Here is a 72089-nt window from a genome sequence, read left to right as displayed (position 1 = left end):
ATTGTACAATGTGCATATCAGCTTGTAATCCATGGCAATGTTTTATTGATTGCCTGTTGTCTTTTGTGACAGGTTCATATTTTATCCCAAAATGAGTGCATGGTACCTTTTGGAGTTGGTATGATTTTGGACCCTATGTCGTTGCGTCGAGGGGGAAAGAAACTTCCCATGGAAGATGTTTGCTATTATCAATGGCCTCTTCCCGGAATTGATCAGGTTTTCATGTTTTAGTGCTTTTACCTGATGTTTTTATCCTTGTATCAATGCGATGAATCTTATATTTTTGCTGACATTGCAGTTTGGAGTGTTTGGTATCTGTGATGGGCATGGTGGTGTTGAGGCTGCTAAATCTGCGAGCAAGTTAGTATTCCTATTACATCTTTTAGTGTGCTTCTTTGGCAGGGTTTGTGGTTGACTTGTAGACTTTTCATCTTATGATTAATTATTAGATACACTTTTTGTTTCCCATGCATACGCTAATCGTGCTTTCTAGAGTATATCTTGTCTTCAAAGCTTGTCTCAAAGTATTATGCATCTTTTCAGTTTTCGAATCCATGTTTCTGTTATGTTTGTTTATATTCAGATAGTTGGATTTTCATGAGCTTCTGGTATGATAAATGCTGACTTAGGCTTTGCTTGGTAGGCCAGGATAGAAAGAAGGATGGAAAAATCATTAAACAATTAGCTTAACCATTGGATTAACAAATTTTTCCTTTTTACCCCTTCCTATCCTTCCTAACAAGCAAAACCTAATTATTGTCTTGATTGACAGTCAAGTTTTTTATGGTCTTGGCTGGTCAACATTGCATGTGGTGCTAGAGTATTTACTGAATAGTGGAAACTTGGAATATAGTGAAAAACGAAGTGGAATACATATTAGAAAGGCAAGGAAGATTTATTAAATACCATATTGGGATAAGGTCATTGCCATTGTCTGTCTACTAATCTAGTTGCTTTCCCCTTGGTCATGGATTCAAACCCTGGAAGCAGTCTCTCTGTATAAATGGGGGAAAGGTTGTGTATGTCAAGACCTTCCTTAAACCCTGCTTATAGCGGGGAAGCTTTCTGCATTTGGTATGACCTTTTTATAGTTCTGAAGGGGATTGTTGGAGGCTTATAAATTTAATGGAAATGAGAGAAGTTTCGTGTTGCTTTACTTATCTCCTTTTTTTCTCTGGCTTTCTCTCCACTTTTGTGTATGAATTCATGTGGCAAACAGATGGAGGATTATCGTGGCATAAAATGGATTTGGTCATCATATTAGTAGATTCTGTTTTCTGTTGTTCTCTTTGGCTATATTTACATATACACACATTAAAAGAGGAAACATTGTTCTTAGTTCCTTTTTCTTCAATCTAGCAATTATCACATTGAAGGCCTGATTTGCATTATTCTTGTACCATGAAGCCTTCAGTTAAAGATTTAAGGCTTCTGATTTGACAAACAAACTTAGCAATTCTGCTCATTTTAGCTGATATGCTTGATTTTGACTTAACTATTTACTGAAGTTTTAAGAATCTGATCTCCAGGATTCTGCCTGAGATGCTTGCTACCATTTTATCGGATTCTGTTATAAGAGAGAGGGTTTTGTCACAGCATGATGCCTCAGATGTTCTTAAAGACGCATTCCTTCGAGCAGAAGCGAGCATGAATAACTATTATGAGGTTTTTACCTCACCTGCTTTTTCTTCTTTTTCTTGTACTCCTATAGACATTTTCATTGTTTAGTTTGTAAATCTTTCATAGAGCTCTGGAATGCATTTGCCCCTTTAGCATCCATTGTGTACTGTATTTCTGCTGTTCCTTTTATAATTTGTAGATGTGCTATTACTACCATTCTTGTTGAGTCATATTCTTATTAAGACTATTGCACTTTTTTCCGTCGACTTTCATGTCCTTTTGGCATTCATGATAATATAATGGCTTGTTCTGAAGGACTGAATCTCTTTCATCCACCTTCATTGAATATGATAGTTTGCATATCATAATATTAATTCCTTGCAGGGCTGTACTGCAACGGTTCTTCTTGTTTGGGCTGATGCTGACGAAAATTTCTATGCACAATGTGCAAATGTTGGGGATTCAGCATGTCTTATGAAGTAAGTGTTTCAATTCTTATTGTTGCAAGTTGTAGGATTTCTAGGGTTATAATGGTATTTTATGATCAAAGTCCATCACTTGGAGTCTTGAATATGTCCTATTCATAATCATTTAAGAAGATTTCTGTTAATCTTAGGTAATGTTGTAATTTGCAAGTTAAAATATGAGCTAAATTGCTGTAAGCAATCCATAAAGAAATCTATTGGCATCTGTCAGAAGCTACTTATGCTAATTGGTGTATCTTAAGTCTTTAATTCATCGAAACATTACTTGATATTTGAAGTACTTGTTATAATCATCTATGTTACTTGTATTCGGGTGTCAATCCCAGATACCAGTATGTATCTGCATTTGTTCAATTTTTTGAAGTTCTTTCATGTATTTAGAGGGTTCTTGGGAGATCATATCTTCGTACTAGTACCAAATATACATTGAACACGGTCACTGGACATGAGTACTTGAAGAAAAATAAAGTGCCCAAGCAATATGGATAATGACACTGTAGTGTGAATGCAATGCTTGCCTGTTGTAGTGCCATCCTGCATATTGCTGTCGTTGTCCTACCTCCTGCAGAATTTTCTCCCCATTTTCTGTTCTTTCATATAATATATATTTTTAAAAATTCTGTTCTCTATTATTTAAAATGAAATTTATGGGCATATTGGTGATTTTGCTGTACTTACTACCAAATTCAATTTTAATGGTACAGTGTTGGAGGTAAGCAGATTAAGATGACAGAAGACCATAAAATAAGTAGTTATTCTGAAAGACTCCGAATGGAAGGAATGGGGGAGCCATTAAGAGATGGGGAGACACGTCTATGTGGTATGTTCAAATTTCTGTATCTGGTCATGACATTAGGAAGCAAGACTTGGTGACATAGCCAAAAGAAGGTACATATCGAGTAATTGACCACTTTTTTCAGGTTTGAACCTCGCAAGGATGCTTGGAGACAAGTTTGTGAAGCAGCAAGATTCACGCTTTAGCTCCGAGCCTTTTATAAGTGAACCTGTGCATATCAATCAAACAAGTGGGGCATTTGCACTGCTGGCTAGGTGATTCTATCAAAACTTGTTTATAGTTTTGCATGCTAGAACATATTGCGACTTGTTTCCGGTCAATTTTGATCAAAACAGATTATTTTATCTACTTTTCTCTTCTTAGCTCGTATGATATTGATCCATCATCACTGAAACTACAATAATGACATGCTTGCTTGCTTGTATAATTTTTTATTCGCAAAATTTACTCGTGATTTTGTTGAAATATGGATCCCACTTGTGTGCACCGATTGCAGCGATGGGTTCTGGGATGTTGTTACTGCTAAGAAGGCAATCCAGTTAGTTGCTCAGGTATTGTCTATTAACACAATAACAGGTTCTTGCTAGTTTTTACTCGGTTTTTTTTATGGGATAAATGTCGAATCTCACTAACAATTGGGGTGTGGTGGTCAGGAGAGGGAGAAAGAGTTGATGGCAGAGTCGGAGAAGGAGAATTTGGCAGAGAAGATTGCGAATGTTTTGTTGAATGAGGCTAGAACACAGCGAACGAAAGATAACACCTCAATTATTTTCTTAGATTTTGACAGTACATCTAGAAGAATATCTTGTAAAGTTGATGATCCCTAGTTCTTTTTTCTTTTTCTTTTAAAGGATTTTATAATTTAGTGTGAAAAACTATATATTAATTATTTCAAATGTAATGCTCATTTCTAGCTTGAACTTACTCTGCTTTTCCCAACTTTTCAAATTTCTATCCTCCTCATGATTGTTGCACAGACTCGAGTTTTCTAGCTCATATTGCTCCCGACGAGTTGGTGCAAGATTTGAAATTTTAGAATTTTTTCAAAAGTAATGTTTACTTATTTTATTTTTGAAAATATATATATATTCAGATTATAGTTAATAAATATGAAATATTGATCTTAGTCTTGCACCAAATCTTCAAGTTATGAATTACAATTTTAAATTTCAAAACGTTATTATTGTTTCGACTTTCAATCAAGATTGTTTTTGTTATAACACTTGTCTGTATTTTATACCTGTTTTTTCTTTCTTTTTCTTTTTGACATCATTACTCCTCTATTCTCTCTCTTCTTCTTTTTTATAAATAAATTCAAGAAAAAATAAATAATAACAAATGTTATAGTTAAAACAATTTTTAGATTTATAAATAATTATAATGTTTTTTAGTTGTATTATTTTTATAAAAATATTTATAATTTCTTTTTCTAGAAAATATATTTATATTAAATTTAAATTAATATTTTTAAAAGATCATTTATAAAAATATTGAACTTAATATATTTTAAAATTTAATAATTTTTCTTTGTATTCCTTTATTTCTCCTTTAAACTACAAACAAAAACAAATAAATTATATTGGCTCATAAAAATACTCAATATATTTTGTATTATTCCTTCCTATATTTCTTACCTTGTTTTTCTTTTATTGTATGTAAACAAATACGAACAAAAAAGGTCCTATTTTATATAAGTTAGTATAAATTTTATTTCCACTAATTTAATTATAACAAGTAAAAATAAATAAAATAAAAATATTTAGTAATAGTCAGGTCTCTAATCCGTCTTAATAACAAGCACATCTTCATCAATCAGTTGCAAATGGTAAGAATAAACTTTAATCCTTTTTTAATTTACTTATTTCATAGTTATAATTGAACTTAATTTTTTTTATAATTTTTTTGTAAATAGCCGAAAAATCGAATTTTGCAATGCCATGTTCGAAATCTACTCGGTCCTCTATCACCGTTGATCGAAACATACTTGAGGGAAGCCCCTTTTTTGCACGTGGCCCTTGTAGGCCAGGGGTGTAAATTAGACCTAGAACTCATAAGCTCGTTGGTAGATAGGTGGAGACCCGAGACACATACATTCCATATTCCATGCGGTGAGTGTACTATCACTCTAGAGGATGTGCATCTACAATTGGGTTACCCGTGGACAGGTCAATAGTCACTAGGTCTGTTTAGTCTGTGATTAGGGAACCATATGTTACGATCTTTTGGGTGTGGTTCCAAAGAAAATTTACGGAGCTCGGATCAAAATAGCCTGGTTACGAAATAATCTCGTGGAGTTGGCGGAGGATTTGACTGAAGAGGAAAGAGAATGATATGCTCGGGCATACATCTTTCAGATTATCGGGGGTATGCTGATGCCGAATAAGTCACAAAACCTCGTACATTTAAGGTGGCTGCTGAAACTCGTAGATTTTAAAGGAGCTAGTGAACTCAATTTGGGGCCCACCGTGTTGGCGACATTGTACCGGGAGATGTGTCGGGCGTCGTAACCAGAAAAATCAAAACTATTAGTTGCCTTTTACTACTACAATCATGGACTCGGTATCGCTTTCCAACTTTACGTCCTCGAGTGAACTACTCGTATACACTCTCACTCGTAACAAGGTAAAAGTCAGTAGATATTACCATTATTGAATTGATTAAAAATAAAATTGTTATGCTAATAAGTTACTTAAATAGGTGGAACTATGCTTTGAGTCACGTGGGACTACCTACCAAGCTTGAAGATATAGACTTCTATTAGATCAACGATCAGAAGTGGATGTATGTATTTATTTAATTTTAAACTATATACAAATAACGTAGTCGATTTTGTATTTAGTATTTAGTAGAATATATAACTAATGTTTTTTTATTACATTTATATAGTTTGAATGGACACCATATGAGGACCCAGTAATTCGGGCAGTAATTCTTGAGGAATTCTTTATGAATCCCAACGCTTGTCACGTTAAGGTCCCATTGGTAATGTACACTACCGTAGAGATGCACGAGGCGGATAGAATGTTGCTGCAGATCATATTCCAACAATTGATTCCCGTGGCACCTCAGAAGCTTGATGATCTGCATCATATCGACTTATGGAGACCAAATACGAATTGGCCTATATTCCAGTCACAATATATCAACATGTGAAATAATCGGTATGATTTTTTACCTATTCATGCAAAAATTATCATTTCGGAGTTAGCATGCGATCCAGAGTGCATGCCATGGTTTAAGATACATGACAAGCCATATTTGTACGGGGAAGAGGTTAGGCGTCGGCATCCCCACACGAGTAGCTTACGATGGTGCCGGTTAAATCCAAGGGGTGGCGAGGTGGGCTATCATCAGTGCCCACGTAAGAACGGTCGACCTTTTGGTTTGCGACATAATTTTCTATCGAGTACAACTTAAACAGAGCAATCGATATAGACGACTACTTACGTTCATCTGGGACTGGTAGGAATATGTATCTCCACACGTTGTAAATGTTTTCTAATTTGTACACTTCGTCGACAAAGCTCATAGGATCCAAATAGGGATTCATACAACCTGCAATTGCATGAGTGCATGGAAAATGAAGTGTGTCAAATATCCCACAGTTGCAAGTCCTATTTCTCAAGTGTACCCGATACACTCCCTTGGCAATACCTTGGTATGACCTGTCGAACTCCATCACTCGAAACTATATGTCGTCACGTGAGTGACAAACTACCATCATGCAGTTGGCTCATGTCTTACCATTATTAATTTGTTTTAGTATCGCCAGGCACCATACATGGCCTCCTTGCAATTTCCTGACATAACTCGTTACTCACTTTGGGAACAGTTCTGCCAAATGAAAGTATGTCTCTTTCACAATTGAGGTTATTGACAAATGATGCATTCCTTTTAAAATAGAATTGATGCATTCCGTTAGGTTTGAGATCATGTAGCCATATTGTAGCTCACCGTTGTATGATTGTGTCCACTGATTGAAGGGTATGTTAGTGAGGTATGTTGTCCCTGCTGACCTAGTTGACCGTAATATCTCTAACATCTCATAAAGACAGTCCTTCATGATCTCGTACCCTGTCAATATAAATGGATAACGACAATTACATACCTAAAAATATAAATAAAAAAACAAAATATTACAAACCAAATAATATTAGTAGCAATTAAATACTCACGTTGGTCGCTTGTCGTCGCTCAGCGATAGATCGATATTACTGGTAGTAGTTGGACGCAATATGCCTTAGACAATATTGATGGTGTGCAAGGTCTCAGAGGCTTTCTTGTCATTCAATTGCAGATAGTATTTTAGTTCTTCGATCCAAAATTACGCATATATCAGGTTGGGGGCAGACATGCCTCATCAACCTAGACAAAAAGAAATATAGTTGTATATTTTCTCCCCCAGTGTTATTGCAATCGCAATTGGAAGGATCCTCTGATTACCATCTTGTACCATAGCCAAAAACAGCCGATAGGTATGTCTACCATATATAAAGGTATCGTCTATTTGTACCAATGGCTTGCAGTACTGAAATGCATCCTGACATTGCTTGAAGGTCCAAAATAGACGTTTGAACATTTGAAACCTACGAAGCAAGCAATCATTGTAGTACATGGGACCCATTTCAATATTTGTTACGTAACCTAGTACGTACCTCTCCAACACCTGACACCACTATCATACCTTGTTATATGACACGTACCACCCACTGCGTATCTTCTCTAAGGCCTTCTGCTTAGTTATCCATGCCTTGCGGTACGAAAACGTGTAATTGAATTAGCTACAAATATTGGCAATTAAAACTGATACAGTAGTCATTGGATCTACTTTTACCATTGATAATATTGGGCATACGATCAAATCTAAATCCAACTTTGGATAATCCTGTAAAACACTTGCAACCCCGCGAGTACGTTAAATTAATTGGAACTAACATTAAATTTAAATAAAACCCTAAGAATCTAATTATACTGTACCAGAGGTAACACATGTATGCAGATCAGTGAACTTTTTTATTGTCCATAACTCCGTCTTCTTCTTAACAAAAGCCATGATTTTACATGCACAGCTACCGTCTCACATTGCACATTGGCCTTAAACTTATCAAATTTGAATTTGACCACGTGGAAGTTAACTCCATTCTTAATGTTGTATCACTTCAATGTAGCGAGAAAACCATCTTTACTGGAAAACTCCTAGCCCACTTCCGAATCACCCAAATCCAACGATGCACTTCTGTGGCCAGGCCTTCTGTGTGGTAGTTCTACAAAACCAATGCATTCTCTGCCAAAAGATCAACATTATGCATGTGGGCTGGAGGCGAGTATGCTTTCAATCGTGGATCTTCTTCTTTTTCATTTCCACCCCCTTCACCGCCTTCAATTCAGTTGGAACAGGTTCCGATTCAGAAAATAATACAACTTCTAAGCCATTGACACTGGACTCCCGGGGTGGATCTACATCAGATTCATTATCATCTTCGTTCTCCAACCCACCAACATATGACATGTTAGAGGTCGCCTCACCGGTGGATATTGTAGGGAGTAAATCATCCCTTTCCTTGTATGTTTCAGAACATCCAAAATCACATATCGGTTGCCAACAAGTGGAAGTTGATGCCATTCCCCAGTAAGAATTCCCAGCATTGAACATCGACCCATCGAGGTGCATGTCCTATCCACTAACTGAGTGTCGTACAGGGGTCATGTATTCTGTTCTACCACCAAACCTCGATAGTTTGATGTTTTGCCTCTCACGATTGAAATCTAAGGCTGAGACAGATGAGTGTTTTCCTATTGATGATTTTGGGTTATCATAATGGGAACTTTCTAACAAAGTGATTGGACTATTGCCATTTTCAACCGTTCCCACCTCTCGAACAGGAAGAGATGTTGAAGTCGCAAGTCTTTCATCTAGCCTTAAAAATTCCATATATAACTTAAAAAATGGTGATCCATTATTAAGGTACGTCTGCACCATCGCCTCCATGCCCCGAGCACCTTTGATATCAAATGAGTCATATCTCATAAGATCGACCAAAGTACATAATCGATACTTAATAGACAAAACTTTCATTGCCATAGATCTGAAGATTTTTCGCCTAATTCTTTTACAAAGTTCTTTCAACTCTATGTTTTGGTTAAAGCCAGTCGCACTGTGTTCTTCGATAAAAAATCACACCGTTCTCGGTGTCACAGACCTCACTATCATAATAAATAATAGCACTAATCTGTCCACTCATTTTTAACCAAATTATCTGTTGAGAGAAATTCGAAACAAAAACATTATGCAAAAAATATAATGCTTCGTATAAATATTAACACGAAAAATCAGCTTATACATTCCCTACGAACTTCTATTCTTCTAAACTTCTTCAATTTCTATTGCTTCAACTTATACCACCAGAGACTTAAATATGGGTCATTTGTAACCTAAAAGATAACATCCCACTCCTTTCTGTAAAATGTTCTGGATAGTGGGGGTTGAAATTTGTAGAGCAAAAACACTCCAAGCAAGACGCACTATCAGTAGCAGTACTGAAAAGGACGTCTACCTGAAAGCGTTTTCAGTACTTTTGCTGACAGTGCATCCTGCTTGGAGTGTTTTTTCTCTATAAACCTCAATCCCCACTATTCGGGGCATTTTTCACAAACCTTTCAAAAATCCTGGGAATCTCAGAATATTTTTTTCAAAACCATCTCCACAAATTTATTTTTTCAAAAGTAGTAGTACTAAAAAAGGCGTCCAGCTGGAAGCGCTTTTTGTACTTTTGTTGATTTTGCATCCTACTTGAAGTGCTTATTTCTTCAGAATCCATCTCCTCAAAATTATTTTTTTTTCAGAACCCCTAAACCCTAGAAATTAAATAAAACCCTACAACCTATAATTAATAAACACCTAAAAATAAATAAAACCCTAAACCTAAACACTGACAAATAAAAAAAAACCTAAACTTTAATTCAAAATTCCACAACCCCAATTTCATAAACCCTAAGCCCTATTTAGCAATTAAACCACTAAGAAAACACAGGCAAAAGCGCACTGATGTGGACGCTATTTATAGGTCAGAGGGGAAAAAGTACTGAGCTGGACGAGCTTTTTTGGTTTTCCCCTGAAAACGACTCCAACTCAGCGCATTTTACAGAAAGCAGGCCATTCCAGTACATATCAAGTAAAATGACCTATTCTCGTAAGTTTTTTTGAAAATGGGCCTTTTTTGGTAAATTAGTCTTTGTTTTCTATATTTATTCATATTAAATAAATATATTTATTAAAATTTGATATAAATAAATATTTTTAATTATTATAAATTTTAAAATTACTTTAATTACTATTTATTTATAAAAGAGTGATTAATATAAAAATATAGTATATAAGAGAAAACAAAACAAAAAATACTAACATGTGACACAATTAGTATTTAGTTGGTCATGTGTCATTGGAAAAAGTAATGAAATGGCAGTGTGGAAACCTTTTTGGAACTCGACTTTTATTTTACAACGAAGACAAAGTCGCCGCCAATCCTTTTTATTAGGTGTGGTTGGACCACCTCGAAGTTTAATCATTTTAACGTAGGTTAAAAATACTAAAACGATAATTTTCGGCCTACAAAATCTAAGAAGTGGGTTCGGGAGTTGGTTACATATGAGGAAGGATTAGCACCCTCATAACGCCCAGAATTGGTACCTAGTTGATTACTTGATGTCTTAATGTCGAAAATTGTGAATTTGATAAAGATTAAAAAATATGACCCTTTTATGCATGTAAATGATACTATCTGATAATAATACTAAAAATATTACTATCTAAATTAAATCTTTTGAAGAAGGTTCTTTTATTTCGAGTTAATTGAGAAGAAAAGGTCGTGTCCCGTAAGTTAGGGCACGACGTCTCGGATCCCCGAAAACAAGAATGCTCGTTGTTTAATTATTACTTAAATCTTACGCATTTTTTATTTTGAAGGATGTTTAGTTATCTTGGTTCTAGGAGGAAACCATACTCCGTAAGTTAAGAGCACGACTCCTCAAATTCCCAAGATAACGAACATCGTCTCGGTTCTAATTACTTATTTACATGTTGTATAAAAACGGATACAACATTTAATTTGATATACAATTAATTTATTCGAGTATGGTACGAAATTCGACAAGATTATTTAAACGTGATATGATATGGTGATGGCATAAATAAAACAGAACAGTTATATAGGGAAAAAACGAAATGATGATATGGTGAAACAATAATAAAAAGATAAAAATATTAGTAATTGTGTTGGTAGATAACAATATAATAATAATGGTAGGATGATAATGATAATAATAATGATAATTAAAATTGTGACATCATCAATACTGTGTTTAACGATAAAAATGAACACAAAATAATCTTTCAAGGGTGAGAATGAAAAATGCATAATTTAAAGGGGGCAAAATGTAAATAGTGTAAATTATAAGTGCTAAAAATTAAGAAAATAAAAAGTAAAAGGGGCTAACTTAAAAAAATAAAGGATTAAATTGAAATTTAAACAAAATTTAAAGTATGAATTGCAAAAAATGAAAAAAGAAAATAAAAGATTAAATTAAAACAAAATAGAAAATACATGGACCTAGGGTGTTATTTTCCCAACCTCAGTACATGTGTCATTCCCTTAATGGGTCAACAATGGGTCAAGGGACTAATTTGTAAGAAAATAAAATTAAAGGGGTAAAAAAATTAATAAAAGATACAGGACGAAATTGAAAAATAGCAAAAAAATGGAAGGACCAAAACAACAAATAGACCCTCCCCTTGAAAACACACGGATCCTGGATGGATCCAGATCGGGTCATCGAGTCGGCCTCAAAACGACGCTGTTTTGGGCGTCTGAAAGTCAAACCCAAAACAACACCGTTTCAGAGGGTTATATAAACTAAAAAACTAAAAAAAAATCATTTTGTGTCCAGTTAAAAAAAATTCTTTTTATTATTTTTTTCTTTGAAGTCCCCTCCTTGTCCGACCACAAGGACGGCAGAGCTCCACTGTGGCCATTAGTCAACGGTGATGGAGACCACTACCTCCGGTGGCTGAAGTTCCCTAAAAGCTTTCCCTTTAAGCCCTTTTTCACGCAGATCGTGGGTCTAGGGTTAGATCCTCTAAAAATCTAGTCAAAATTCGACTGGGAGTCAAGAAATCCTTCGGTTTCTCTTCTCCGACGAAGCCATCGACGAAACCTAATGGGTTCGGAGCCCGCAATGGAAGATGAACAGGTAAAATCTTTTAAACTTTTGATTTTTATTTCTTTATATTTCTCGAAAAATAAAATAAAAGAACAAAAAATAGACTACCTTTTTTACTTTGTTGTTGTTTTTTCTTTTTTATAAAACTAACCTCTAAAAAATTAATTAATTACGTAAATGATCTATTTTTTGATAAAATATGTAAATAACCTAAAATCTATGGTAAAGTTGGTGGAGCCAAAGTGTTTGGCGCCACCATCATGCCACGTTAGCAATTGAGATAAAAAAATCAATTTTTTGGTGGAGCCATGTTGAATAACGCCACTTATATAAATACTAGGAAAATATTGCGATGTTTGAAAAAATGGGGAGCTTTAAACAAAATTTCCTTTTTTTGGTAGAGTCAAATATTTTGGCGCCACTAGATTCCAACGCCTCTACTACTTTCTGTCTTTTTTCTGTTTTTTTATTTGTTTATTATTTGTTTTTCTATTTATTTATTATTTGTTTTATAATATTTTATGTATGTATTTTTTGGTAGAGCCATTCTAAATGGCGCCACCAGTATGTTTTTTTTTTAATTTATTTTTTTATATTTAAAATTTTTTAAAAATAATATTTTATTTAGTGGAGCCATTTTATTTAGCTTGACCAAATTTGTATATATAAGTCTCTCAATGACACTTGAATCTGAGTTGAAAGAAAAAAAAAATACTTATACTTTGTTAAAGGATGGATGGGAGAGATATGAGAAGCCTTCTTTTATGTATTTGTGTTTTTTTTTTAATTTGAAGGTATGTTTTGTTTAACGATAATCCAGTGGAGCTTTGACATGGTAAATTTAATGGTTATTTCCGAATGCCAATTATTTATTTGGTAATGGGTTCAAATTGGTTATGTAAGTGTTTTCGTTGGTTGTGGTAAGATGATAACAGGTTCAAATTGGTTATGCAACCAACGAGTGGATTATTTGGGATTCCCTAGGTAAATGAGATGTTTAAAGGTTAAAAGGAATCCCAAATCGAACCGCACAGGTGAGATCATCAATATCGGCAGCATTCGAGCTACAATTTAATAACACCTGGAAAGTTGCTTTTGTTACAGTTAAACAATTTATTTTTCAATTTGTAAGATAGAATGGTGTCAGTTTTGAATAAAATCATTTGATTATGTTTTGTTTGTAAGACACAATATTGTCGGTCTTGAAAAAATCATTTATTTATTTTTAATATTGAGAAAGTTGTTCGTGTTGTAAAATGATATATTGTAAGTTAAGTGAAACTATTTAGAATGTTTGAAATATAAAATTATATTTTATAAAATATATTTTTTGAATAATTTAAATTGATAGTTATTTTATGAAATATATTTTTCATGTAAATAATTTATGCAATGTCAAATCAAGAAAATTAAAGGAACATTTTTAATAGAAATAAAAAAAACGGAGGACCAAAAAATAAAAATTTGAAAAAAAAAAGTGAAAATTGAATTGATTAGAAAAAATTAAAAAAAGGATTTATTTGTTAAAAAACCATGAATTTTTTTAAAAAATATAATAAAAATTTAAAAATACATATCATAACTAGTCATTTCGTGTCAGTGGCATCAGCGATGTGACTGATCAATAGGTTTATAATATTAATAATTGTTAATTAAAAAAAAGAAATAGAAAGGGAGAAGAAGAATCAACATCTCTATTTAAGAAGGTCGGGTTTTAGTCACCCTTCAAATATTTTGTATTTTGTAGAAGAAGAGAAGGAATAAAAGAGAAAAAAAAACTCATAAGGTTTTTATAATTTGTATTTTGTATTTTATAGTTATTGTAACATAATAATTAATTATATTTAATTTATGTAATTTTTTTAAAATTATGCAAATTCAAAATGTCTTCTCGAGTAAATACAAATCACACTTTATTGAGGATCAATGAAATAGTAAAATTAATTATAAATGAAATAAAAATTTTGTTTTAATTTCTCATTTTTTCTTGCTCAGCGCTACTTTACTTAACGTGTTTTGATTGCATAAAACTGATTTTTATTTGGTTTGTTGTTTACCTTTTTTAACTCCTTTTTTTATGAAACTGATCTCTATATGTTAATAATATTTTTTTTTTAAATTTATGACACATTCATAAATTTATATATTAATTTTTTTAATATGATGATCTTTCTGCTTAATTTTAATTGTTATTGTGCTTGGTTTCATTTGTTGGGAACAAAAAAGTTACATTTATCTTCCACTAATTTGACACCACCTAAATAAAAACTAAAAATCGCATTCACATGAGGAAACTAGGAATATTTATTAATTTGGCTTCAATTAATTTATATATCTTATAAGTGTTCAAATCAAATTGAATCAAGCTCGAAATTATTAGAGTTACAATTAAATTTATCTTTAAAGAAAGAATATATATATTTTTTATAAAAGTTCTCATATGTAAGATAAGTTTTCGAGTTTGAATATGTATGGTTTATATTATATGTAAAATTCTACGTATTATTATAGATATCGATTCAATAAAGTAAATCTTTTTTATTTTAATATTTACCCATCCCACTTATGGTTTTTTAGGACATTATTGTTTTTTTTTTGATGTACTTTTTGTAGTTATATGGTTGCCTTATGTTTTAATGTTTAACTATGATTAGGACATAATAATAAAAAAGAATTAATGGTACTTAAGCTTCAAACAAATTTGGAAATTACATTTGATCTCTACGTGTTATTATTAATATTTATGACAGATCTTCGTTCTATTATTAATATTTTATTACTCAGTTAATTTAACTTAAATAATAAAAAACTTAGAATGGCTATGTTGGTATAATATAAATGTGATGTTTTTGTTTTCTCAAGCTTTCAATTTTACTCTTCAATATATAATTTTATGTTTAAATTATTTAGATAAATGATTTACCATATTTTTATAAAAAATTTACCATACAGGATGGATATCGGGTTTTGAGGTCACAGTTTTATTTTTCCAAATACGATTCGAACGAGCGGATCATGTCATACTTACAGCTAGTGAGATTTGGGGATGTCATATTGATTCGAAGGTTTGACCTAAGGGCGAACTTAGTATCTGTCTTGGTTGAGCAGTGGTGTACGAAGACCCACACTTTCATTATACCATGCGGGGAGTGCACTATCACATTGGAAGACGTCACTATGCAACTTGGGTTACGAGTTGATAGTGCTGTGGTCATGGACTGAAACAAAGTGTTGGAACCTTCAGTACTATGCCACAGATTGCTTGGACGGTCCCCTAGTGATGGGGAACAGAATTTTCACATGCTTGACATTGGCATGGTTAAGAGCAAATTTTAAGGAGTTATCAAGCATCGCCACTAAGCATAAGGTGATGTGTGTTACTCGAGTCTATATTATATAGGTGATCAGAAGGCACTTATACCGGAGAACACGTCTAATAAGGTCCACTTAAAGTACTTGCCTCCGTTGGAGGATTTCTCTTATGCCAATACTTACAACTAGGGATCAACATGTTGGCCAATTTGTACCGTGAGCTTTGCCGAACAACAAAACATGGGGTTAGTAACATGGCTGGTTGTTTTGGTCTGCTGCAATCCTAGGCTCTATACAAGATATCGTTTCTAGTGACTGTTAGACACCAACCATATTCGTGGTCACTTGTAAATAAGTAAAAACAAAATTATACTTAACATTTAACGACTCATAAATGTAGATAATATTTTCCCAAGTTTAAGTGTTAACGTGTTTGTTCCCATTTCAGATAGGCTACGTCTCCAGGAATTGGTGCGAGCCAGACATTAATTATTTACCGCCAAATGATAGAGGCATCCATTGGAGAGAAAGTAATGTATATTAATATGGTTTGAGTAACGCTGATTTAACTTATCCACTTGCAGTATATGATGTGACTTGACTCATTATGTTATATTGTGCAGTTCTTGTAGATGTTGTATCCTGCACCGAACATTACAACCCTTATTCTTCAATGGGTTCACGTCAAAACCCATGTTTGGTGCATTAACACGCCGGTGCTCAACTTCTCAGCCGTTGAGTGGTACAATTCCAATCGAGTTATGTGACAATTTGGGTGTAGAAAATTTGTGTCGATCTATCCACAATAATTTGCTGATGTCCACGGTAAGACCATGAGGGGGAAAGATGCAACAGATTGGAGCGTGGTACATGACTCATGTATATAGCACTATGGAATTCCCGGTACGACAAGCGGCCTGATATGCACTCCTGCAAGTTTGACTTCAGTCCCTCAACTGAATACATGCAATGGTACATGACTCAATGGCTCATTTATTTATATGGTGGGCAACTTATGATAGTATTGGATCATGGCTACAAACATGGAAGTTAACCTATGGATGAGCTCAACCCAGAGGTTTAACATATGGCAGAGCCCGACTCGGAGGACCAACCTTTAAACACATCGAACCAATGGGTTGACACTTTTTGTGATGGTTTGAGTTAATATCACCTAGAGAAACCACCGATATTATTTGATATATTTGGTAATAACATGCACTCTACCTCGCCTCAGGCTATGTTTGATCCAACTGCCAATCCTCCTGATGTGTACGGTACACCCCAACGTCCACCCTGTCAATAAAGGCTAGTAAACCGCTATACCTCGAACAACAATACCACTCCCATTTTATTCCAATTTTGATATATATAAATTTCAAGTGTTATGTAATATTTTTTGTATTGGTTTATAATTCCGCAACTTATTTTTTGTATAACTTGTAATAGCTTTTAAAGTATTAAAAGTTGCAACAGTTAATTTTAAATAAAATCTTAACACTAAACAATATAAACTTCATTTCCATAAGACCATAAAATGCAAACATTGGGTACAACATTTAATTTCCTTCAGATTATGAAGATTGACCAGTATAAACATTTTTATGAGGACATTTGCTTCAATTGTGGCCAACAATGCTATATATGGTGCAATGCTTTGGATCGACCTATTCTCTGATATCCATGTCGTTCTAAATCCTTGTTGTTGCAGTTAACATTTGACTTTCCTACGTAGTGACCGATATGGCAACATCTCGAACACAGGCGGTTGCACTTCCCATGTTGATACATCCCTTAATACGAGGAACTTGTTGCCCCAAATACGCAACATACATCCAAAGGTGTACATATCATCAATATATTGTTCGACAATTTAAATTGTAGGTAGTACACGCTACAACCACATACGCACATGGGTACCGTAGTGTTTGGAACATCCCGCACTTATATTGCCTATTTCGGAGATTAACTCCGTAGGATCGTAGCGAAATCTCCGATCGATGATCAATGTACTCTATCACTCAAAAAGTTTCCAAGTTTCGAGATATAGTTTTGCATTCATCGACCTAGCCCTTTGAGCGTTCTCTTTTATGGCATCCCTAATATCTTCGACGTGCACGTGTCCTGCCTCCAACTGTTTTACTTATTTCAACCCTATTTTTGGCATTAAGGTTGCTACCCTGTAAAATATGGCTAGAAAAACTGCTGAAATTGGCAAGTGACGTGTTCGCCTCAAGACAGAGTTAACGGCTTCAACGAGGTTAGTCGTCATATAATCGTATCGGTACCCTTCATCAAAATATTGATCTAATTTTCATGGCTCCATCCTACCCAACCACTGTCTGAGAAAAGGTTTGGACCCCGTCATATCAGTTTCTAACCTCGCCAACTTATGTCTGAATCGATGTGCTTCCAGCTCGTATCCTACGTATGTATTCTGATAAAACATGTTATCATCCCAATTAGGAAATTGACTCAAAATATTTACAAATATGAATTTAAATATGATATTTTTACCCATGTTCACAATTCATTTGCACCAGTCTTTGCTCTTATACTCATTATGGAAGTTGACAACGCTGTGACGAATATAGTAAATGAACCTCTACAGAACCTCAGATTGTCAAATCGCAGCAACAAGGCCCTTCGATCTATCGGAGATAATACAAATGTTGTCTTTCCTGACAACATGCCTCTACAAGTTCTAAATGAAATATGCCTACGATTTGGAGTTTTGCAACTCTACGATGGCAAAAGCAATCGGTAGTACACTTTCGTTACTGTCTTGCGTAACTGTAATTAGAAGTATCTGTGTATATTTTCCATAAAACCACGTTCCATCGACCTGCACTAGCGGTTTACAGTGAAAGAAGGCCCTAACACATGGATTAAAAGTCTAGAAAAATTGACGAAAAACTTCTCCTTAGTTCCAATTGTCCATTCGAGCCTCTATAAGGCAATGTTTGCAAGTCCACGATAGTTCATGGGACGTACTCCACCATCGTTGAAATCCAACCTTGAAGTTTATTGTATGACTCATCCCATTCACCGTACAATTGTTGCATGGCCATTTGTTTCACCCACCACGCTTTCTTGTACGACACTCTATACTGGAATTGGGCTTGCATGTCTGCAATCAATGTCAACACAAGAACAATTGGGCTATCTTTCACTAGTGGCATGATTCAGTTGCAGATACTTTTGGCATCAAATTTTCGATGGTCTTGAGACATACGTGCGACAGTACATGTATGACACCCTTCTAGTTTTCGTAGTTGCCACTGTTGAGTCTTTCGTATAAATACAGCCCGAACCCGCTAGCGACACTTATTGTCGGCTCTCCAACATTCCCCAACATATAATGTCAATATAGACTTGGCAACCTTGTAATGAATTGACAACTTCATGTTGTACCTTTTGATGGAAAACACACAGTCCGCCTTGTTCTCAAACCGTTACCCAACGAACAACTCTTCCAATTGCGGATTTGACGCCAATCTATGAACATGTACTATATTGGCGTACTGAGAGAACTCGGATGCATGCGTTGCATCAGGATTTATGTTCAACATGTCACCCCCAGGTTCATTTCATAAAACAATGCCACGACTCGGGTTACTGAATGAAGGGCCGTGAATAACTTCAACCTCTTCCGGGCCTTCATCATCATTATTGTCCGGAACCTCATCAACATCGAGGTCACGAAAATCTTCAACGTCTTGGTCAGAATCTTCACCATTATTGGTCCTTTCTCCGACATTTGTCTCTTGCTTATTATCACCTCTAGATGTATTTGTAAACGGGGACCGAAGGTATGGTTGTTATCCGAACTCCTACCATAATTTAGATTTTCGGGTATCTATGATGTCCCTCTGCATTCTTACTGGTTTGACCATTCAACATTAAGATCAAAGTCAAATCCACGATGTTGACTTATTGGACTAACATTCTCAACAGGCTCTAAGTCCGCTAACTCAGCAAATAGCTCAACCGATTGAGGGTTTTCACTCCCAGTTGACCACCATATTTCCATCATAGTGCCCAAGTCATCATCATCTAACAGTTGCATCTCACAAAATTTCAACGGATTTGTAGAGATTGGAAACTTGTAAAATAATCTAGACGTCGCCCTTCTACAATAGATTGCTATTTTCACACTGATCTTCCTTTTCATTTCTGTCAGCTTCACTTTTTTTTAATCACAATCCTACTCTTTGCTGACCTTGAAATACACAATCAACATCACCTTCTACAATTTCACCATAAAAAAGAACGTACACCAAAAACAAATGTACACCAAAGACATCTTGTTATTCATCTTCAACAGATTTTTTGGACTCTCCTACTAAACACAACAATTTCACCATTCTATATATGTTGGTGGACCCATAAAGAATTGCTCTACCAAAATAAAATATCAAATTTTAATTTTTTATATTAAAAAACACATTTTAAAAAAATTACACTTGTAATAAAGTGTTGGAGCCATTATTATTTTTTAAAAAATTTTAAATATAATTAAAAAACGTTTGAATAAACAAATATTATAAAATATTTAAAATATTATAAAACAAATAATAAAAAATTAAAAAACAAATTTTCAAAAAAAATATTGAATAAACAAATATTATAAAACATTTAAAATATTATAAAACAAATAATAATAAATTAAAAAAACGAATAATACACAAATAAAGAAAAACAAATAAAAAAACAGAAAAAGGCAAAAGGTAGTAGAGGCGTTGGAATCTTGTGGCACCAAATTATTTGGTTCATCCAAAAAAAAAGAAAATTTGTTTAAAGCATCCAATTTTTTCAAAAATCGTAACATTTTCTTAGAATTTATATAGGTGGCATCATTCTACATGGCTCCACCAAAAAATTGATCTTTTTATCCCGATTGCTAATATGGCATGTTAGTGGTGCCAAACACTTTGGTTCCACCAATTTTTACTGTAGATTTTAGGTTATTTATGTATTTTATAAAAAAAATAAGTCATTTACGTAATTAATTAATTTTTTTGGATTAGTTTTATAGAAAAGTCCATAAATTTGGCTTTTATAGCTGAATACATTACAATATTGTTTTCTTTTTGTTTGTTTTTTCTTTCTTTCTCTCTGTTTCTTTATTGTTCTGCTTATGTTTCTCCATTTTTGCAAGTTCTTTATGGTGATGGCAAGGGGGTCGAGTCAACAGCGGTGGGAGCCGTGCCCTTTGCCATTTCGGTGAAATGGTGGCAGAGGAGGCAAACCTCGGGACGTGGGTGACTTCGAGAGGTGTGCCTACTAATGTGGCAAAGGCGACAATTAGAGACTTAAGGGAATTAGGGTTTTCTGTTTTAAATTTAGGATATTAGGCTATTGTGCTTTGGATTTTTTGGGATTTAGGGTTTTAGGTTAGCAAATTGGGTTTTGGGTTTGTATATTTGGATTTTTTTGTAACTAGACTGTTATGTAATGGAATTTTTATTTGTTTTTTATTTTATTTATTTTGTTTTTTTAGTTTTATTTTATTTGGGCCGGACAAATTTGGCCTGTTATAGGCTTTGAAGATTCAATCAGAATGTTTCAAAGAATCAATTTAAAATTTGATTCATACTTATTTAAGCGATAATTAAAAATTTTGTATATTAAATGTATAATTGTAGAAATTATATTTTTATAGAAATATAAGTGTATATGTAAATAATGTAGTAATGTTTGCATATGATATATATTTTATTAATAGGGAATACCTTTTATTGTTCATTATATTACTAAGTTGACATTAAAAGAATAAATTTTTATTTTTTAAATAAAAGAGTTTTTATTCATTTGAACTATATAGTTGAGTTGGATTTGAATTCAATATATTAAGAATAAGTAATATTAATTATTAATAATAGATACTATCATATCAATAATATTAAGAATAAGTAATATTAATAGTTGAGTTGGAAATGGGAGATTCGTATCCAACATATCCTAAGAAATTTCAATGGTGTTGCTGATCATATGACTAAATGTGGTGATACAAGTAGCTCTTTGATACGTTTATTTAGATCTCCACAGACTTCAATCATGAACTTATTGGGAAGAGATCGCAACATGTTTATTTATTATTGATTATAGTTTTATCTAATGTAATTGCTTGATGCTATCATTTTCTAAATAAAAAAATTAACATTTTTTTTTATTTTTGCATAGAATTTTATTAGTTTGAACTACACAATTAAATATATTAATTATCATTTAATTAATGTTACAGTTAAACACTAATTAAAATTAAGATTTACAATTATAAATATCATTCGAACTTAAGTATTTTCAAACAAATAGAATCTAAACAATATCAATAAAAAAATGGATATTATTAATATTGGTAAGTTTGAAGCGTCTCAAAAATAATAGAGTATTAAAATAATAGTTTTCAAAAAAGAAATTTCAAGTCATATTCAAAAGAGTATGACAATGGCACCTAAGAAAGATAAAAAATTATTTTAATCGATTATCACACTTATTTAGTCAATTCTACATATTATACTACGTTTATTTTAAACTTACCCTTATTCATTTTCCCCTATCATTCTATTGTTTAGTGTGAAAGTATACATTCTTATTAATTTTAGTTTTACTTTATGCCATTTTTCTAATTACTATTACTATTATACTTATAATTTATAAAAATATCAAATTTACAGTGATAATAAATTTATATTTACTTATTATAAATTTATAATTGTTTAAGTAATTTCTAACTATAAAGTAATTTTTTATATTAGAAGTCTAATGTTGATTGAAGATGATGACAAGAATTATAAAATTAAGAAGATGATCAAGATAGAAGATGTTGACGAGAATAATAGATTGACGCAAAATATTAAAATAGAAAATTTAAATAGATTTTTAATATCATTAGTGTTTATAAATTTTATTTTATTTTAAATTTTTAGGAAGTTAGAATTTTTTAAATTGTCTATATATACTTCTATTTTAAATATTTTTAGAAACTTGAAGTTTTTAAATTTGTTTTTAATTAATTTCATACTTTTTATAATACAACTAAATGATTTAATAGTTGTTTCAATTATAAAAACAAACTATTATAACATTTTAAAAATTATATTGTAATAATCTCATCTCAATTAAATAAGTTGATTTTGAATAGAATTCATACAATTTAATTTGATTATATTTGATGCAAATTGAAGTTATTTTTTTATTTAATAGCATTGATATTTGGTTCTAAATTAGAAAAAAGAATTTAATATAAAATGTTGAAAGTAATTTTTAATATTAAAACTAAAAAATGAATTTAATGTTTTAACATTGAATTTAAAAATTAATAATCAATTTGATAATATTAATACATTAAAATTGTAATTAATTTCATCTATTATTAATGCACACATCTAAACTGAATCAAACTCTAATTTCAATTCTCAAAATATTTTCTTTTAGAATTTAATCTTTAAGATATTTACATAAAATTTTAATTCAAACTTATATAATTTATCCTCAAGTACAATACTTTCATTATAATTTAAACTATTCAATTTAATTAAAAAATAATATCTTATTATTTTAAATTATTTTTTTATTTAAACCAATATTAATTTTATTATTAGACAACAAAACACATAAAAAAAGATATACACAAATAATACAATATACAAAGAGGCATTATTATAAGCATGGACATATATAACATTTATTTTATAATTGAAAATAATACATTATTATAATAATTACGGAATAAAAATATATTATTAAATAATAAAAATATAAACATGTAATATCGAAAACTTAGTGATAGTGAAAATGTAAAATACTTGTTTATGTAAATGCATCATCTGTTAAGTTGAGTTTTATTTGATAAATATTTTGATATAATAAATATATGTTTTTGAATAAAATTTGATAAATTTCAAGTGACAATTTGTTTCAAAATATTTCTAAGAGAGAAACTTTTAAATTTATCTTTCAAACACTTTGATAAATAATTTTTTTGAGATATTTTTATCAAGTGTAAAACTGCTCTTAAGGATCAATGTATTGATGCCTTTTATATGGTATCGATACCCTGACCCAAATATTGATATCCTTGCCTGGTATTGATACCAATTTGAGCTTTGAAGTTCAAAAAAATTGAGCAAAAATTAAAAGTAACAATACCCTTAACAAAGTGTAACGCCCCAAATTTCTTATTTCTGCTTTTTTGAAAATGTGACAAGTGTGTATTTGTTTTAGTGGTTAAGTGTTCTAGATGTGTGTGTGAGGTCTTGGGTTCAAGGCTTACCCTAGGCAAATTTTGTTATTTTTGGAATAAAGCCCTATCTCTGTTTAGTGGGCTTATGTTTAATTATCTGTGATCTAATATTAGAATAAGTCTGATGGTTTAAGTGGTAAGGGAGTTGGGGGTGCTAGGGGTCTTGTGTTCGAATCCTTGCACAGGTGTTTCAGTGTAGTTGGAATTCTGAGTAAGTAGTTGCATAGTGGGATAGTGGAGAGAAATCTAAGGGATTTAAGATTATCCATCAATCGTATTTTTTTTTGATATTTTTTTCTCTTTCCTTCAGGAAATTTTCTTTGCGTTCCTTCCTATCGTTCTTCTTCCCCATCTCTGTGATCTGTCGTTTTGCTTTCCTTTCGTTTGGTTCCTAGCTCTGTAGTTTAGTCGTACTATTCGATTTATTGATTCTTCTCCTTGGTGTGGTAAGTAGATTCCTACCGTTAGTTTTTATTTGGGATTTTCTTAATTGATGAGAGCAATCGATGGAGATTTAAGTGTGTTGTTTCATGTTTAGGAACAGATTGTGGAGCAGAGGATCACATTTTATTGGTTTAGAATGCGTTGGTAGTGTTCGGCGTTGGTGGTAAGTTAGTTTCGTACCAATTTCCTATTATCAAATTAGATAGTCAACTCACTAAATCATTGTTGGGTACTCTGTTTTAGGCTCTGGAGGCTCGAGAGTGCTTTCACGTTGAATCAATACCAGGTGTGTACCTGAAACGCAGAAAAATGAGGTTCGGTGAAAGCCAAAAAATCCCACTGTCAACTCTACACTGCCGTGTGGTAGACTGTGTTTGATGACACGGCCGTGTGATCAACAAAAACTAGGTCGTGCACAAGATAAGACCGTGTGATGGCTAGAGCGTGGCCATGTGGGCCACATGGGTTAGACCAAATTGGGCGTATGGGCCACATGAGCATGTGGGCCTACATAGGCACGCCACATGGGCGTGTGATATCTGGGCCAGGCCGTGTGATCCATACGGGTAAGGCCAATCTGGGCGTGTGGGCTCACACGGGTATGTAGGCCACACGAGCATGTATGCCTACACGGGCATGTGGGCCCATTATGTTGAAATTTTTCGTAACATCGTACGGGTCGTCCTTACCGATTGTGGACCTGCCGTAGGGTCGGTAAAGGCTTACTAAACCCTAAACCTATGTATTCTGTTAGACTGGTGTACTGTTATGAGCATGCCTATATTTGTTTATCTGTTATCTGTTTGTAAAAGCATGATTAAGCATGATTTATTAGTTAATTCTGTATGCATGTTTGTTACTGTGATTGGGGTGGGATGATATATATATGTTGGAAGAAGTGTTCTGAAAGGCAGATTATGCCTAATATTTGGCAGCACAGTTGCATTATATCTGATATGTGCCGCATCGGCACAACGTGGTGTATAGGGCTAGATGGGTGTTTTAAACCCCACATGATGTGTAGGGATGGTCGGAAATGGTGTGTAGAGGATGGGGGTAGGATTCTATTATCTGATTGCCTGTCTATAACTACATCTGTATCTGAAATAGGCTCTGGCCCGAATCTGTATCTGTATCTGACATGGGCTCAGGCTCGATTGTGAATCTGTGTGATTTGTGATATTATGTATGTATACATGCTTAACTCTGCTGGGTTACACACTGAGTTTATGTAAACTCACCCCTTTTCTATTTGACTGTACAAGTAACCCACAGTCTTAGGCGGTTTAGTGCTGCGGAGTCCCTCGGCGACCACTTGTTCGAGCTGGTTATAGTGTTAACTAATTTTATATGTTCTGGTTTATTCTGGATTATTTTATGTAATTTGGACTTTATTACTGTTTTACTCTAAGTTGGGTTGGACTGTGATTTTATGATTTTATAACTACAAAACGTGACATAACTCGGATTTTACCAAAAGCAAGAGTTTTCTAAAAATGTGAACTATTTTTCGTAAACACGACGATTTTCCTAAGCTTTTGCTAAATTGATATGTTTTAGGGTAAGTCGACTAATAAAATGTATGTTTGAAAGTTAACAAAAGAAATAAAAGGTTTATATGTTTAAGGTTTTTATCAAGTTAGCTCCGTTTTCGAAATCCCTTTTATGTGACATCGCCAGATTCAACCATAATGTCTAGGCCGGGTTTGAGGTGTTACATTTAGTGGTATCAGAGTCAGGTTGCAGAACTCGACTGTGAATTTTAGGTTCCAAAATTTGGTTTTAAAAAAAATTGGTTTTCAAATGATTTTAAACCTTTCGATTAAGTATATGGTGCACCAAGTTTCTGGCGCTGATCCAGTAAGTATTTCTGATTTCTGATAGAAAATTTTAAAAATATTATTGACAGTCTACTTGAAAACACTATAGCTAGTATACTCTGAAACTATAGTGAAACTGATTGAGACTAAAACTTTCGAAAACAACACTAAATTTTTGATACCTTATTCATAAAATATTTGTTAATAAATATCAAAACTGATGCATAAAATTTCTAATGTAGATAAAACTTCTAAGTCACAATGAGTGCACGAGATATTCGTGGTCGGGGTATTCAAGGCTTAGGTAGAGGTCGTAGGGGGCTCGAGCTGAGTTCGCATCTCTGGGCAGCATGCCAAATCTAGACACTAGTGAGACAATAGTGTCACTTGCTACTGAAACAGGGTCTCAAAGTCGTTCGGCTGGGGACGACGCACTGTTCCAAGCGATGTTGAGGATATTGGAGTGGGTCACTGAACCCAATTCTAGATCTGGGGGCCGAGGGTTGGTAACTGAGTGACTTCGGTCTAATAGAGCTGAGTTATTTAGGGGTGTAACAGGAGTCACTCCTAATGTGGTTGAGTACTAGTTGGAGGCCACTGAGATGATTATAGATGATTTGGATTGTACCCCTGAGTAAAAATTGAAGGGTGTAGTCTCCTTACTTGGCAATGAGGCTTACTAGTGGTGGTTGACAGTGAAGGAAAGCACTCAGCCTGATCGACTGACCTGAGACTTCTTTAAGATTACCTTCTAGAGCAAGTATGTGGGAGCAAGCTATGTGGATGCTCGCAGGTGTGAGTTTCTAAATCTCACGCAATGTGATTGATCTGTGGCCGAATATGAGGCCAAATTTCTGAGGTTGAACAACTACGCTCAAGGCATGGTGGCGTCCAAGTATAAGAGATGTGTTAGGTTCGAGGACGGCTTAAGGGATAATCTAAGGGTACTGATAGCTCTACAGAGAGAGTGTGAGTTCGCGGTTCTAGTAGAGAAGGGAAAGATTGCTAAGGATGTTAAGCGCCCAGAGCGTTAAAATAGAGACCGTGGGAGAGGTAAGAACAAGAGGGATTCGAAGCCCTTGAGTTATGTGTAGAGGCCTAAGAAAAAGGCCAGATCTAATGGGCCAGTTAGAGTGGGGGCCCCTATTTCTTCTGTTGTTTCGACTGGGTTACAATCGTGTAGTGATTGTGGTAGAGCCATCCGGGTGAGTGTTGGAGGAGGATTGAGGCTTGTCTGAGATATGGATATTTAAAGCACCGTATTCGAGAGCGTCCATTGAGGGCTGATCAGGTGCAAGCTCTGACATCAGGTCCCGCACAACAATAGAGAGTAATTCAACAGCCACCTAGGAGACGTGGAACGGCTAGGGTAGTAATGGTTTGGACCGAGGGTAGAGAGTACCGGGCCTATGTACTGGTCAGACAGAGGCGAGGCAACCTGCTTTGGTTTATGCTGTACGTCACCGAAATGACAGAGATGCTTTTGACGTCATCATCAGTACGTTTCTTATTTTTGATGTACCTTACTTTGTTTTGATAGACATAGGTCTACTCACTCATACATAGCTAATAATGTATCTGAGACTTTGGGGATTTCTGTGGAGAGCACTACGAGTGAGGTCACTGTACTGAGTCCCTTGGGACAATCTATTCAGCTTAGTAAACTCTATAAGGATGTACCTTTCGTGGTGCAAGGAACTATATTTCTGGCGGATTTGATGAAGCTTCCTTTGAGGAGTTCGATATAATTCTGGAAATGGACTGGTTGGTCAAGCACCGGGTTAGTCTGGATTGTACCATTAAGAGGGTCATTTTGAGAACTGAGGTAGATGATGAGGTGGTTGTGATCAAAGAGTGTCGAGATTATTTGTCTAATGTGATTTCTGCGCTTGTGGCTGAGAAATTGTTTCGGAAAGGGTGTGAGGCATACTTGGCCTATGTCAGTGTCTTTACTTTTGGAGACTCTTTGATTGGGGATATCAAAATTGTGAGGGATTTTTCGAATGTTTTTCCTGAGGAGTTACCAGGATTGCTTCCGAACTAAGAGGTTGAATTTGGGATCGAGCTTCTTCTGGGTACAATTACGGTGTCTATCACTCCTATCAAATGGCACTGAAAAAGCTTACAGAGCTTAAGGCTCAATTGCAAGAGTTATTGGACCGTGGTTTCATTTGTCCTAGTGTGTCTCTGTGTGAAGCACAAATTCTATTTGTTAAGAAGAAGGATGTGACCATGAGGATGTGTATTGATTACTGATAGCTGAATAAGCTAATCATGAAGAACAAGTATCCACTTTCGAGGATTAACGACTTGTTTGATTAGTTCAGAAGGGCATCCATGTTTTCGAAGATCGATCTGTATTCTGGGTATCATCAGTTGAGGGTTAAGGAGGCTGATGTACATAAGATTGCATTTAGGACTCATTATGGACATTACGAGTTCCTAGTTATGCTTTTTGGGTTGACGTATGCACCGGTTGCATTTATGGATCTGATAAACCGAGTATTTTAGTTCTACCGGGATCAATTCATCGTGGTCTTCATTGATGACATTCTAGTATACTCTAAAATTGAGGATGAGCATGATGAGCATCTTAGAGTAGTGCTTCAGATTCTGCATGAGAAACAGCTTTACGCTAAACTCAACAAGTATGAGTTCTGGCTACGTAAAGTAACTTTTTTGGGGTATGTGGTTTCTGCTGAGGGGATTCGAGTTGATCCTCGAAAGATTGAGGCTGTGCTGGATTAGAAACAGCCTAAAAATGTATTTGAAATTCATAACTTTCTGGGTTTGGTGGGATTCTATCGGTGTTTTGTTGAGGGGAACTTTTCGACGCATGATCTTGAGTTGGCTGTAGTTGTCTTTGCATTGAAAATCCAGAGGCATTATCTATATAGTGAGAGGTACCTCATCTACATTGATCACTAAAGCCTCAAGTATCTCATTACTTAGAAGGAGTTGAATCTTAGACAGTGTCGATAGATTGAGCTGCTTAAGGACTATGATTGCACGATAGAGTATCATCCGGGTAAAGCCAATGTGTTGGCCAATGTTCTAAGTCATAGGGCAATGTCTAATTTGAGGGTGATGTTTGCACGCCTTAGTTTGTTTGATGTTGAGAGTCTATTAGCTGAGTTACAAGTTAAGCCGACTTGGATTGAATAGATTCAGGATAAGCAGTTATGGGTTGAGTCTCTGAGATTGAGGTTTCGACAGATTGAGAGTGGTACTACTACTGATTTTGGGTTAAACAATGATGGTGTGTTGTGTTTCTAAGGACAGATTTGTATGTCGAATGATTCTGATCTGAGGCAGTCTATTCTGAGGGAGGCACACAATAGTCCTTATGTTATGCATCCAGGTGGTAATAAGATGTATAGCGACCTTCATGAGTTATACTGTGGCCAGGATTGAAGTGTGATGTTACTAATTTCATTGCTCGCTGTTTGACTTGACAGCAGGTTAAGGCTGAGCATTAGTTGCCTTTGGGTTTGTTATAGCCAGTTAAGATTTCTTTGTGGAAATGGGAGCGAGTAACAATGGATTTCGTTAGTGGGTTGCCCTTGACACCCACTAAAAAGAATTCTGTTTGTGTCATTGTGTATCGATTGACCAAGTCTGCTCACTTCATTTCGATTCGAACTGATTATTCTCTTCAGAAGTTGGTGAAGTTGTATATCTCCAAAATAGTTAGGCTGCATGGGGTTCCAATACCGATTATTTCTGATAAGGATCCTCGCTTCACGTCTCAGTTCTGGAAAAAATTACACGAGACTTTGGGTTCAAGGTTGGACTTCAGTATTGCGTTTCATCCTCAGACCGATGGTTAATCCGAGAGGGTGATTCAATTACTAGAGGATATGCTTCAGAGTTGCGTCATTGATTTTAAAGATAGTTGGAAGGACTATCTACCGTTAGCTAAGTTCGCCTACAACAACGATTTCAAGCTAGTATTCAGATGGCACCTTACGAGGCTCTGTATGGTCGTAAGTGCCGTACACCATTATATTGGACTGATTTGGGCGAACGTCAAGTTTTGGGTTCTGATTGGTTTTTGAGACTGAGGATAAGGTTCAACTAATTCGGGATTGTTTGAAAGCAGCTTCTGATAGAAAAAAGTCTTATGCGGATCTGAAGAGACGTGAGATTGAGTACAATATGGGGGACTTTGTGTTTCTGAAGGTCTCTCCGTAGAAGAAGGCTCTGAGGTTCAGTCGTAAGGGCAAGTTGAGCTCTAGATTTATTGAGCCGTACCGAATTTTGAAACGTGTGGGACCAGTTGCCTATCAGTTGGAGTTACCCCCTTAGTTGGATCGTATTCATTATGTGATTCACATCTTGATGTTGAGATGGTACCGATCTGATCCATCTCATATAGTCGCCGTTGAAGATATCGAGGTTAGGCCGGATTTGACCTTGGAGGAAGAGCCGGTTCAGATTCTGGAGCGAGACGTTAAGGTTCTGAGGAGGAAGTCCATTTCTTTAGTAAAAGTTATGTGGTGGAATCATAACAATGAGGAGGCCACCTCGAAACCTGAGGATTCGATGCGTTAGTAATATCCTCATCTGTTCTGATCAGGTAAATTTCGAAGTCGAAATTTCTTTTAGGGGGTAGAGTTGTAACACCCTAAATTTCTTATTTATGCTTTTGTGAAATGTGACAAGTGTGTATTTGTTTCAGTGGTTAAGTGTTATGGGTGTGTAGGTGAGGTCTTGGGTTCAAGGCTCACCCTAGGCAAATTTTGTTATTTTTAGAATAAAGCCCTATCTCTGTTCAGTGGGCTTACGTTTAATTATCTGTAATCCCATATCAGAACGAGCCTGCTGGTACAAGTGGTAAGGGAGTTGGGGGTGTTAGGGTTCTTGTGTTCGAATCCCTGTGTAGGCATAAGAATTTATTTTTACTCAGTTCTGTACAAGTGTTTCAGTGTAGATGGAAATCTGAGTAAGTAGTTGCATAGTGAGATAGTGGAAAGAAATTTAAGGGACTTCAAATATCTATCAATCGTATTTTATTTTATTTTGTTTTGAAATTTTGTTTTCTTTTCTTCAAGAAATCTAACATTAATTTTCTTTGTGTTCCTTCTTGTCGCTCATCTTCCCCATCTCTGCGATCTATCGTTTTGCTTTCCATTCGTTTGGTTCCTAACTCTGTAGTTCGATCGTACTATTCAAATTGTGGATTCGTCTCTTTGGTGTGGTAAGTAAATTCCTGTCATCAATTTTGATTTGGGATTTTCTTAATTGGTGAGAGTAATCAGTGGAGATTTAAGGGTGTTGTTTCGTGTTTAGGAGCAGATTGTGGAGCAGAGGATCACATTTTATCGGTTTAGAACGCGTTGGCAATGTTTGCCATTGGTGGTAAGTTAGTTTCGTACCAATTTCTTGTTACCGAATTCGATAATCAACTCGCTAAATAATTGTTGGGTACTCTATTTTAGGCTGTGAGAGGCTCTGGAGTGCTTTCGCGTCGAATCAATACATGTGTGTGCCCGAAATGTAAAAAAATGAGGTTCATTAAAAGTAAAAAAATCCCACTGTCGACGCCACACGACCGTGTGGTAGGCCGTGTGTAACACCTTAAATCCAGCCTAGATGTTATGGTCGAATCTGACGATGTCAGATGGAATGGAATTTGAAATCGAATTCATCAAGTTAAAACTGTTTCTGTTTGTTAGCTTTTATTTATCTTTAGTCAATTTCAAAATTATTTTCTTGTTAATTTAATTCGTTTAAAAACATATTCTGTAGCAGAAGCTTTTAAAACATTAATATTTTAAGAAAATCGTTCGCGTTTTAGGTAAAACATTGTATTTAATAAAACTGAGTTTTCGTTTCAGTCCTAAAGTTCATGAAAACAGTTAAAATCCAAAACAAAAGTAAACAGTCCTAAAGTCCCAAATTACATTAAAATACTCCAGAAAACAAATAGGAAATAAATACCATAACTGAAATTAAAATAGTTCAATAATCAAGTGGTCATCGTTGAGCCCTCCACCGCACTGATCCGTCTAAGTCTGGGGATTATCTGTACAGATAAACAGGAAGGGTGAGTTTATATAAACTCAATGTGTAATCCCCACAGAAGAAATACATACAGCCAAACAACAGATATCAGTTAAATGCAGTCTGGGCCTAAGCATATTACAGATTCAGATGCAGTTTAGGCCTTAGCCCATTCAGATACAGTTTCAGATATAAATTAAGGCCTTAGCCCATCCCAACAGTAATAGAAATCAGTATCCTACCCACCAGCCTCTACATTCCATCTCCGACCATCTCTACACACCATTTGAAGTTTAAAACACCCACCAAGCCCTACATTCCAAGTCGTACCGAATGCAGCACTTATCAGTAATATTGTAGCTGAGCTGCCAGATAATAGGCATAAAAGCCTTTTAGTACACTTCCTCCAATAATCAATCATCCCACCCCAATGCAGATGCAGCTAAACATACTCAATGTAGATATACAGAAATACATGCTTACATGCTATTATTCAGTTATCAGTCATACATACAGATCAGTAAATATGCATAAATTTAACATGCTCAATACATATATTGTTTATTCAGAATATACAATTTAGGGTCTAAATATCGTTTACCGACCCTACAGTAGGTTCACAGTCAACTTGGGTGACTCGTGCAATCTTAGGAAACATTTTAGCTAAATGGGCCTACACCCCTATGTGGTTGCCCATGTGGGCCCACACAAGGCTCGTGTGGATCACATGACCTGGCCCAAATTTTCACACGCCCGTGTGGACTACCCCTGTGGGCTCACACGCCTATTTTGGTTCAGTCGTGTGGCCCACACGGATACACTTCAGCCACCACACGGCTGTGTGCTGCGCACAATCATGTCTTTGTCGACCACACAGCTGTGTTGTCACACACGGCCTACCAGACGCCCTATGGCGTCGACAGTGGGGTTTTTTTTACTTTCGTTGAATCTCGCTTTTCTGCGTTTCGGGTACACACCTGGCTCGTTTTCACCGATATTACAATCTCAAGATCTCTAGAACTATAATCGACATTATTAAAGTCCAAATTTAGTAACACAAATGAAAACTAACCTGGGAATATTTCATAACGAAACATTAAAACATCAAATAGTGAACTTGGTCATTTACCGACAACGAACCAAAATCCCAAACGTTCAAATCTCTACAGAAGCACTAATTACTGCTTGATCTTCACCTAATCAAAAGAACAAAAAACAATCAGCCCTCTTTCAGAAAACCAACTATGGAACGATAAGATAGAGACAAAATGGCACTTACTGAACAAACGAATTCAATCGTTGAACAAAAAGGAGGCAACATGGAAATTGAAATAGTAGAGGAAGGAAGCAGTAGAGAAGAAAATGGAATTTTGAATAACGTCAGAATTTTGGGAAAGGGAAGCCGAAATTTCAAAAAAAAAGAATAAAACAAAAACAAAAATAAAAACTGATAACTTCCCAAACCAGTTAATTTTAGAATTTTTGTTTGACCGAAACTCTCTCAGTCAAACGAACAAAAATAATCTCCCACGCTCATGCAGGGATTTGAACACATGGCTTTCAGCAAACTAACACTTAACTTAACCATCAAACCAGCAGGTCCATTCTAATATGATTTTACAAATAATTTAATATAAGCCCGTTGAAAAAGTATAAGGCTTAAGTTAGAAAAATATCAAAATTTTCCAAATGCAAGGCTTGAACTTGAGAGCTCACACACACACCCAGAACACTTAACCATTGAAGTAGATACAGATTTGTGTCTAATATTCACAAAAATAGAAATATCAAATTTGGGGCGTTACAACTCTACCCCCTAAAAGAAATTTCAACCTCGAAATTTACCTGATTAGAACAAATGAGGATACTGCTGATGCATCGAGTCTTTAGGTTCTCATGTGGCCTCCTCAGTGCTATGGTTCTGCCACAGTACCTTTACTAATGGGATAGAATTCTTTCGAAGAACCTTTACATCACGATCCAAAATCTGAACTGGCTCATTCTCGAAGGTCAAATCTGGCCTAACCTCAATCTTTTTAATAGGGAAACGCTTCAACATCGAGACGTGGAATATGTCATGAATACGGTCTAGCTCTGAAGGTAACTCTAACTGATAAGCGACCGGTCCCACTCACTTCAGAATTTAGTAATGCCCAATAAACCTAGGGCTCAACTTGCCCCTGCGACCGAACCTCAGAACCTTCTTTCATGGCGAGTCCTTAAGAAACACAAAGTCCCTCATAAGATACTCAATTTCACGTTTCTTTAGATCAACATAAGACTTCTGTCTATCAGAAGCAACCTTTAAACGATCTCGAATCAGTCGAACCTTATCTTCAGTCTCCAAAACCAACTCAGGACCCAAAACTCGACGTTCACCCAACTCAGACCAACACAAAGGAGCACGACACTTACGAGCATACAGAACCTTGTAAGGTGTCATCTGAATACTCGACTGGAAACTGTTGTTGTAGGCGAACTCGGCTAACGATAGATAATCCTCCAAACTGCCTCAAAAATCGATAACACAACTCCTCAACATATCCTCCAATATCTGAATCACCCTCTCGGATTGACCATCAGTCTGAGGATGAAACATAGTACTGAAGTCCAATCTCGAACCCAAAGCCTCATACAACTTTTTCCAGAACCAAGACGTGAAGCGAGGATCCTTATTAGAAATGATTGAGACCGGTACTCCATGCAGTCTCACTATCTCAAAAATGTAGAGCTTCGCCAACTTCTGCAATGAATAGTCAGTCCTAACCGGAATGAAGTGCGCAGACTTAGTCCATCGATCCATGATAACCCAAACAGAATCCTTCTTTGTGGGTGTTAAAGGCAACCCACTAACGAAGCCCATCGTTACTCGCTCCTACTTTCATAGTGGAATCTTAACCGGCTGTAGCAATCCCGAAGGTAACTAATGCTCAGCCTTAACCTGCTGGCAAGTCAGACATCGTGCGACAAAATCAGTAACCCCCCGTTTCAACCCCGGCCACTAGTACAATTCTCGAAGATCTCGGTACATGTTATTCCCACTAGGATGCATAGCACAAGGGCTACTATGCGCCTCTCTCAGAATAGACTGCCTCAGATCAGTATCATTCGATATAAAAATCTGACCACGAAAATAAAGTACCCCATCATTATTCAGCCCAAAGTCTGTAGTGCTGCCACTCTCAATGTAACGGAACCGAAGATACAACGATTCATCCTCTAACTATCTATCCCGAATCTGTCCTATCCAAGTCGGTTTAACCTACAGCTCAACCAACAAACTTTTGTCGTCGAACAAACTAAGTCGAGTGAACATTACTCTCAGATCAGTTATCACCCTACGACTCAACGCATCGACCACCATATTGGCCTTGCTAGGATAGTACTTAATAGTACAGTCATAGTCCTTAAGCAGCTCAATCCATCTACGCTGCCTAAGATTCAACTCCTTCTGCGTCAGGATGTACTTGAGGCTTTTGTGATCAGTGTAGATAATACACCTTTCACCGTACAGATAGTGCCTCTAGATTTTCAAAGCAAAGATTACGACGGCCAATTCTGAATCACGAGTCAGATAGTTTGCCTCATGCGTCTTGAGCTGACGAGACGTATATGCCACAAGCTTACCATCCTGCATCAAAACACAACCCAAACTCACATGCGACACGTTACTGTAAACCACAAATTCCTTTCCAGGTTCAAGCTGTATCAAAACAGGAGCCTCAGTTAGAACAGTCTTGAGCTTCTCGAAGCTTTCTGCTACACATCAGTCCAGACAAATGGATCACCCTTACGTAGTAGCTTAGTTAAGGGCGCTACAATCAATGAGAACCCTTCCACAAACCGCCGATAATAACTCGTCAAACCCAGAAAACTGCAGATTTTCGACACATTCTTAGGTTGTTTCCAATCCAATACAACCTCGATCTTTCGAGGATAAACTCGAATCCCCCCAGCAGAAACTACGTACCCTAGGAAAGTGACTTCACGAAGCTAGAACTCACACTTACTGAATTTAGCGTAGAGCTGCTTCTCACGCAAAATCTGAAGTACAACTCTAATATGCTCATCATGCTTATCTTCAGTCTTAGAGTATACCAAGATGTCGTTGATGAAAACTACGACAAATTGATCCAGATAGGGCTGAAACACTTGGTTCATCAGATCCATAAATACGACCAGTGTATTTGCCAATCCAAAAGGCAAAACTAGGAATTCGTAATGCCCATACCGAGTTCTAAATGCAGTCTTATGCACATCCATTTCCTTAACCCTCAACTGGTGATACCCTGAATGGAGATCGATCTTAGAAAATACTGAAGCCCCTCGAAACTGATCAAATAAGTCGTCGATCCTCGAAAGTGGATACTTGTTCTTAATGGTCAGCTTGTTCAACTGCCACCAATCTATACATATCCTCATGGTCTCATCCTTCTTCTTAACAAACAGAACCTGTGCTCCCCATAGAGACACACTGGGACGAATGAAACCACGGTCCAAAAGTTCCTGCAGTTGAACCTTAAGCTCTATAAGCTCTTTCGGTGCCATATGGTAGGGGGCGATAGACACCGGAGCTATACCAGGAAGAAGCTCAATCCCAAATTCCACTTACCGATTCAGAGGTAAACCCAGCAGCTCCTCAGGAAAGACGTCCGAAAAATCCCTTACAGTTCTGATATCTTTTATAGTAGAGTCCTCAAAAACAAAAAACGCTAATATAGGCCAAGAACTCTTCACATCTTTTACAAACCAACTTCTCAGCAACTAGTGCAGAGATCACATTAGCCAAATAATTTCGACGTTCTCCAATCATATCTACCTCATTATCCCCCTTAGTTTTCAAGACGATCCTCTTAGTTGCACAGTCCAGACTGACACGGTGCTTGACCAACCAGTCCATACCTAGAACCAGGTCGAACTCCCCAAACGGAAGCTCTATCAAGTTAGCTAGAAATTAAGGGTTTATATGTCTAAGGTTTTTATCGAGTTAGCTCCATTTTCGAATTCCCTTTCATGTGACATCGCTAGATTCGGCCATAACATTTAGGCCGGGTTTGAGGTGTTACACAAAGTATTGATACCATTTTACGATTTGATATTTTAAAACTTAAAGAAAAATTGCCCGAGTATTGATACTCTCCCTAAGGTACCGATATCTCATAGCAAGTATTGATACATTTCTTGTTGTATCGATACTTTAGGCTTAACAGTCACTGAATTTAGGCATTAAATGCCTAAAGTATCGATACCTCTTCAAATGTATCGATACCTTTTGTTGCAGGAGTCATTAATGCTCTGAGTTTTACACCTCTAACAGCTAAATTCATTTTCCCAACAACCCCAACTGTTGGAAATCAATAAGAGGCTATAAATACCAAATTCCAAAGCTTCTACAACAACAAGAGAGATTACAAGAGATTAAAAAGCTATCAAGAAACATTAAGAAATCTATTACCAACTTTTTGTGGTTAAAATTTTCATCTCTTGTAAACACTTATGAACATTCATTATATTTTCATCTCTCTTTTTGTGTGCTTCGTTTGCAAACATTCTAATCTTATGAGGATTATTTCTTTATTTGCTTATTTATTTGCTGTTTGGGAGGGTTTATGTCTTAAGATTTGTGTAGAAATCTTAAGGGAGTTGTATGGTTAAACTTTGTCATCAAAGGTTCATCAAATTAGTGAATTTGAGAAAATCCTTGGTGGTATAAAGCTAAGGTAATTGAGTAGGCAATTGGAACTGAACGAGTTTAAAATCATTGTGTTCATTGTCTCATTTTCTTATCCTTCCTTCCACAAAATTTTTAAAAGCCCAATTCATCCCTTTTGGCTATTTCGGTTGATCAATTAAGCTAACATCATCGATTACACAAGTTATTTTGATAGATAGCAATTTTTTTTTCTTAAATTATTGAGATTTTTTTAGTACATGAGATTTATATATGTAATTGTAATTAGATTTTATCATATTCATTATGTGGGTGAATGGAAATGTTTTACATTAAAAATATTTCAACAAATGATTATTGATGAGGTGGGTAAATAATTTTTATATCTTGTTGGTGTTGTGTTCGATTTTCAAATAATATTTTTCAGTTATTTTTTTTGAGAGCTATATAAAATTATGAAAAGATAAAAATAAACTTGTAATAATATTAATTACCTTTTAAAGTAAGAATATTTTAATAATTTCACAATTTAGTTGGCATCAATTTGACTTGTGATATCAATTTAGTCAATTGTTTTATATATAGTATAATATAAATGAAGTAAAAATATTTTAGTAGTTTTATAATTGTCAGTGTTGAGTTAATTCGTGACACTAATTTAATCAACCATTTTATATATAGAATAAATAATAAATTTTTAATCAAAGTAATTGTAATAATATTGCTATAATAATATCTAAAAATATTATGAACTTGTACATTTTCAATAGTCCGGAAACTTTTTCCACTCCCTGTAAAACATATATCCTTCAGAATCCAGTCGGGGGCGTTTTGTTAATTCACAAATCCAGTAAAATCAAGGCACTCTCAGTAAATATCCTCCAATTTCAAGGGTAAATAAGGAATTTTGTATTGTTAATTTTGAGTTCACGCTTTTACGTCGTTCTGGAAAACTAAAAAACGGAGGGAGAAGAACGAAGAAAAGTTACAGAGACGAGGGAGTGTTTGTCTATATTTTTGATGTTTGCACTCTCATGAATTGACATATAGGTGTTTAAAGGTCTGCAATTGTTTTATTATACAAATATATTACCTAATAAAAGACAATATATCATATTATTCGATAATCAATGTGACCTCTTCTTCACCCCTTTCACTTTCCTATGAAAACGAAATGGAAAGGAACGGCATTGCCGATAATGATTGTCTACAATTGTAGAGAGGCAAGGAAGAGATGCATTTGGTCCAATTAGGGAAAAGATAGAGGGAGGAAGCGAGGAGTGTGGAAGTTGTGTTTCTTGGTTGAACATAGAGGCAGGGATTTGGAGGGAATTTTTTTGTTTTTTTATGACGATTCGTTTCGCATTTTTGCGTTGAAGGATATCAAGGGTTTATTGGCTCTGCCTTGGATCTGAATCTAATCAAAAAAATGGTTTGCATTTTGTTTCCTCTATGATTTTATTTATTTTCACTCTTTTCCTCTTTTTGCCTATGTACCGTTAATTGTTTCTGTTGATTTTGGATTCTATTTCGTGAATGAAGAGGTAGCTCATTTAACTCCAATGAAGTAATCAAATTGAAAACTGTTTCTACTTTTTTTCCTGGATGCTGTTTGTTTCTTCTATTTCGTTGTTGGGTTGATTCAGAAATGTGTACTGTTTAAATGTGAATTATTGGGTTTTGAGCTCTCTTTTTTTTTAAAGTTCATTATGATTATACCCTTTTTTTTATGAGAGAAAATTAGTTTTCTTTAACTAATTTCAGTTTCTAGAGCCTCATTTCTCTTTTTCTTGGTAGTCAGGATTCTTGATAGATAGTAATCTGGAAATTCTTATTTGAAATCAATTGAAAAATAGCACTATTGGAATTTTCTTAACGCAATTCAGTCAATAATTTTCCCACAGCAGTGTGAGCATAAAATACTAGCCTCGTGTGAAGCAGCTAGCTTAGTAGAACTTACGGCAGCTTAGGGTGTTGACAGCCTTAGCCCTGTCTTTTAAGAGTTCGTTTTATTGACTTGAATATGTGATTTCGAAGTAAAAAATTAATAATGTTTTACTTGTTAATTGAAGGATGTTACAAAATTATTTTAGATAATTATAGGGTGAGAGAGATGCAGAAAAACCAAAGAACAGAGGCATTGGATGGTGGTCAGAAGATGCACTGTATAACCCTTTTGCTAGCCCTATATATCTAATTGCACAATGCAACTTAATTTTATGTTAATGAGTCTCTATTCCTTCACCTAGATATGCTGATGATTCGCCATGGTGTCACAGGTTGCTCCATCCAATATTATTGCTGGATCTATTGTTTGGGTGGAGGACCCTGAGGTAGCTTGGATAGATGGTGAAGTTAAAGAAATTAAAGGGGAAAAGATTACAGTAAAATGTACATCAGGGAAACTGGTGAGTGTTTGTTATACTCTTTTTATTTTTTATGTTATGGAAGGACCAAAATATAATATTTTGATTACCTTTTATTGCTAAATATGTTAAACTTCCTTCCAACAATAGTCTAGATACAAACCAATGATTTGCTTATTTCATGAAGGATTTTTTGCTTTGTTTCTTGCGGTTATGAAACTTGTTTATGTTTATTAAATGGGAATCGAAGACTTGGCATACAGAAAATCACTATCATCCTAGTTTAATGAACTTGGACGTTCTAAATTATATTACTGAATTTCCTTCACGAGATGATATGATTTTCATTATGTTTTGTGAATATCTAGAGATTAGGCTAAACAATATATCATTCCATAAAAAAATACAAATGTGGCAAACGTGGAAGACTATAGAAGATGTTATTGGTCTTCTAGTACTTGGTTACCAATGGTTTACCATATGTTACAAGATAAGTTGGTGGAATTTAGTTTAAGCTGGGATTTCTTTTGACCTTGTTGATAGGATACTTTTAGGTAAAATAAGATATAAGCACATGTAGAGACCTAGAAATGAAACCTTCTAACTTTTGAGTTTCGTCTAGTTTGCTGCTCAAAATTACTTTGAGACCATTATGCTAGTGTTGACATATAAGTTAAACCCCCCTAATGTTTTACTCATGATTTTTTTTTTTGTATATATATATAGTGCCATCGTATCTAATGTGATGGACTGTGGCAATAGACGGGCTCCTTTGTTAAGTCATATATAGTGTAGGGTGTTAATTTTTTGTAGTTGGAAGTGCAAGGAGGTGTTAGCATTTTGAATCAAATGTGGGTAGTCTTGCTAACCCTTCAAATTAGGGGATATTGCTTATGCTTGGTTTTTGGGTTAGAAAGCAAAATGTAATTTTTATTTTAAAATATGAGCTAATGCTGAGAAATTGGAACTATTTAAATGTGTAAGGCTACATGAGATAATAATTTTTTTGAACAGAAAAAAGGGTGGTAGAACGGATAAATGCATGTTGATCATGTATCATTTGTGCTAAATATGCACTAGGAAGTTCATTTTACAGCTCTTGTTGCATAACTATTCATGTTGGCTGTCCAGATATTCAACTGTTCATTTCCTGCAAAAGAATAAATAAATAAATAAATGAATAAATAAAAGAGGCTTTCCATTCATTCAAAATACTGCAATAAGCAAACTAATCCTAGATATGTTTTATGCTTTAGAGAAGGATCTATTATAGTGATTATTAAGGAATTAAGAATAGGATCTTCACTGGAGCAGTAACTTCAAGAAATATTAGGGCTCATAATATTCAGCTAGCGTATAATATGGTAAAGACAACAAAAGGCTTGAATTGTGGATTTTTCCTCATATTTACTTTTATTCTTACTTTCTTCTAGGAGGTCATGCTTCATTGTTGCTGCTGGTTTAAAACTTCTTGTTAAACTTTTCTTGTGTAAAATCTTTCAATGGTAAAACATATGCCTTCAGATTATGGACATGGTTCACTTTCAGCAATAGGCATCTTTCTTCAAGCTCTAATTTTCCTTCACTATATAGCATGAAATCAGAGTCTGAAAGGCTTTTGGCTTTTTCATTCCCTTTTACCTTGTGTAGGTTGTGAGGAAGACATCTAATGTGTATCCAAAGGACCCTGAATTTCCTCCCTCTGGTGTTGATGATATGACAAAGCTAGCATATTTGCATGAACCTGGAGTTCTGCAGAATTTAAGATGTCGATTTGATATTAATGAAATATATGTAAGTATATAAGACGATTTGCATCCTGTTATCCATTTCATTTTATTGTTAAAATGTTTAGAGGTGGCATGGGTTTCTCAATGTTGAGAGAGAATCTTTTAGAGAAAAAAGAGAGTTTTTATTCTGTCATTTTTGTTAGTTACAATAGGCTCTATATGTACATGGTAAAAATCCTAAAACAAGAAACAACCACAAAGCATGATATCAAGCCCTTATAATGGGCACAAAATACAACAAATACTCCTAAAATATCTCTACCAAGCACCAGTTCACATCCTTGATTTTCACACCCCCTCAAGTTGGGCTATGAATGTTTATCATGTGCTACGTGGATTTCAAGTTCTTGAAAATATTTTGAGGTAATGCCATTTTAACAATGTTTGTAATCTGGTGACATGTAGCTAGGTAGACTAGTAATACAATTGGTGGCCCTAGCATTTTTAATTGTCCTCCACAAGTCCAATATCTGAAATGCACACATAATTGGGAGGAATCAAGCAACACAATTGGTGGCTCTTGTAAACTTGTATGTAGCAATTTACAATCAAGATTGAGCACAAACAGTAATGCACCACAAATTATATCCTTAGTAGTAATAACTGAAGTTGTACCAGCCACCTTAGGGAGAATGATGAGCAATAAGTACCAATGCATTATCACAACATGGACTATATTTATGAAAAATAGTGAAATCTCTTGCCTTATGATTGAAAGTCCTTGAATCCAAAAAACCACAAGCTAGTTTTCCCATGTCTAATACTTATAGTAATTGGATAATTACCATTTTGTGCTATTGAGATTCTCAGGTTGAAATTATCTCTAAGACTGAGTTTCTTCTGTTGTTCACCATGGCTGATTTTAGGATTTTTGTTGGTTTTATCTTTTTAGGAATGATTCCGAACCTGCTCTAATAACAATTTGAGAGTGGATTTTTTAGAGAGAAAAAAGTTTTATTCTCTATCATACGGTTTCGTTAGTTACAATAGCCTCTCTCTATATACTTGCTAAAAATCCAAAAACAGGAAACAATCACAAAGCATGTATTAAGTCCCTAATAAAGGGCGCAAAATGCAGCAATTTCTCTTAAAATATCTTTACCAATCATTAGTAAACAAAACTTACTCCTAAAATATCTCTGCCAAGTATCAGTTAACATCCTTGATTTATAGACTTGATTATTTGCTCCATAGCATGTTTGTCAGATTGCATTCCTTTTCTATCTTGTTCAATTTAGTATGAATTTATGGAACTATTTACTCAGATTAGTTATTTCACATCTTGTTTCACACATTGCAGACCTTTTGAGCATGGTTTATGATGTCCAAGTGTCAACATGTGGCTTTAATTTGTTGCACGGTTGTTCCATTTTTATTCTGGAGATAATGCATTGTTTTCTGAAGCTAAATGTGTTGATGTGTTATTCCAGACCTACACAGGAGGTATATTGATTGCTATAAATCCTTTTCAAAGATTGCCACATTTATATGAAAATCGCGTGATGGAAAAATACAAAGGGGCAAATGTGGGTGAACTTAGCCCACATCCATTTGCTATTGCAGATTCTGCCTATAGGTAACCTGTTTTTGTGTTCTCTTTTCTTTTGCATTGTTTATGTGCATTATTAGTGTAATAAATGTCGCAAACAGACAGATGATTAAGGAGCAAATAAGCCAAGCAATTTTGGTAAGTGGGGAAAGTGGAGCTGGTAAAACAGAGAGTACAAAGATGCTTATGCAGTATCTAGCTTTTATGGGAGGGAGAAATAACAACACAGGGGAACGATCTGTGGAGCAAAAGGTCTTGGAGGTATCTCAAACTCCATAACTTATTCAGTTTTGCAATATGTGAAATTGATCAATTTGATGTTGCATTCTTGGATGTGAGGTTCCCCCTTCCCCTTCTTGGAAACTAAGATTTCTTGAATAAAAGTATTCTTTTTCATATCTTTTTTGTTCTTACCTTTGTAGTCGAATCCTGTTCTAGAAGCATTCGGGAATGCAAAGACTGTCAGAAACAATAATTCAAGGTTGGAAATCTTTTCTCATTATTCATTCCTCGTGTTTGTGGAAGTCTCTTGATTTATTTGATGAAAGACTACCACTGATTGAATATAATGTAATTTTAGTCGCTTTGGCAAGTTTGTGGAAATTCAGTTCGATGGAAGGGGGAGAATTTCTGGAGCTGCAATAAGGACTTATTTGCTTGAACGATCTCGTGTTTGCCAAGTGTCTGATCCAGAGAGAAACTATCATTGCTTTTACATGCTTTGTGCTGCACCGCCAGAGGTAAAAGTTTCTCTAAGTTTTAATAATTCGCAACTAGTTTAAGATGTTTGTTTTAGAAAGACATTAAGAAAGTGAAACATGTCTAGAACCTAGGATCAAATAGGGAAGGTTCATGGGGGATACACCAGCATTTTTCATGAATAGACTAACCAAAGATGTTAATGGGGAAAAGGATGTCAATGCTAGTGTGATGCGGAATAGGATGGATGATTTATTAACAAGTGTTAAGAAAGAACTTGGTGAATCAAAGGGCATGGCTCAGCCATATACGAATGCATCATGGTGGAATGAGGAAGCAAACAAAACTATTAAGAACAAATGAATCTATTGAAGAATCTTATATATGGATGCAATGAGTTTTGAGAATAAAAATGTAGCAAAGGAGACCAAGAGAGTTGTAAGGGAAACTAGAGTGAGAGTCTATAAAGGCATTTCTGACAAATTGAACTTAAAAGATGGAGAGGTATATTTATAGTCTTGATTAGAGGAAGGAGAAAAAGACTAGATTTAGGAACTAGTAGGTGTTCAAGGATAACAATCTTGTGGTCCTCATTGAAGGTTGAAGAGATTACAAGGAGATGAGGAAATATTTTGATAAGCTCCTCTTATAGTCTTGAATATATTTTTAAAGGACATAAATTGCAATTTTATGTGGATAAGGCCTTTTGAGGTCAAAGGCCTTGTTGTCAAATGAAGATTGGAAAAATAGTGGGTTCGGATGCAATTCCCATCTATGTTTGGAAATTCACCGGTGATGTTAGGGTTGAGTGGTTGACAAACTTATTTAATAGGATATTGAGAAGTGATTAGATACTTGATAATTGGAGGCAAACTACCTTGGTGCCTTTATATAAAAACAAGGGCAATGTTAGTTTGTTTTCATGCCATGAGATCCACCATTGAAGTGATTCATCTTTTGAAACAAATCATTGAGCGGTTTAGAGTGTCATGGTGAGATTTGGACATGATTTTTGTTTATTTAGAGAAATCTTATGACAGAGTACCTAAAGGCATTCTTTGGTGTGCTTTGAACATGAAGACAGTTTCTTTCAAATATGTTAGGATAATATATGTAAGAGGATGTAGTAATTAACATAAGAACTAGTGGTGGATTTACAGATCAGTTTCTGATTAAAGTAGGGGTGCATCAAGGATTGATTTTGAGTCTTTTTCTCTTCGGAATATTAATGGATGAAATAATGAAAGTCATTCCAAATTAAACAACTTGATAAACAATAAAAGCTTGAAGACTTAGATTGAGCAGATTGAAGATTGATTACGTGAAGTTTATGTTTAGTAGAAAGGGAATAGTGATAAAATGTGATTACACTTGATGTTCAAGTGATATTAATATATATATATTTGGACAAAGAAATCAATAGTTGAGTGCTTTAAGTACCTAGGTCAATAATTCCTAATGATGGGCTGATTGATGGAGAAGTTAATCATATGATCAAGGCTTGGTGGCTTTAGTGGAGAATCACAATAGGAATTCTATTAATTGTAATATACTTTTGTGTTGAAGGGGAATTTCTAGACGGCTACCAGATTGGCTTTGCTTTATGGTGCAAAATATTGGGCTAAAAGAATCAACATACGCGAAAGATAAGTTTGGCTGACATGCAAATATTAAGATGGATGCGTGATAAGACTCGGAAGGATAGGGTTAGAAATGAGGATAGTTGTCTCCAAATTGGAATAGCTCTTATATAGGACAAGGTGAGAGAAAATTGTTTATAGTGGTTTCGCCAGATAGGGCCTGTATCGGGGAATTCAATTTGTTAGAAGGATGGAGCAAATGGACATTGCAAATGGTAAAAGGTTGAAAGGGAAACCAAGAAATAAAAAGGTTGGATGTGATGCATAATGATGTGAAACTATTAGAATTTGAAGAGAGGATGGTGGTGGATAGGAATGATTGGAAGGGGAGAATTTGTGTATCCGAAGTAAATGTTTGTATGTTTTGGTTCCAGTAGCTGACCCCATATATATTAGAACTAATGCTTTTTGGTTTAGATTTGGTCTTCACAGTTTAATTCAGGTTTTATTTTGTAAGGAATTCTAAAAAAATCAAAGTAGAAGTCTTATTTGCATTAGAATTGCTCTTTTGTTTAGATATAGGTTTTTTTAAAACAAATGATTATTCTTTTAGACTGAAATGTAGGGTATAAGAAAAGTGGTGATCTTTAAGTTGCTTCAAAAGATCTCTAATAATATATCCTGCAGCACTTTCAAGTTGTATGGGTTAGCGGTGACAAATTCTGGTCGTTATTTTTGAATTTTTTTCCAAGCTAAAATGTGTTATAATAGCCATGTTTAGAGCTCCATAATCTAGGTTTGCAAAGGACACAGTTAATGCTACATGAGACTAAAACTTTTTTTTAACCTTGCTGATACCTTTAGTGGTAAAAAAGTCAACTCCATTATTCTAACATCAAGTGTTATTTTTGCCTCCATTGAATTTTTTTTTGTTACTAAAGAGGCATCTAAAACTTTTATGGTTTTATTTCCTAATACATTTTATTAGGATGTTGAGAAGTTCAAAGTTGGAAATCCACAAACTTTTCATTATTTGAATCAGTCAAATTGTTTTGAGCTGGATGTACTAGATGATTCTAAAGAGTATCTTGAGACTAAGAGAGCTATGGATATTGTTGGGATCAACCAGGCAGAGCAGGTAATGCATCTTGATTGTTATTTTAGCTCGGATATTTGACTATGATTTTTTTTTTCTTTTAAACCTCTTCTTGTTACTATCTCAGGAGGCAATATTTCGAGTTGTGGCTGCTATTCTACATTTAGGAAATGTTGAGTTTGTAAAGGGAAAGAAAACAGATGGTGCTGAACCTAAAGATGATAAATCTCGGTTGCATCTAAAAACTGCTGCAGACTTATTCATGTAATTCATCATTGCTAGTTTTATACTTAGATATCCATGTTATTGTCTTCAAGGGTATATTTGAATGGAAAAACACTAATATGCCTCTCTTGTTTAGGTGTGATGAAAAGTCTCTTGAAGACTCCTTATGTAAACGTGTTATTGTGACTCGTGGTGATCGCATTACAAAATCTCTTGATCCAGCTACTGCAGCTATCAGCAGGGATGCTTTGGCCAAAATTGTTTATTCAAAATTATTTGACTGGTAACTTTCTATGTACCAGTAGATTCATTCTGGAGAGAAACATGTAAAGGCACATATTAAATACATCTCATTTATGATTTTTCTTGACATTCTGCACTTTGGTTTCCCAGGCTCGTTCAGAAGATAAATATTTCTATTGGTCAGGATCTGGAATCAAAATTCTTGATTGGTGTCCTGGATATTTATGGATTTGAGAGTTTCAAGACAAACAGGTGCTTAACTGGTATGCTTTGTTTTCATCATTTACAAACATCAATTTCTTTCATGGCATCCCCGTGCTTTTTTCATGATTGGGATGTCTAGATAGGGCAATTTAGTATTTTAAGTCCACGAGATTTTAAAAATTTCCTTAACGATTATGCAGGGTCTATATTGTTGATTAAATTTGTGGGTATTACTATTGCTCTTTCTTTGCTAGTTTGGATTCATCCTTCCTGCACATTGTGTCTGTTATTCAAGTTTTACAGTGTGCAGATCTATAGACAATGTTTCTTTGTTTGGTTCTGTAAATACCTACATGATTCATTTCCATTGTACGCAGTTTTGAGCAATTTTGCATCAATTTGACGAATGAAAAGCTGCAACAGCATTTTAATCAGGTTTATACATTACATTGATGCTGTTGTCTTTAGGTAATATTCAGCTTTTAAAGCAATGCTTAAAATGACCAAATACCGTCATTTTTCCAGCATGTTTTTAAGATGGAGCAGGAGGAATATAAAAAGGAACAAATTGACTGGAGTTATATAGAGTTTGTTGATAATCAAGATATTCTTGATCTTGTTGAAAAGGTACAGCATCAGTCCTATTCCATTTTGTCATTTTTATGCCAGTGTCTTATTTGCAATATGCAATTTATGCGAAAAACTCTGCATATATATATAATACACATATAAGCCTTGAATATGTGTGTGTTGGGGTGGTGGGTGGGGGTAGTTTTTCTAAAATTCATATGGATATGTAAACCTTTTAAAGGAGTATGAGGAACTCTAAATGATGCTTTCTGATGACTAAGATTATAACTTGGGTGATGGTGGTTTTATACATTGGATGCTAAAATCATGAAAGATTATTGTCTGCTTATGTTAATGAGAATCTTTTAGAAAATTTATGTTACAATTATAAATGCAAGTGACAGTGTTAAAGAAAGATGATTGTTGAATGCAGCAAGATATTTATAGGTGAAAAAAAGCCTACTCCTATTCTGTAGGAGACTTATTTCTACAAAACACAAACAAACAACAAAATTTAAAAAAAACGACAACAACAGCAAATTCAAAATAAATGATAACACCAGCAAAATTTAAAATAAAGGATACACTTGAAAATTTAAACACATGCTTAACAACAAGCTAATGTCATGAAAATTTCAAGGGAAACTCCCTTTTGGTTTCAATTCTTCCCATAACACTGTGATTTAAACACATGCTTAATAACTACTAATGAATAAGTACTGTTCTCATAGAGTTTAAGCTGTTAGTTTTACATGAGAAAGTTATGAAAATACCCTTAACTGTAAACAAATAAGATTGACTTTTCTTTTGGTAAGATTAACAGTCTAACATCTTTTCAAAATATATCTTAATCACATGGTGCTAATTGGAAAAAAAGTGTTATGTGGGAGAAGTTGAAACTGTAGGGGGTTGGTGGAATTAATCCATATTTTAGTACTCTATTGGATAGTTTTATCTTATAATGTTTACTTTTCTGCTTACAGAAACCTGGTGGCATCATTGCTCTTCTTGACGAGGCTTGGTAGGTATCTGATACATAACAATGTTAAACCACCATTTCCCTTTTAAGAAATTTGGTTTATCTAATTTTAATTTTCTTTTGATTTTATAACCTTTGAAATTGTGACAATAACTCTTGTTATTTTTCAAGCATGTTTCCTCGATCAACACATGAGACATTTGCGGAAAAACTCTATCAGACTTTTAAGGACCATAAACGCTTCGTTAAGCCTAAGTTGTCACGCACTGACTTCACCATTTGCCATTATGCTGGTGATGTAAGTATCTTTATGCTGTGGCATCCTTATGAATCACATCAAAGAGGCACTTAATGTTAAGCTAAAACATAAGGCTGTTGGGAATATCTATTTTGCTCTACTAAATTTATATTATCTAGTGATTTTTTCTGCTTATGACACCTTATACCCGTTGACATGATGATCTCCAGCTTGGAAAAGACAAGTTAAACTTGACTAACAAGCACTGCCTAAACTGGTAAAGATTAAAGGACAAATCCAATTAGCTAATTCTACTCAAACTTCAATTAACAATCCATTTTAGCAAATGCTGAATCCCCTAAAAAGCCTCGATTTTGAAAAATTAAATAACATAAACCGGTAGCATTGTTTTGTACTGCAAGTAATTCAACCGACAATATTCGATATTATATAAATGTAAAGTGGTCTCAATATTAGCTAGAAATGTTATAGTATCAGATATCATTCTGTAATCTGCTTATGAAACAGACAATTCTTGAGCATTTACTATGAAGTGATTTTTGCTACAGGTGACTTACCAAACTGAGCTATTCCTGGAGAAGAACAAAGATTTAGTTGTTCCAGAGCATCAGGCTCTCTTGAATGCTTCCAAATGCTCTTTTGTTTCAAGCTTGTTTCCTCCTTTACCTGAGGAAACTTCCAAATCATCAAAATTTTCCTCAATAGCTACTGGCTTCAAGGTCTGTCACAGCTCCTTTGTCTAAATCAAAGGCAAATTATATACGTCATTTGTTTTATTGGATTTTCACTTATACTATCTATTTTACACAGCAACAACTCCAATCTTTACTTGAGACTTTGAATGCCACTGAACCACACTATGTACGTTGTATAAAGCCAAATAATGCTCTTAAGCCAGGAATATTTGAAAATAATAATATACTACAACAACTTCGTTGTGGGGTGAGTTTTCATGTTTTGGTCAATCCTTGCTTTGAGCAGCCTGTTTGTATGATGGTTTGGCACATATTTTATTCCAGGGAGTGATGGAAGCAATTAGAATTAGCACTGCTGGATTTCCCTCTCGAAAGATGTTTCGTGAATTTATAAATCGGTTTTCCATATTGGCTCCAGAGGTTCTCAATGGGAGGTAGCTTTTCCAAGATTTTCTTTTGTAGTTCAAAATTATTACTTCTGTGTTGGTGTATCTTTTATTATTTAGAATTATGTTACCAGAATCCTAAGTTACCTATGAGGTGCATTACTCTCTTTATTTGTTGCTTATTTTGTGGTAGCTATAATGATGTTGCTGCTAGCAAGAGGATTCTGGAAAAGAGTAACCTCAGTGGTTATCAGGTACTTCTTGCATTTATATATTTTCATAAAATAGCTTTGGAAAAGTTATTGTCATTCCATTTGTTTCTTAAATCGTTCTTGAATATCATGCATGTCACGTCTCTTGTTGGCTGGTTAATCAAATCAGTTTTTGCATATATTGCATTTTGCTATTATTGCTTCCGCTATGCTCTTCCACTGCTTAATACTATGGCTTATAGGTTTGCTGCCGTTGTAGGTTGGTAAAACAAAAGTTTTTCTGAGGGCGGGTCAGATGGCTGAACTAGATGCACGTCGAGGTGCGGTTTTAGGAGTATCAGCAATTGTTATACAGAGAAAAGTCCGTGCATATTTGAGTCGCAGACACTTTATCTTGTTGCGGTTATCTTCCATAAAACTTCAAGCCTTCTGTAGAGGTAATAAGCATTTCATATTGTGCATTTGTGATAGTATCATTAGTTATAATTGCTGCCCTGTATCCAGTGACTTATTTATTTTCCCTATTATTTTCTATAACCTGGTTGCAGGACAAGCAGTACGCCATCAGTATGCTAGGATGAGAAGAGCAGCTGCTTGTTTGAATATTCAAAAACATTCACGCAAGTTTCTTGCTAGGAAAGCATACAAGAATTTGTACTTCTCATCTGTTACCATCCAAGCGGGTATTCGTGGGATGATTGCTCGTGATAAACTTCTATTGAGGAAGCAGATGAGAGCTGTAACAGTAATTCAGGTAAAGATAAAATTTCTTTCAATTAATGAAATACTAATAGCTCAGATTTTACTCATTCTTTCTAAGAAATCTCATTTCTCTTCACTGAAGTGTTATCTTAGTTGTGTTGCGATAAATATTGATGCTGGTTAGTTCAACAAAAGAAATACTACTAATGCTGTTTTTTGTTTCTGCAATGTCTGGTTTCTTCTTTTGTTATAGTTGTATATCATTATCAACATACTGATATCATTCGATTTCATGTCTGTAACAGAGTCAATGTCGCCGATTCTTAGCCAGCCGTCATTACTTGAGGTTAAAGAAAGCAGCAATCACCACACAATGTGCTTGGAGAGGAAAACTTGCACGTAGAGAATTACGGAATATAAGAATGGTGATTTTTCATTTCTCTATTCTTGAATTAGTTTAACCTCATGATGTCTTGCATGGGCATTTTCTCAATTTTTGCTTCAACAAGTTCTTAATAAATGATATTTTTGAGTAATGTACTCCACTGCCATGTTAATACTAATGTTATTTTATGCTCTCTAACTTCAATGAGGAAAAATTATACATATTTATAGTATACATCTTAGGCTAAGTTAGTGAAGCAAATTACCCCATCTTCTTTGTTTTCTTTGATAAAATGGTGATCTATCTCGACATGCTTTGTTCGGTCACGATGAATTGGATTATATGCAATACTTACAGCTGCCTTTCCTTCCATTAACCTCTTTAACCAAATCAGCTCACAAGTCCCTGTGCAAAGGCTCTAAATTCAGCCTCTACGCTACTGCGAGTTGCAATCAGTTGTTTCTTGCTTCTCCAAGTAACCAAATTCCACCAAAGCATTGTGAAATAATCTGATGTGGACCTCATACTTTCAATTGAACCTGCCCAATTTGCATCAGTGAGTGCCTCCACACTTGACTCCTCATTTTTCTTAAAGAACAAGCCTTTACCTGGAGTAAATTTTAGATACCGTATGATTTGATTGACTACTTCAAGATGCTCTTCGCGTGGAGAATGCATGTATTGGCTGACTACACTTGCAGCAAATGTGATATCTGGCCTGGTGTGAGATAAATAAATCATTATTCCCACTAGACGTTGATATCTCCCCTATCTACTGAAATTCCATTGCTTGCTTCTCCAAGCTTCATATTCACAACTATGGGTGTCTTAGCTGGCTTGCAACCAAACATTCCAGTTTCCTTAAAAGATCCAAAGTATAATTTCTTTGAGAGATAAAAATATCACTATTGCTTCTTGCCACTTCCATTCCTAAAAAGTATCTTAATACCCAAGGTCTTTGATTTCAATTTCACTTCTAAGAGGCTTTCTTAGCCTCTATGTTTCCGTTTTCGTTCCTAACATCACACCTTTCTAGCTTTCTAACTTCTACATATCATTGGACATGTCCTATATCTCCTTTGCTGTCTTGTGGAATACATAAGTGTGGCCAATCTTGGGTTCCATGGAATTAATTAACCATGATGTGACCATTGACTTCTTTGATTCCCAAGTTGAGTAACCTACTTCTTCATTTGGTTTTACCTTTTCATCTTGCAAGTAATCAATTTTTCCTTTGCCTCGAATTATGAACTTAACCAATTGAGACCATTCAAGAAAATTGGTTTATTATATTTGTGTTGGGTTTTTTGAAGAGAATGAGTTTCCCACCTATAGGAATTGCAGATGAAGACATACTTTGCATCAAATGAACTTGTTTACGGTACTAACAACTAAATCTAGACATGCATGTGACAAGTAATTAACTTCTGAAAAAGTCTTTGAGCTTGATCTTTATTCAGTACATCCTCATTCTTGACCTGTTCTTGTTGCAGATTAGGTTTAATAGGCATCTCAGCAGCTTTACACCCTAAAAAACCTGTTTCACCAAGGACATACTTTCCCTTAGAAACAAAAATACAGAAAATACTTCAAAGCACCTAGGTCTTTGATTTCAAAGGCATTAGCTGATACCTTATTTAACCCTTCAACACCATAATCACCTATCACAATTATGTCGTCCGCATAGATTATTAGATTAGCAACTTTACCTTCATTTGAGTGCTTATAAAACATGGTGTGATCGGTTTTGACTCTTAGAACACCCATGAATCTTCACGGTTCTCCCAAAACATTTAAATCTAGTTCTAAGAGATTGTCTCAAGCCATAAAAAGATTTTTTTAATCTACACACATTTTAACTATAAAAGTTACCTTCAAAACCAGGTGGTCTATCCATAAACACTTCTTCTAGATCACCATTTAATAATGCATTCTTTACATCTAATTGGTGTAATGGCCAGCTTGAAATCACAACTTGTGAGGGTAATACACGGATGTAGTTCACCTTAGCCACTGCAGGCAATGTTTATTGGTAATCAGTTCCATGGTTTTTTGTGAACCCTTTTGTAACAAGTCTTGCCTTGTACCTCACGACTGACTACACTCTCACTGTCCTTGCATTTAATAGTAAATACCCAATTACATCCCCCGGTCTTGTTGTCTCTTGGTAAGTCAACTATCTCCAAAGTGCAGCTCATTTTCAGTGCATTCATCTCCTCTAAAACTGCTTCCATTCTGGATGATCAAGAGCTTCCTTTATAGGTTTTGATTGCTTTCACCTATTTGATGTGATGTTCTCGTAGGTTCACTCATGAGGTGATAGTCTGTGCATGATTGTTGCAGTTGATTCTCCTTGCTTGTCTGCAGGCTGCCAAGGAAACTGGTGCCCTCCTAGAAGCCAACACTAAGCTGGAAAAGCAAGTTGAAGAACTTACATGGGAGTTGAAGAAGATGCAACGTGAAAAAGAGTTACTAATGAAGGAAAGCGGAGGCACAAAGAACATTGCTGGAAAAGTTCCTATAATTAAGGAGGTCCCAGTAATTGATAATGAATTTATGGTTAAGCTTACTGCTGAAAATGAACAGCTTAAGGTATTGTTAGATGGTTATTACTTCTGAATAGGACCTTACTTGGACAGAAGGCTTGCTTAATGTCATTTTAAATTTAGTGATATTTTATTTATGTTTCTTGAATTTTTTTTTTGCGAAAATGCCATTTCAGGCTCTGGTAACTTCATTAGAAAAGCAAATTGAAGAAACAAGCAAGCTTAGTGAAGAGCGGCTAAAGCAGGCTTCGGAGGCTGAGATGAAGATAATTGAGCTGAAAACTGCAATGCAAAGGTTTTATCCCTATTTTATATTGTGGTAATAGATGTTTGATGTTTATGATAGTATGACTATTTAGTCAATTGAATTGTTCCTTTTCTTCCATTCAAATAATTATCTATATTTACCAGATTAGAAGAAAAGATCTCAGACATGGAAACTGAGGACAAGATTTTGAGACAGAAAGCATTGCAGAGTGCACCTAGTAGGAAAATGTCACCACAATCGTCATTTGCGTCATCTACAGTAAGCTATGTTTAAACATGTTCTTATCTTTCTCCAGTTGGTTTGTTAGTTGTGGTTACTTTCATTTTCCTTATTTTTCATTGTTGGTCTTTTTTTTCACATTGCAGCCTTTGCAAAATGGTAATCATGTAAGTGAAGAATGAAGAGATTCTATGATTAGCTTTTAACTTAAGTGTATCAGTTATATCAGCATCCTTGGTTTGAACCTGAGATAGAAAGAGCTTTTTGACAGGCTCAATTGAATTCTGGTCCATCAAAAAGGTTTGGTAGAGAAGATAGCAGAATGAGGAGATCTAAGATTGAATTGCCACAAGTATTAACTCAAATGATATGGATTTCTACTTTTGTGTTTTTTTCAACTTGTATTGGATCGAAGTTTTTTGGGATTAATTTTTGTCGTATGCCTAGGCACAAGAGGGTGTTGATTCTCTAATAAAATGTACCACACAGAATCTTGGATTCAGCCAAGAAAAGCCTGTTGCAGCATTTACAATATACAAATGCCTTGTTCACTGGAGAACATTAGAAGCTGAAAGGACAAGTGTATTTGATAATCTTATTCAGATGATTGGCTCTTCACTAGAGGTAACTTATTTATCACACAAAGCCCATCTTTTTCATCAATATTAACTACCATTTTCTTGCTGGTACCTATGATATCACTGTACTATTGTCGTATTCAGAGACTGGGAATGAATGTTGAATTACTCTCTTTGCTAGGGACTTAGATAAATAAATCAAATATGACATTCTTGATCTGGTTTGATGTTCTGCAGAAACAAGATGACAATGATCACATGGCTTATTGGCTGTCGAACACATCTGCTTTGTTGTTTTTGCTTCAAAGTAGTTTGAAATCCTCTGCTGCAGCACAGAAGCCTCCTGCTCCAACTTCATTTTTTTCCAGGATGACCCAAGTACATAATTCACTTACAATGTCTGTAAATTGTTTGCATGATATTTCGGAACACTTGTTGAAAAGATCCCAAAAGAGGAAAGAAAGAAAGAATCTACTTCATATTTCAAAATCCTTTGGATATTTTATTTTGTGGATGTAGTGTTGAATGATTCTAGGAAAATTATCCGATAAGGTGTTGTTCCTTTTCAGAGTTTTCGTTCATCTTCTGCGAATCTAGCAGTTGGTGTAGTACGCCAGGTTGAGGCCAAGTATCCAGCTCTACTTTTCAAGCAGCAGCTCACAGCATATGCAGAAAAAATCTATGGAATCATTAGAGACAACTTGAAAAAGGACTTGTCATTGCTTCTTTCTTGTTGCATCCAGGTATAAGGAGCCATGCAGAATCTCTCCATTGATTTATTTGATTTACTTTCAAACTTTTGTTGATTTCTATATACATGAGAAACCATTGTGAGGCTTATTTTTTAAATCATCTCCCCAGCTTCTATAGTGCTCTATGTTTGAACTTTTAGAATGTTAATGCATTACCCTTCATGTCAGGTACCTAGGGCATCAAAGGGAACTGCTTTTAAAACGTTCGAAGAGTCAGAAGAAGTCGATAGCTCTCCCGCTTGTCATTGGCAAAGAATTATTGAATCCCTGAACAAGCATCTGAGCACATTAAAAGAAAATTTTGTATGTAACTTGTTGTCTTAATGATATTAAAGTGGAGTAGTGCCATCATTTTAATGAACCTTGAACTTATGGTTACAGATTCTTTTCAGGTGCCTCCAACACTTATTCAGAAGATTTTCATTCAAATATTTGCATATATAAATACACAGCTCTTTAATAGGTATATCACTATTTTATCTTTATATTCCTAACATAATAATAAGAATATATTACAAAAAATCAAAGTTAATATTTTCTGCTACAGCTTTCTTGTTCGTAGAGAGTGCTGCACATTTAGCAATGGGCAATATGTGAAGTATGGCTTAGCTGAACTGGAACTATGGTGTGCCCAAGTGACAGAAGAGGTAATTTCTTTAATTCACTAAGGACTATTGTTGGTCGCATTGTCACATTCAATGAAAAGTTTACCTTTTCTTTATTTTAGTTTTAGGCTTGTATCACCTTATTGAATTTCAATTCCTTGTTAAAAATTGGTGTTTGATGATTCCTCTAATTACAGTATGCAGGATCATCATGGGGTGAACTCAAACACACAAGGCAAGCTGTTGCTTTCTTGGTATGTTTCTTCTATTCATTTACTAGGTTAGAATTTGTTGAGTTACTAATTTATACTCTTGTGGTCTAATGTAGTACTTGTATTATGGCCCAAACCTTAGAAAGAGAAACATCATTTGTAACACCCCTAACCCGTATCCGTCGTTGGATTAAGGTTACGAAGTATTACCGTACAATCAGAGTTATTTAAACTTAACTTCATTCCATAACATAAACAAATCATAAACCAATCATATACATATTGAGCCCTCGAGGTCCTAAAAATACCTTATAAACGATTCGGGACCAATTTTAAATCATTTGGAAAGTCTAAGAAAAAGTCACAAAAATTTGGAAGCAGGGGTCACACGATCGTGTGGCTCACATGGCTGAGACACACGCTCGTGTGCCAAGTCGTGTAACACCTTGACTTGCAACTTAGGATATCATCAGATGGCACATGCCCGTATCTCAGGCCGTATGGACCTAAATTTACCTAAAATTAATCCCTTTCCAACACCATTTCATGCATAAACTTTTGGATGTACACTTTCAAGGCATCAAAATCCTACCTAAACATACATATGTATATGCTATTCCAAGACCCTAATTCAACTAACTAATATGCCATTTAAAGGCAACTCAAAAGCATTCAATAGCTTTTACATAAACATATCAATTTTACCACATTTCAATAATCAATTACTAGTTCAATATTTTCCAAAACATGCCATAACTTGACCATAATCATATCAATTCAAAACATACCATAGAAGTCATTCAAACCATGCATTATAAGATAACCAAAATGACAACTTATACATTCAAAAAATTATACATTCCAAATCACCAACTAAACATGTAACAAAATGCCATTACGATTCACCCTATACATGTCATTATAAACCTTGGCCAAAACATTTAAAAACTACCGATATATTTGCTGGATAGTGTGATAGATATTCGACGAGCTTTCAAACAATTTGAACTTCTGATAATTTATAAAATATAGGAAAGAAACTACGTAAGTAATTAATGCTTAGTAAACTCATATAAATTAAAACATAACCTACCATTTCATTTGCATAATATAAAGTATAAGCATACTATAACTCAAATCATAAGCTTGTCATAAGCTTATACATCACCATCAATATACAAGTTAGCACACTTGCATATAAATCAAATGAACCAACCATAATATAAGTCATTTTTCATATAGAATACATCAATTAGTTCATGCATTCTTTTCATAAGGTCATGCTTGCTTACCATTTTAATCCTTTTTCTTACCCGTTGAGCCATCTAGGAAATAATCGGATACTCAGGAAAGCTTATACGAAGTGTACCTTTACATATAACCGTAAATTTTTCTTTACATTATTGCTCATACGAGTTGTGAAATGGACTTGCTCACACGAGCTGTGGGTCGGAATGTAAGCTACATGATGCTGCTTACATGAGTTGTGGAGTATCTGCAACAAATGTAGGACCTCACTCATCAGTAGGATATTAAAGACCAGCACTTGAAACATGAAATCTCTAATGACATATCATTTGTATCCTACGAATTCCTAAGGTTCAATTGGGATTTGCTAACCATCATAGTATTGATTTGTTTATGCATCGATCAATTCACATTATAAATAAAATAATAACTTACGATTTAAATAGCATTAATATGATAACTATTTATACGAATTTATCTCAGCGACGAGGGGCGTAGAAGTTAAATCGAGCTAATTCGAAGCTTTTTCTTTGCCTTGATGTAGGTCCTTACGTGGCTTATCTTGATCTAAATAAGTAATTTCAATCAATTTAGTACTTCTAATATTCAATTTCATCCATAACTTATGTTTATGCAAAATTATCAATTTGCCCTTAACATTTTAATTTTTTACAATTTAATCTTTAAGTTCATATATTGTAATTGAACCATTTTAACTTAAATCCAATTTAACCACATATACATTGGGACCTTGAAACAACTTATAATTACCATCATTTCATAATAAAACCTATAGTTTCACATTTTAACAAGTTTATCCTTAATTGCCATTTTTATTAAAATTCACTTAACAAAATTTGTTTATTTATAAAAAAAGATGCATAATCTATCATTTAACATCAAAACTTACTAAAAAACATTCATGACATAACCCTCAACCTTTAACAGTTTTACAAAGTAACTCTCAGGTTAGCTAAATTTAACTATAACGAATTCAAAAACATAAAAAATCATTAAAAATAGGATGAAGAACACATACCATGCACTATAAAGAAGCTTGCCGAACAAAGCACTCATTCATGGAGGTTTCATTCTCTCAAAATCAGTTTAGGTTTGTGAAAATAAAAGATGATACCTATTTTTTTTTAACTTTAATTACTTAAAAACTAACAAAATTTTAATAAAACCACGCCATGTACATCCACTAATTCATTAAATGGTTTATTTATCATTTAATTCCTTTCGTTTAAGATTTCATAGTTTTTAGATCCCTTTAGCTAGTAGAACTTAACTTTTATCTATTTTACGATTTAGTCCTTTTTATATAATTAACCATGTAAACATTAACACGACCTTAATATATTCCTGTAAACATTAAAATAATAAAATAATAATTTACTCGTCAAAATTGTGGTTCTGAAACTACTGCTCCTATTTCACTAAAAATGGTTTGTTAGACCATTAATTCTGATTCTTTAATTAAGGTTTAGATTGTGATTTTATTTCTTTCCTTCGATTTTCGTCAGTTAATTTATTTCCTTTCTATTCATGTAATAAGATCAACCCTTATTTAAAGGGACATATGGAATAATAAGCCTGAAAGATATCTGAATCTTTCTCTAATGACTTTTAAAGTTTCAGTCTCTCATTGGTAAGTTGAACTATATCAACGACTATTAACCACAATAGGTCGTAACAATTTGGCATCAGAGCCAATGATCCTTTATAATGGCAGAACAATGGCTGGAGAGTGGTGAGGAGAAATACACAATGAGCTCAAGCATATGCAAGTGACGATAGACAGATGCTTGATTGTACGTTGCGGAATGTTGATGAAATTATTACTGAAATGGAAATCAAATGTTCAATCAAATGCGCAAGGAATAGATAAAATGATTACCAATAAAAGGTTGGTAACTCTATGGTAGAATATGAAGGTGGACCAAACAATTATAGTCTCTACCTATATCTCTTTTGTATCCTATGCATCAAACACTCTTAAACTCATCTAGACAAAAGCGATGGCAATCATAACCAAGTTCATTTCCTTATCTTATTAACCTCTTTTAAATTCATGTCCAACAACCATCCTTTTCTTTAAATCTAATCCTATAAACGTCCAAATCTGAAAGGTTTAATGGGTCTAAACTTGATGAATTACCTAGTGGAAGGGGTATCGGAGATAAAAGGGACTCAATTGTTTGTCATTTATCATCAAGAATACACTATTTTTTATTACCAAAGACATGCTTTGGTTTATGGGAGTTGCTGATAGAGAAAGCATTGCAGGGTTATTTTTTTAAAATTATTAATGTTGGTGAGAAGTTTGAAGCGGTTTATTCACGGGTGCTAATAAATGAGAATGAGTTCGTGGAGGTTCATAACTTTTATCGATTTCGATTGTTGGTAATGGGAAAAAATAATTGTGTGGCAGTGGTAGATTTATCTAATAAAATTGCTTTTGACTCAACTTTGGTGATGACTGATAGATTTGTGAGCATTAGACAACTGTCAATCAATCTTGAGCAAGTTACCGTTAGCCAAGTTTATCTTGAGTTTAAGGAAAAGCTCTTTCAATAAAGGAGTACCAAACCTTAAAAGGAGACAAGCCATTAATTCCAATTCCCAATTAAGGCTTTAACTACAATTTAATTCTTTCGTTAGGTTTTTTTATTGTTTTTTTTTAGTTAACTTGTTTCCTTTTTAGAATATGTTTCCTATTTATGTAATAAGGTAGGTCATTATATAAATGGATGTATAGATTAATAAGCCCTAAGCAAAATTTCTATAAAAATATCCTAAAGAGATTTAAGTCTTTTTTTAACTAGTCCTAAGGTTCTAATCTCCCTTTAATGAGTTAAACTATCAATCATAAAAGGTTGTAAGAATGTGTCATTCTCGTTCAATGCTTTTTTTATCTATAATGAAATTAGAGCTGAATATTCTAATATATTGAGGAAAACTCAAAAGTATGTATTTCTTAGAAATATGTACAGCTATATATACATGAAACACTGAATCAATTAAGGAAAGAATATGTCTAAATAAAATCCCTAAAAATCAGTTGTAATCTCTAAAGTTATGTTATTCAATGCTATCAAGTAATCAAATATTCTCAACACTACTCCTTAAGTTGGAGCATATATGTCTCGCAAGTCCAACTTGTAAAGAAAATTATGATAAGTCTTACAATTAAGCCCTTTAGTAAAATCATCAACCAACTGTGTTTTGGATGTTAGATAAGATAGGCTTAAGGCACCACTGGCTACTTTTTTCTTGATAAAATGATAATCTATTTCGATGTGTTTGGTTCTATCGTGCTACACTGGATTTTGAGCTATGCTGATGGCTGTTTTGTTGTTACAGTACAAAGCTAATCCATTTTCGTTCAACAACTCTAACTCTTTCAATGCCTTTTACAGCCATAAAAGCTCACAAACACCTTGAGTCATGGCCCTATATTTAGCCTATGCACTTGATCGAGTCACAACACTTTGTTTATTGTTCCTCCAAGTGACTAAATTTCCTTCCACAATAGTACAATAGCCCATTGTAGACCTTCTATCATCAAGAGAGGTAGCCTGATTTGCATCTGTAAATACTTCTATTTTGAGATGACTATTTTTGGAGAAGAGAATACCTTTGCCTGGCCTGTATATAGGTTTCGCGAGGATCATGCATAAATTGGCTTATCAAACTAATCGCATAGGCTATATCAGGTCAAGCATGAGCAAGATAAATCAATTGTTCGACGAGTCTTTGATATTTTCCTTTATCCACCATTTCACCAATCCCTGCTTGTAACTTGTGGTTACTTTCAATAGAAGATTTTGCTGGTTTGCAACTTAACATGCCAGTCTCTATCAGAAGATGTAAGACATATTTTCTTTGGGAAATAAATATTCTCACTTTTGATCTAGCCACTTCTATTTCGTGGAAATATTGTAACTTTCTCAAGTCTTTGGTTTCGAATTTCTGAACCAATTGTTTCTTTAGTTGGGTCATTTCTTCCTTGTCATCTCTTGGCATAATTATGTCATCAACATAAACTATAAGGAGAGTAATCTTACCCTTATGATGTTTTATAAAGAGCGTATGATCAACATTACTTTGTTGATAGCCAAACGACACTATGACCTTACTAAATCTGTTAAATCAAGCTCCGGGAGATTGCTTTAGTTCATATAGGGCCTTTTTCAGTCTACATACCTTGAGTATCTTTATCCTCAAATCCTGAAGGAACTTTCATATACATTTATTCTTTAAGGTCTTTATATAAGAAGGCATTCTTTACATCAAACTACTAAGTCCCAGTCGAGATTTGTTGTACATGATAGAAGGATTTTAATTGTGTTCAATTTAACAACTGGAGCAAATGTTTTTTGATAATCCACTTCATATATCTGAGTGAACCCTTGTGCTATTAATCTGGTTTTGAGTCTTTCAATTGAATCATCAACCTTATACTTGATAGTAAACATCCATTTGCGCCCAACCATTTTCTGCCCTTTAAGAGAATTAACTAGTTCCCATATCTCATTTTTTGCTAAAACTCACATTTATTTAATCATAGCCTTTCCATCTTGAATCAGTGATAGCGTCTTTCCAATCCTATGGAACAGACATAGAGAACAAAGATAGTGCAAAAACTCTATAGGACAGAGATAAGGAATCATTAGAGACAAATTCAGAGATAGGATGTAAAGTGGAAGTTATAATACTTTTTTGTTGGGCTATTAGTAATTCTAAATCAATAGCAAACTCAGGTAAAAAAGACTGACCTGATAGTGAAAAGTCAGGGCATAAAGTAGATTGTATGATGACATCTGTTTTTTTTTGCTATTCCTAGTATATGTTCTTAAATTAGGTCTATCCAACAACTGTCCACTAGTTTTCTCTTGAACCAAAGTTTCTGTTGGAACTAAATTCTCCCTCGGAAGGGTAACAGAACAGGTTGTCATCTCTTCATTTTAAATAATCTTCCCCTAAAGAGATGGTGTGATGAAGAAAAGTAGAGTTCATCCTCACGAAATGTTACATCCATATTTACATACTTTCTAGATGACGGATGATAAATTTGTAACCCTTTTGTGTAGGAGAGTATCCAATGAAAACATATTTAACTGCTCAAGGATTCAGTTTGCTCCCATGTCGAAGGTGTACGAAGTAAACACAACCAAAGAACTTTAGTGAAACTGGGTAATTTGTCTTGCCTTGTAAGGTTTTTATGTGACTTTTAAAATCAAGGACCCGAAGAGGCATTCGATTAATGAGATAAGAAACAACTAAAATCACATCCCCCAGTAAGGCTTTGGCAAGTTCATAGTGAACATAAGTGATCTAGCAACCTTCAAAATATGTCAATTTTTTCTTTCGGCAATACCATTTTGAGCACTTTTACTTGGACAACTGGCTTGATGCAAAATCCTATATGATTCTAAATAATAATTAAAGTTATACTCAGTTCCATTATCAGTTCAAAAAATCTTAACCTTAGCATCAAACTGAGTAGTAATTAATTTATGAAAAGGACGGAAACATGAAAAAAATCACTTTTGTACTTTAAAAAAAATGCCCATATCATCCGAGTGGAACAATCAATAAATGTAATAAACCAATGATTACTAGGTAAAGAAGTAAGGCAAATAGGACCTCAAACATTCGAATGAATAATATCAAAAGGAATAGTACTTTTATTATTACGTAAAGGATAATTGTTTCTTGTATGCTTAGCAAACTTATAGGCATTACAAACTAAAGAGTCTAACTGAGTTATTAAAAACAAAGTAGGAAAGATCTCGGCAAAGAATAGTAAATGATAGATGTCTTAACTGCCTATGCCACTGAATTATCTCCCGATTAACATCTTTATTGTATGAAAATAAGGCTTGAGACATATTGAAAGACACATTGATCGGGAACGAATTCTAGTTTATAATTTAAGACTTTAGTGATAGTACTAACAGATAAAAGGTTAACCGGGAATTTAGGAACATGGAGGACAAAGGATAAAGTGATATTGGAAGTACAAACAACAGAACTTGTTCCAGAGACGGAGGTTAGAGAGCCATCGGCTAGTCGCACACTATCTTTAGATGGACAAGTAATATAGTTAAATAAGCTTTTGTTTGACCCTATCATGTCTATTCGCATCGAAATCAATAATTCAAGATTTAGAGTAGATGAAGCATTTAAAACAGTACCTGATTTTGCATGATTAGACTTGGAAATCGAGGTAGAGTCCAATTAAGACAAGAAGCATCAGAGATGTTAATCTCATCCGGGGTAAAAATCCCAACAAAAGTGGACTTGTCCTCTGTTGTCACAAAGTCTGACAAATTTGCCTGAGGCCGAGAATTACCCTATTATTTTCTATCACGATTTCGATTGGGGTGACCATGCAACTTCTAGCATGGATCTTTAATGTGTCGAGGCTTACCACAATAGTCACACGTCAAGTGATCCTTGTCAAACTTACCACCTGATGGACCATCCTGGTTAGCAATGAGACCAGTTTTTTCAAGAGGTGAATTATAGAGCATAACAACACAACGGCTCTCCTCTTATTGTATATACGAGTATGCCTCATGGAGAGAAAGGAACGAAGTTTTGCTACGAACTTGAACCCAAATCTAACCATACTCAGTATTCAACAGCCAAGAAATAAAAAAACGTGCTCCTTTTCTACCGTCTTTTGAATTTTTTCAGCATCATTGGTACAAGACGCCTGAAAATCTTGATAATAAACAAATTCCTACCAAAACCCACTTAATTCAACAAAATATTGAGAAATCGTTACTTTTTATGTTTTGTACCGTGGACCTTATTACGAATTTAAAAAAATTTACGCATCATTCCCAACACGAGAGTAGGTGAGAGCAGCAACATTCCAAATTTTTTCCGCAGTATCAAGCAACAAATAAGGCTCCGTTTGTTTCATTGAAAATGACTTTCGGAAAATAATTTCCGGAAAATTATTTACTTTTCTAGAAAATCTAATATTTTCTGCTGTTTGGATGAATGTGTAAAATATTTTTTGGTGTTTGGTAGATTTCTTAAAAATATTTTATAAAAAGTTGTTTTCAATTAAACAAACATGCATTTGAGATTTTCTTATTTTTTCATTGAATTTATTTTTATCTATAATTTTATATTTTACATTGTTTTTGCAAATATTAAAAATGTTATGTTAAATTCAGATTTATTATAACATCATTTTTAATTACATGACTACTAAGTATTTTTTATTTAAAAATATGACATTAACAAAACTGACAAAAAAATTAATGATGTCAACAATTGGACTTGATTTTCAAAATTGAAAAGTAAAGGGATTAAATTCTTGAAAATAAAAGTATAAAGGCTAAATTATAAGTCTGTGAAGTGTAGATAGACTTATGGCATATTTTAACCTTTATACTACAAAACATTTATTATTAATATATTTATAATTGTAATAAATATTTATTATTAAAATATTAATATTGAATATTTTCAAATAATATGTGAATAATATTGTTTAAATTTGTTATTTTTAAAATTTATTATTAAAATAAAATTTAAATATTAAATAATTTATTAAAATAATAAATTATATTAATAATTTATTATATGACTAAATATAAATAATGAAATATGTATGTTTAATAATATTGAAAAATATAATATTTTAAATATTTTTAAAAATAAAAATAAATTTTATTATCAATATAATAATATTAAGCTTGATTTAAGTTAATTTTTATAAAAAAATAAAATTATCTATAGATAGCTCTTTTTTGAAAAATGACTTAAGTTTTTTAAAAGGGTAAGTCATTTTACAGGAAAAAGGGCTTATTTTACTTTGACCTGTAAGTCATTTTCCTTGACCAAACTATTTTCTGTGAAACAAACACAGAAAAATGTAAAAAACATTTTTCACATTTTCCTTAAAACTTTTTACATGTAAACAAACGGACCTAACTTTGGAAAATATTGAGTTACATAGAGTTGATAAGCCATGCCATAATAACAAAGTTTGTTGAATCCCATGAATAAATGTTAAATCAGTGAGTTAAGTTTCGACGTTATACCAGTGATGTATCCCCGCAAGCTACGAGCCTCGATAAATAACAAGACCCTGACCAAGCAAGGTAATTATATGCATCAAGCTTCATAGGACTAATTTGCAACAAGGGACTATCGGTTGAAATTATGAGCTTCTCGTCCTTAGACATAATGCTCGAAAAAACAACTAATACCCAAAAAAACTACTTGGAAAATTAGGGGAAAAAACACCCAAAAAAAAAAACACAAAAGAGATACCAAAAAAAATTTAGCCAAAAAACACCTCCACTTAGAAGAGAATGACTGGAAGGGAGCAGAGAGCACAACGCTGGCGTCGGAAAAAACACAGAGGCAGCAGGTGAAGGCCACGCCAAAAAAACACCTCCACTTAGAAGAGAATGACTGGAAGGGAGCAGAGAGCACAGCGTTAGCGTCGGAAAAAACACAGAGGCAGCAAGTGAAGGCCACGCACGACACGTGAAACAAAGATGTAAAAGCTTACGGCGGCACGTGAGGCCTACGCATAGGTCTTCTAGCCACCGGATTCTGGGGTTTTGTCAACGAATGGATGTCGACTCCAATGGTAGTGGCAGTGAGAAAAAAAATAAGACTAGGGTGGAAAGTACCAATTTTGTGTTTTCTAGGATTTTTTTAAAACAAAATCTAAAATCAAGAAAAAAAATCCCAAAAAATCGGATAAAAAATTGATACCATTATGAAATTAAAGATGAATACTCTTAATGTATCTGAGGAAAAATTCACTCAAAAGTATGTGTTTCTTAGATATATGTACAGCTATATATACATGAAATATTGAATCAATTAAGGAAAAAGTATCTCTAATAAAATCCCTAAAAATCAGCTGTATTCTCTATAGTCATGTTATTCACTACTATCAAATAATCAAAGATTCTCAACAATCTAAATTGTGTGTGCCTGGTAAGCTTGAAACGGATGACGCAGTGCAAGCTATATGCACTACTTTTTTTCTTTCCTTGATAAAAATCATGCTACTTTGTTTTTGTAATATTTAGTCGCAGTTGTGGCTTTTGAAGTGTATAAACCGACCTCGGTCTCTTTTTTATGTTAAAATATACTTTTTAGGGTTGGTATGTTGTGGAATTGAAAACATATGATCTTTTCTTGAATTTCAAGGCTTGATAAATTAGGATCTGCTAACCTTAACTTCTTAGTTCTTTTCTTCAAAGAAATGTGATTTTGTTCTTATCAGTTCTTTTGCAAGGTCTTTATAAATGCTGTCAAATTTTGGTTTTAGTTTGTATACAACAGAATGCAATGAGCTAATCACTAATTCTTGCTCTTTGTTTCATGTTTTAGTTATTCTGATATCTTTCATTTCTCCAGTTTAAACAACTGTTCTTGTCTTGTCAGGTTTTGCAAGAAAAATCCAGCATAACTTACAATGAAATCACAAATGAACTTTGTCCTGTAAGTCTCTTTTTCTTTCTTCCTTCAACCATCCCTCAGATGATGGGGATGGTGAAAAATATGGTTTCATACAACATACCCATTAGAAAATCAATAAGAAATGTATTTGTGGTATTTGAACATGTTCCTCCTGGAAGTGAAACATGATACAAGCAATCCTTTGCTTTCTGTTTTCACCATGGAAATCCTTTGCTTGTAAAATATGAAATTCTTCAGAATTTGAAACATATGTCCTTCTCCAGGTTCTGAGTGTTCAACAACTTTACCGAATATGTGCACTTTTTAGGGATGACAGCAACTACGCTCCAAGTGTTTCACCAGATGTAAGTCACACCAAAATTAAATGGTAGTACAAAGTTTTATCAACAAAGGGACGACCTTCCTTTTTTTTTTTTTTTTTTTTTTACCTCTTCAATTGTACAGGTAATTTCCAGCATGAAACATCTATTATCAGATGGTTCCGCAGATGATGGTGGCAGTACCTTTCTGTTGGAAGATGATATCAGGTAAGAGTTGGAAAACAAAAGTTGCTTTTTAGTTCCTCTAATATTGAAAGGTTAATGGCTTCCTCTTTGAATGTAGCTTTCCATTCTCAGTGGAGGACATTATTGGTTCTATGAGAGTAAAAGAATTCGCCGAGGTAAAACCTACTGCAGAACTTACTGAGAATCCAGCCTTCCAATTTTTACTACAGGATTAAGCCACAGGCTCTACTATCAATTTCTCTTCTTTTTTTCTTAGACACTATACCCCATTATATACAAGTGTTATCCTACACTACGAGATCCACTACCTCAACTGTAATATAGTTCTTAGACTTCTAACATTTTCATTAGGGTATGTAGGTAGTTATTCGGTAATCTTTTGAGTAGCATCTTTTTGTAGTGAGGTAGGAGATGAAGAAAATTTTCATGTTAGTCTTCTCTCGTAGTCAGAGCTGAAGCTTGTTCGGCCCCTTAATTTTCATTTTGTACAAAAATTTTATCAATTAGCAAAAATATTTATTGTATTTTTTTGTCTCACAAATACTCGTTGTAGATGGGTGAATAAAAATTAAATTATTTGGTTGAATCGAAAACAGAGATTTATTTGATTTTGTAACATATACAAAATTTGAAAAAATATTTATTTATCTTCTAAATAATAATTGTGTATTAATATTTTCATATTTTAAATTTCAAACCTTCTGCAACTAATGAAATTAGAATTCTATCCTCCTTGTGCTTTAGTATTAACCATTGGATTGGTGTATATTTTTATTTAAATATTTGTTACATTTAATATTTATTTAAATTTAATTTTTGATTATTTAATTTAATTAAAGATGGAATCGAAAAGTTCCGACTGTTCAGTTTTTTTTTTGATAAATACCAACCATTCAGTTTTTAATATAATTGTTCTACATTGTAAGCATATGTATATTATTATCCACTATACAGTTGATGATATATGACGAAGGATCTTGGATTTGAATATTAAGTTAATTGAATGGAAGAAATTTCGAATGGATAAGGGCAAATCTTAGTTAGGATTTAAACTATCCTAAAATCTAAAAATTTCCAAAAGTTAATCCATTAATTCAAGAAAAAAGAATTAAAATAAAATAAGAAAGATACAAAATTAAAGAAAAGATGGATTGATGGAATTGAATTTGTTGATACAGTGTGCTATTCCCTAACTTTTAGGACCAAAGTGGTAAGTTTAGTAAACCCATCGTACACATAGAAACATTCTTTAATTTAGCATTTATAACCGTTACTTTCAACTTCAACTATTATGTTCCATTCAAGATGATTAAAAACATTTTTAATTGTCATCTTACTTAAGTTTATAGTGGCAAATTATTTGCCCACTTGCATCTGACCCACTTGTAAGAGCTCAACACATGGTGCATCAAGATTGAAGCTAAGGGTATATAAAGCCCAAAGCTCCCACAGGACAAGGACACACACTCTCTCTCATAACTAATACATCATCTTCCCTTTATCTTCTCCCTCGATCCTATCCTTTTTTTTCTTTGACTAGCATATTTGATGGCTCTCCACCTTGCTTCGAGCGAGGTGAACCACCTATCCTCATCATTTTTCTCCTCTCAATTGGATTTATCATCAACAATTGGTGCGATGAGTATGGACTCACTCTCGTGATATTTTTTTGATGGAAAACCTAAAAGCAAATATCTCTACTGATCAAACTCGAAACCAAGCTCAAAATGTTAATCAAACCCAAACAAACCAAAATCTTAGGACCTATTACTACGACCTTTATAATCATTATGCCCCACCATACCCATATCAATAGAGGTATTATTAAACTTACCCTAATCACCAATAGCAAAATCAAACTTACACAACCCAAAACCAGAATACCAACTCTCAATAATTTTTAGAGCTATAGGGACAATTCTAGAACCTCCAAGTGTAATGCCCTTCGCTTGTCCTGATAGCCGGCATGAACATGAGACATTAATGGAACATTTTTAGAGCAAAACTAATACTTTATTTTATCTAATACTTTATTTAAGAAAATAAAGTGATAAAACATTTTTTTGTAAATTTATAGAAAAATATTTAAATTCTATTCAAAATGAGTTTTATGCTTCCAAAACAAAATTTTAAAAAATCTTACCGTGCTAATTAAAACAAAAGAATTAGGTAATCTATAAAATATAGTAAAGTTACTTAAATTTTTAAATGTTACTTAATAACCTTAAATCCTTAAGGAATTAATAAGAAATTAAGTATAACAAAAAATAATAACAATATGTTAAGTTGCCACCCAAGCAGTAACAGCTTTCGCCTAGGCGATATTGAAGTTATTAGTTTTTTTTTCCCTAAGGAGCCACTAGGCGACTTAAGCCACCATTCAAGCGATGATGTAGTTAATACTAATTTTGTTAAGCTGCCACCTAGATGGTACTAAAACTATTTACAATTTTTGCATTTTCTTAAACTTTAACTAATTTATTAAGCACTCAACCACTATACCATGACCCAAGTTTTCAAGTACTATTTTAATATGAAATAAGCATATTTATACACGTTAATGCTCTAAGTACATGCCATTCACATTACATTCTTTAAATTCTTCATGAGAATTAATATATATGCCACTAATATGATACAAATTACACTTTAACATTTCAAAAAAACCTTATAGGATTGTCGGGTGGTGTGATACTCCCTAGCTATCATAACAACTTCTTAGTAAGCTCGTACCTATGTGTTCTAAACAACTAATGCGTAAGGTATAAACCTTAGTAAGTAACAAGGATAATCAAACTTTATCCTAAGTCTTTAATAACCTTAAGCCCTTTAGATGAATCATAGTTTTAAGTTTATTTAAGCTACATTGTTATTAGTTTAATTCTTTCATGTGAATTTGCAAGTTAAGCCCCAACTCATAGATTGATAATTGTTAGTTGTTTCTATTATGCATATACTCCAGTTTTGACATTTGTTTCATTTATGAATCTTACCATTCAATCTCAGTTTTCATCTCAGGGTCTCACACAATTATTAACTCACCTTAATAACACATTAAACTTTTTAGTCATACCACAATTGGTTAAGTCATGCATTTACACCAATTTGTTAGTGGCTTATATTTCCATTCGGTTCTTTAAAATTCATATAGCTTATTACATTTTTATTACGTACCATTATTGATACTCATTTTCTTATGTTCATGATCAATCTTATTAATCAATTTGCAAATAATTAAAACTTTAGTAGACTTAAAGACAAAGGTTGGATACACTGGACTAACCAACCAACACATCATAATAACAGAAACATCATATTTAAGCATCCGAAGACCAGAACAATATCGCACTAAAATGCCAGTAATAAAAGCACCGAAGTGCTAGTAATAGAAGTATCGAAGTACTAATAACAGAAGTACAAAAGTACTATGCCTGAAGGCTAAATCATGGTCGAAACAACATCTCTTATCAAAAATAACATAAATCACTTATTGACATGTCAGTCGTATCTTAGCTAACTCACTAAGCTATTAGGGCTTTATTTTATTAATTCAATTTATTAGAAGATTTCATATCAAATCATTATCAATTTTAGTATAACTTTCCATTTCATTTTTAGTTTTAGTTTTAGTGCAAATTTCTCATGACATTTGCCACAATACCAGAATTCAATAAATATCACGTGGATTGTGCCAACAGAAATTAGTGAAATTTCCAAGGCTCATACCACACCCCAAAACTCGACCTAGTAGTTTCGGTTTAGTAGAAATAGGTCATTAAACTGAGGGTTAGTCAGGTATTGGAACATAGGGTTGTAAGTGAGTAAGTAAAGAATTAAAGTTGCATAATCAAGTTTTATTTTATTAACTAGCTTAGAATGAAATTCAATTTTAAGGTCTAATTTAGAAAAAAAAAAGGATTTTATGTAACACCCTTTACCCGTATCCAACGCCGGAACAGGGTATGAGGCATTACCGAACTTAAACCCAAACAAACAATTAAAACCGAGACATGAATTTCCACTCAAATTTAAAACTTTTCAAAAATATTCATATCGTCCCTTAAACGAGCCTACGACGCCCAAAACATACATTAGAGGTGGTTCGGGACCAAACCGAGAACTT

General features: G+C 34.2%; 3 protein-coding genes across 8 annotated transcripts in view; 2 read left to right on the top strand and 1 right to left on the bottom strand.

The window, feature by feature from the left end:
* The window catches only part of LOC107888874 (protein phosphatase 2C 70), a 7063-nt gene extending 3238 nt beyond the window's left edge, over nucleotides 1–3825 (top strand). The window contains exons 6-13 of the mRNA XM_016813122.2: nucleotides 73–216; nucleotides 299–360; nucleotides 1530–1665; nucleotides 2005–2099; nucleotides 2810–2925; nucleotides 3026–3155; nucleotides 3398–3452; nucleotides 3555–3825. Of these exons, the coding sequence (XP_016668611.2) occupies nucleotides 73–216; nucleotides 299–360; nucleotides 1530–1665; nucleotides 2005–2099; nucleotides 2810–2925; nucleotides 3026–3155; nucleotides 3398–3452; nucleotides 3555–3728 (912 nt within the window). The 3' untranslated portion in view covers nucleotides 3729–3825. The remainder of the gene's footprint in view (nucleotides 1–72; nucleotides 217–298; nucleotides 361–1529; nucleotides 1666–2004; nucleotides 2100–2809; nucleotides 2926–3025; nucleotides 3156–3397; nucleotides 3453–3554) is intronic.
* A 30328-nt stretch (nucleotides 3826–34153) lies between these two features.
* LOC107889994 (uncharacterized) lies at nucleotides 34154–36495 on the bottom strand. The gene is made up of 5 exons (XM_016814521.1): nucleotides 36360–36495; nucleotides 35958–36065; nucleotides 35606–35703; nucleotides 34956–35068; nucleotides 34154–34454 (listed from the first exon to the last, which is right to left on the bottom strand). Exons 1-5 carry the CDS (start codon nucleotides 36493–36495, stop codon nucleotides 34154–34156), a joined length of 756 nt encoding a protein of 251 aa, XP_016670010.1.
* A 1950-nt stretch (nucleotides 36496–38445) lies between these two features.
* LOC107888875 (myosin-8) lies at nucleotides 38446–68490 on the top strand. Of its 6 annotated transcripts, none has more exons than XM_016813126.2 (38): nucleotides 38446–39050; nucleotides 39898–40026; nucleotides 41635–41778; nucleotides 43205–43350; nucleotides 43425–43584; nucleotides 43746–43804; nucleotides 43904–44063; nucleotides 46591–46740; nucleotides 46826–46962; nucleotides 47060–47206; nucleotides 47317–47418; nucleotides 47748–47805; nucleotides 47896–47997; nucleotides 48924–48961; nucleotides 49091–49217; nucleotides 49727–49897; nucleotides 49989–50039; nucleotides 50198–50307; nucleotides 50453–50513; nucleotides 50731–50908; nucleotides 51020–51225; nucleotides 51479–51598; nucleotides 53926–54150; nucleotides 54281–54399; nucleotides 54516–54630; nucleotides 54738–54758; nucleotides 54863–54943; nucleotides 55039–55215; nucleotides 55407–55547; nucleotides 55739–55912; nucleotides 56090–56224; nucleotides 56314–56384; nucleotides 56469–56568; nucleotides 56724–56780; nucleotides 67425–67481; nucleotides 67724–67804; nucleotides 67905–67987; nucleotides 68064–68490. In XM_016813126.2, the coding sequence occupies exons 1-38, from the start codon at nucleotides 39048–39050 to the stop codon at nucleotides 68179–68181; spliced, it is 4314 nt and encodes a 1437-aa protein (XP_016668615.1). In that variant the 5' UTR covers nucleotides 38446–39047; the 3' UTR covers nucleotides 68182–68490. The 6 variants fall into 6 exon arrangements, 5 of the variants coding, with proteins under 5 accessions (XP_016668615.1, XP_016668614.1, XP_016668612.1 ...); XM_016813125.2 differs by having other exon boundaries at nucleotides 38447–39050; nucleotides 49989–50120; XM_016813123.1 differs by lacking the exon at nucleotides 38446–39050 and having other exon boundaries at nucleotides 39886–40026; nucleotides 49989–50120.
* Nucleotides 68491–72089: the final 3599 nt, after the last annotated feature.

Source organism: Gossypium hirsutum, chromosome A09 (assembly GCF_007990345.1).
Source record: "Gossypium hirsutum isolate 1008001.06 chromosome A09, Gossypium_hirsutum_v2.1, whole genome shotgun sequence".
NCBI lineage: Eukaryota > Viridiplantae > Streptophyta > Magnoliopsida > Malvales > Malvaceae > Gossypium > Gossypium hirsutum.
Note: the sequence above shows the minus strand (reverse complement) of the source record. Positions and strands in the feature narration are given on the sequence as shown.

What these genes read in the sequence shown, in the direction of transcription:
- LOC107889994 (XM_016814521.1), bottom strand. Translation starts at nt 36,495, where the DNA reads ATGGCACCGAAAGAGCTTATAGAGCTTAAGGTTCAACTGCAGGAACTT. An exon ending in GGATGAGACCATGAGGATAT is followed by an intron (nt 36,066 to 36,359) that starts GTATAGATTGGT and finishes AATTTGTCGTAG; the next exon opens with TTTTCATCAACGACATCTTG. An exon ending in GCAGCTCTACGCTAAATTCA is followed by an intron (nt 35,704 to 35,957) that starts GTAAGTGTGAGT and finishes GATGTGTAGCAG; the next exon opens with AAAGCTTCGAGAAGCTCAAG.
- LOC107888875 (XM_016813123.1), top strand. Translation starts at nt 39,886, where the DNA reads ATGGTGTCACAGGTTGCTCCATCCAATATTATTGCTGGATCTATTGTT. An exon ending in TGGAGCAAAAGGTCTTGGAG is followed by an intron (nt 43,585 to 43,745) that starts GTATCTCAAACT and finishes TTACCTTTGTAG; the next exon opens with TCGAATCCTGTTCTAGAAGC. An exon ending in GTCAGAAACAATAATTCAAG is followed by an intron (nt 43,805 to 43,903) that starts GTTGGAAATCTT and finishes ATGTAATTTTAG; the next exon opens with TCGCTTTGGCAAGTTTGTGG.